Source organism: Lynx rufus, unplaced genomic scaffold, assembly GCF_022079265.1.
Source record: "Lynx rufus isolate CCGP_SWC_20201006 ecotype Redwood Valley unplaced genomic scaffold, mLynRuf1.p SCAF_8, whole genome shotgun sequence".
NCBI classification, from domain to species: Eukaryota; Metazoa; Chordata; class Mammalia; order Carnivora; family Felidae; genus Lynx; species Lynx rufus.
Window position 1 is genome coordinate 5,711,190 of NW_025814896.1, and position 70,396 is coordinate 5,781,585.

Genomic DNA, 70,396 nt, shown 5'->3' on the forward strand with positions numbered 1-70,396 from the left:
TACGAGTCCTGCTGCCACCTTGAGTCTGGACCTCTGGCTCCAGAACCACGAGAGAATAACCTTCTATTGTCCTCAGCCACCCAGCGTGTGCTCCTTTGCTGCGGCAGCCCTGGGAGACTAACACGATTGGAGAGAGGAGGAGGACAGAGCCCTGAGCAGGTGGAATCACACAGTTTGTCACGCTCGGGTCTCAGAACCGTCTTCAGAGCCACGCGGGGGTCCTGGGACTCCTGGGTGTCATTCCAGGCCCCAGGCCTGAGAAGCCGCCCTGTGCCTCCCTGGGCTTCAGCTGCTCAGCCGGGAAAGGTGGGGATCCAAGAAGGGATTCTTCTGCTTAAAACACCACGGGTTTATGTCCATTCCCGTCCTCACTGCCCAACCCCTACTGGGAACAGAACCGGCAGCCGCCTTCCCCGCGCCCCTCCCAGGTGTCTCCGGAGCCTGGGCTCTTTCCCACAGCGACAGCCAGGCTAGGACCTCGCCATCCCCACCTGCGCCTCGGAGGCACCATCTGGATGCAGCCCGAGGATCGACTCAGATCTGTCTTTAGTTTTCTGCCCATCCCGGAAGGCGGTCAGCCCGGCGTTTGGATCAGTGGCTGGGACTCAGGCTGCATCCAGGCCTCTCTTCTAGCATCCCTCAGAAGCCCGTGTCCCTGCCCCACGCCGTCCTACACCTGCATTTGCCTCTCTGTGCACCGGCGGTCTCCCCACTAGAGGTCACCTCCAAGAGGCTGCTGGCTGCTTTGTTCGCTGCCACGTGCCCAGGGCCCGGCACATGGAAAGCACACGATAAATGTGTGCTGAGGGGGGCGCCTGGCTGGCTCAGTCGGTTGAGCGTCTGACTCTTGATTTCAGATCAGGTCATGATCTCAGGGTTCATGAGTTCGAGCCCCGCGTCAGGCTCTGCCCTGAGCGCCCGGAGCCTGCTCATTCGTCATTCGTTCTCTCTCTCTCTCTCTAATAAGCAAATGAACTTAAAAAAAAATCCTTTAATAAATGTATGCCGACTGAGTGAGCAAACACACGAATGAATGAACAGAAGACTGGGATTGGAGGTGTTGGCGGGGGGGAACCCCGAAGCCTGTCTATTCTAATGGAGACCCAAGCAACTCGGGCTTTCTGCGGATCCCAGCCAAGGTTGCCCCTCGTCTCCATGCCAGGCTGCAAGGTAGAAGCGTGCGGGCCACCTGCACCCACCCCACCCCCAACCAGAGGCCTGAGGAACCCTGAAAGAAAACATCAACACAGCAAATCGAAAAGGATTTGCTCAAGTCTCTCTGCGGGAGACTTGAGGCCCGCAGACTTGGACGCGTTAGCGGAGCCCCATCTACCCGCCGTTTCAGGTTTGCGAGGCTCCTTTCCGCTTCTCCTCGTCACGTGGTAAAAAGCCACCCCGTGTTCTTCGCGGAGGCAGTGGCAGGGCTGTGAGGAGAGAGCAGAGGGCAGGCCAGGAGGAGCCGGCCCTACGTTTGTGAGCCGTGCCCGTCGCACCCATCGCAAGCCTGCCGGCAGCCACCTCCCCGGGCCTCAGTTTCCTCGGCTGTGAAATGGACGTGATGGTAGCAGCTTCCTCGTGGGGCTCCTGCGGGGCCGGGAGACACAGAAAGCGCTGAGGTCAAACTCATACCGAGTAGGCGCTCAGTAAACGCAAACTCCTGCAGTTTTCGGTTTTTTACCAGCACCCCTCAGTTTCCAGCCGACACAGCAGCAGTCTGGGCCAGGTGGGGAGGTGGGGACTTTGTCAGCCCTCCCACACGTGCTCCTTCGGCGACTCCTGTTGCCTGTGGGACAGAGTCCCGAATCCCTTTGTTCGAGACGCCCTCCCACCCCCCCCCAAGTACAGAAAGGCGCCCCTCCCCGCTTCCCCCAGCCCTGTCCCCTCTCAGGGGCCCTCCCTTCTGTGTGGGCCTGGGCCTCCCCCCTCCCCCTGCAGTCTGCCAGGACCTGAGGCCTCTCCTCTGATAGATGGTTCCAAACAACAAATGGCTAGAAATGTCACGGAAAACAAGCAGCACATTCAAAAAACGCTATTAACGTGTTTACAAATGAGCAAGTGATACAGGAACGTGTGTGCCCTTCCGTTGATGCGTGAAGTACCAAGAACGAGCGGTGGCTTGGACGATGCCAACGTTGCGGACGACCCGGCAAAATGGCCGGGATACCTGTGCCGTGCGTGTGGCTCAGAGCCGCTCAGGTTCAGGGTCATGGCGGCTGCTGAGGCTGCACGGCCTGTGGCCTGCGTCCACGGCTCGTCCGCGTCGGTCGGACTCTGCCGAGGAAGACTTTTTCCCTCGCCAAGTTCGCAGGCCCTGAATTCTGTCCGCGGGCCGGGTGGGTGTGGGGGCCCCAGGGAAGAACTCCTCTGCGTCAGTTCCTTCGGTCGTGGTAACGAGTTGCGCACACTTCGTGGCTTCGGGTAACACAGACTTACTCTCGCATTCTGCTTACTCTGGAGGTCGGAGCCCAACAGGGGTCTCATGGGCCAGAGTCAAGGTGTCGGCAGGTCTGGCTCCTTCCGGAGGCTCTAGGGGATACAGCCGTCTCCTTGCCCCTTTTCGGCTTCTGGAGGCTGCCGCCTTCCTTGGCCGGCGACCCCTTCCCTCATCTTCCAAGCCGGCTGCCGGGTGGGCTCTCCCATGCTGCATCACGGTGACACGCTCTCCCTCTGCCCCCGTCTTCCAGCTGCTGAGTGGAAGATGGTCCCCCGCATCACCGGCATAATCGCCCCATCTCAAGGCCCAGAGCCCTGGTCACAGCTGCAAAGCCCCTTTTGCCACGTGCGGTAGCTCGGAAAGCAGCGGCCATCTGTGGGGCTAATGAGGGTGTTTCATCAGTAGACAACCTGGGGCGCTGCCTCCGTCCACCTTAGAAAAGTGGCCACTGCTGATCTGGAAACGTGGATCATAAGCAGGGCAATTCCCCCGCTGGAGGCTGCACGCTTTTTGCTTTTTGGCACTCCGCAGGCGAGCAGGCGTGTGTGCCGGGAATTTGCAGGAAGTCGCGTCCTGTAAATGGAAGCCTCTTTCCCCACCCTGTGCGGCTAATCCCGGAGCTGCGAGAAACCCGTGAGAGCCAGTGCTCGGGAGAGGGCTGAGCCTCTCTGCAGTGGGAGTGAGGTGCCTGCCCCGGGGGCCGGGTTTTCCCAGTGAGCACTGGTCCCGGGACCCTGTCCCAGCAGGTGCAGCCCGGCAGGTGCATCAGAGGCTGGCTCTAGGAGCTGGGGGGTGGGGGGTGGCGGTGAAGGTACAGCACGGACGTGGAGTCTATTCTGGGGCGGTGGTGGGGGCAGGGGGTGCCGTGTCACACAGCTGGAAGGCAAACGGCTCCCTGGGAACACTGTCCTAGTCAGCTCGGGCTGCTGTGACTAAGGACCACAGACTGGGGGCCATGGATGACAGACATTTATTTCCTCACAGTTCTGGAGGCCAGAAGTTCAAGATGGAGGTGCTGGGGGGCTGGCAGGGTGATTTTTTGGGGGGAGGCCCCTGTCCTTGGCTTGCAGATGACTGTCTCCTCCCTGTGTCCTCACATGGTCTTTCCCGGGTGTCTGTGTCCTAATTTCTTCTTAGAAGGACAGCAGCCATATTGGATTAGGGTCCACCCCGGTGACCTTATTTATTTATTTACTTTTACTTTTTAATGTTTATTTATTTTTGAGAGAGAGGGAGACAGAGCGTGAGCAGGGGAGGGGCAGAGAGAGAGGGAGACACAGAACCCAAAGCAGGCTCCGGGCTCCGAGCTGTCGGCACAGAGCCCGACGCGGGGCTCGAACTCACAGACCGCGAGATCATGACCTGAGCCGAAGTCGGACGTTCGACCGACTGAGCCACCCAGGCGGCCCCATGGTGACCTCATTTAACTTCATCACCTCTGTACAGACCCGGTCTTCCCGTACAGTCGCCTTTGATGCTCTGGGGGTTGGGACTAAACATAGGAATTTGGTGGTGGTAGGAGGAGGGGACACAGCTCAGGCCATAACAGGCACCTACTCTGCTTTTGCAGTTAACTCTCAATTGAACAGAATCATGCTTGGGGCCTCCCACGCTGGTCAAGGGGCCCCTGCTAAGTCCCACTGAGGCGCCCAAGAACGGGGGTCCTTGTCACACGAAGTCCCAGGAGATAAAGCGGCCCCTGGCACCGCGAAACACGCGACGAATCCGAAGACAAGGGGAAAGCCATGCAAGTTGTTCTCTCAGAAAAGTCCACTTCCATGGCACTTTGGCTTTAAAGGTCACCCCAGAATCAGAGGCGATGGCGGACGGGGCGCTGGAGGAAGGGGTGGGGCGCAGCCCTGCAGAAACGTGCGGCAGGGGCAGGCAGGGGCCCTCGGGCACAGTGTCACGGCCAGCCCCTCCGGGCCCCAGAGCAACGGTGACACCAGGGGCCATCTGTGCTGAGACTCCAAAGCCGGGGAGTGTGGCCTCTTGCTTCTGACCCGCGGTGGAGAAGAACCGGGGACGCAGGAAGCGATGCCCAGATGACCCAGAGGGCAGTGTGGGCTGGGCCCCGGGCAGTGCTGGTGGATGAGCTGCTTCTTAGCACTTTTGTTCTCTCCCCTCCGCTGCCTTCCCCCATCCCTCCCCCCGGGGAGAAACTCAAACTGGTAAAATAGCTACTTTTCTTGAGGGGCTGACTCATGTGTTAAGGAAGTATGCAACCAGCGTTTTATTTGCTTTGGAAACAGCCCTTCCCTTCGAGAGTCTTTGTCCGTATTAGTGACACAAAATTCACGACGACTTACACACGCCAGGCTGTAGAATGGTTCACTCTGCTTATGTGAGCCTCGTGGTGATGAAAAACTCTCAAAAAAAAAAAAAAAAATACAACCCCAAAACCCAAAACTCTCAAAACTACAGCCGCCAGGCTCTCCTGCCTCCTCCCACCTTCTGCTGCTTGAGCTCCATGAAATCGGGGTACCCTCGCTTTGCAGGCGATCCCGCTGGGTCTCTGGGGGGGTCAACCCAGCCCCTCTCTAGGGAACAGGGTGCTCTTACTGAAACTGCTCCCGATAGCCTGCAGCCAGGAGGCATTTCCCACCCACTAGCCCAGGTAGGTGGAGAGGGTTCAAAGGCACCAAAGTTAGCCTCCAAATGGCCCTTTTGGCCACCAGGGTCCATCTGGGAAGGAGATTTGCATTTCCTGCTCTTTCCTTCCCAAACCAGGGCAGAGGGATACCAAAGGGTGAGTGGGTTCTCAGGGTCGCCCACACCGACAGGCAACAAAACCCCAATGTCCCGTAAGGGAACCACTGGCGCGGGGGGTGGGGGGGGGGGAGGCATTGAATTTTAAAGTAGAGAAGTCAGGAATCGGACTTCTGAAAAAACATTGACTCCAGTATCTCCTAAGGAGGCCATCACTGTCGGTAAAGATAAAGTGTATAGTTTTAAAGAATATTTTTCTAACGGGGTAAATACTCCTTCAACCCCACTGACAAGCTTAACGACACCACCAAGTGGAGAGCCAACCCTCATTTCCCGGAACAAGTGCAAGGAGAACACAGAACCGCACCCCCCCCCACCACCCGCCCCCAACACAGGCGCCGGAGTCGCTGGCGCCATCTGCCGGCCGCTTTGAAACACGCACCGGAGATCCCAAGACCGCCCAGCGTGTGACTTCCGTCCCTGTAGGGCCCCCGGGGGGGGGGGGGGGGGGGGGGGAAGGGAAGCTTCCCACGGATGTCATCCCACCTGGAAGTTCCAGCGGTGGCAGCAAGAGTCTGAGCACGTGCCGTGGGCCTTAACTCTGAATCCTCAACGCCGGTCTTCTGGGAGCGCTGCTTTTAACGTCTCCCGTTCCGCAGATGCGGTCACCGGGGCTCAGAGAAGTAGAGATGACACGCTCGGGGCGCCAGCGCTGGGATTCGTCGCTGGGCAGCCCACGTTCCTCACTACGAACAACGCTGTGCCGACACTTTAAATGTCACGTTTTAGTCGATAGTCCCTCTCTCCCGTTTTGGGGGCAAAATGCAAGGAAACCATTACGGCTGGTACTCATGGCGGGTACTGCTTGAAGTTACTGAACCTCAAGAACTCGTCCTAAACCGTGTAAGACGTAGCAGGGAGAAAAACCCCAGCCCGGGATACGATGACCGTACAGAACGTGCATATGCGTAGACACGCGCACACACGTGTGACGGTAGCACAAGTTACGCCGAACGATACTGACCGTTACTGCGAACGACGTAGAGGAAAATAGAAAATAAATATATTTTGGGGCGCCTGGGTGGCTCAGTCGGTTGAGCGTCCGACTTCGGCTCAGGTCACGATCTCGAGGTCCGTGAGTTCGAGCCCCGCGTCGGGCTCTGTGCCGACAGCTCAGAGCCCGGAGCCTGCTTTGGGTTCTGTGTCTCCCTCTCTCTCTGCCCCTCCCCCCGTTTATGCTCTGTCTTTCTCTGTCTCAAAAATAAACATAAACATTAAAAAAATTTTTTTAAAAGAAAATAAATATATTTTAATACGGCTCCGCTACAAAAACACCAGTAGCAACAACTCCAGTCACTTCACAACCTACGAATGGATGTTTAATTTGGAAAACGCTGGCTCACACGTTCCCTAATGTGTTTGGCTCATTTCTCACAGAACCCCCTTCTTCAAAGGAAAACCAAACTCCGGGGGCGCTGGGTAGCTCAGTCGGTTCAGCGTCCGACTTCAGCTCAGGTCACGATCTCCCGGTTCATGGGTTCGAGCCCCGCGTGGGGCTCCGTGCTGAAGGCTCGGAGTCTAGAGCCTGCTTCCGGTTCTGGGTCTCCCTCTCCCTCTTGCTCTCTCTGCCCCACCCCTGCTTGTGCCCTGTCCCTCAAAAATAAATAAATGTTTAAACAAAATCAAATTTGGGTTGAATGAAAAAAAAATGGTTTCCCAGGTCACTCCAAAAATGGCAGAGCTCCTACCAAACAGCCCAGAACATACGGAATAACGTCCCCTTGAGAGAATTTTCCAGAGCAGTACCTCGTCCCTTGAAGATGGCTTTACGTGGTACGTTTTACTTTCTGTCGTATTATTTCATGGCTCGTTTTTACTGCTTTATTTTCATTGTGTTAGTTTTTATGGTTACCTCGGGCAAAAGAGAATCGTTTTCCATAGACTTCCTTTCTTTCTTGAAATCGATGGCGGTGGCTAATTTTTTTGCAAGGCAACCATGTTTTTCAAAAGCGGATCAACTGAAAGAAGTGAACAACAGTGAAAGCGGTGACCAGAGCAGCGTGCGCCTGGGACACTGCGTGACAACCGACCCCTTCCCACACGACCAGGCACTCGAGGAGCTTCTCGCTTGGCAGAACCCCCTGCTCCACAAGAGCAGCCGAGACGCGATGTCGTAAGCAGGGGGTTCACCTTGACCTACCAAATCCCACCCACGGCGTCCGCTCGTCCAGGCGCATGACAGACGAAGCCACCCCGAACACGGGCTGGGCAGGCAGGGGGCAGGAGACCCCCTTGGCTGCAGAGGGCTCTGAGGAGGCTCCCGGACGCAGGACACAAAGCAGGCCACGTTTTGCAGGCTGCTCCCGGCGTCTGTGCCCCCAGGACGCGGCGTCAGACCAACCGCAGCAGAAGCAGGGAGGGGTGTGGCCACCCTGTGCCTGCAGGACCCCACCTCGGACCCCCGGCCCCTCTCGTGCAAGGTCTCGCCACCAGGCCGCGTCCGCGGCTCCCGCCAAGCGCGGGGTCACACGCAGAGAGGAGAAAGGCCCAGCGAGACCAGAGGGGAACATACGTGAAAGCAACGTGCCACCTTTGGAATCTACGTGGCGGGTCCGCCTCATGGGGAAGCTGTCACCTCCGTTTGGGACCTTGTGACGATCCAATGCCGGAAAACGTTAAGTGAGCGAGACGACTGGTCCTCTCCACGAGGCCTACTCTCTCCTCGCTCAACGAAACGGGGACCTCTGGCTCGAACCGCGTGTGCGCAGCGGCCTGACACTGGTTAGAAGAGTCACGATCACACGCGTGGCTTTCTGGACTAGAAGATGCCTGCAAATCTCTTCCGCGTACCTACCGCATGCAACGCACAGCTCGGGCGCCTGCAGCGATGACGTCTAAGGTGCGGAGTTTCTCAAATACTCCGTGTGCCTTTTAGGAACCGTGAAAGCAAGCATCTTAAGTCCAGTGATTCAACAACTATTTCCTGGTGCATCAGCGAACCCCAAGCAGGCTTTAAGGCTCTAGGTTCTGGGCCCCGGCCCCGTCTGCCAGGGTTCACATCTCTGTGGGCGCCAGGGAGCCGCCCTCACTCCTGGTTCCACCACCCCACAGTAATTTCGGTAAATGGACCTTGATAACAACGTTTTAAGTTGGCCAGTGACTAAAACTACCTAGCCCCTTGGTCACGTGACAAGGCCCAGTCTTGGAAAAGAACGCTCTTCGAAGCTCACGACTCGGGCCGTTTCGAGGTCCTTTTCAAGCATCGCCAGTCACGGACATACAGAGAATGAAGAAACTCCGGGTAAACGAACACTGATAAATCTTGTCCACCTGCCGTGAGGGTCAGCCACCGAGATAACCAAGCCGGACTCGGCAGAGCGGGCTACTTGCTGTCTCCCCCCACGGGCACAGATCATAAAGCCGCACGGCTGATTCGTGCAGCAGGGAGAGAAGGGAGGTGGAAACGATTAACTTGAAGATTCAGACTTTTTCCCCCCGTGCACCTGCCTTTCTCCCTCAAAAAACGCATCTTTCAATGCAAAGAGAGCTGAAGAGTTAAAGGGCCTGAATTTGCTTGGGATCTGACTACCAAAGAATTCAAACCATTGAGTGCAGGCGATCTCTTTCAGTAGAAAACTTTATTTTCATTGCTTTTTACGAGTAGGCAAACAAGTCTTACAATATTAGGAAAGCCAGATTTCCAAACTCAGCAAGCCAGTTTACATCCCAGTCCCAGACAGTAAAGCGTAAGATGCATTTGGGATCGCAGGGTAGGAACACAACAACGGACTCAAAGGTCAAATGTCAAAGTCGAATTTCATTTCAGATACTTACCAACCAAGAATTTTCAAGTACGAGAAATAAATAAAATAAAAATTAAAAAGCCACGCCTGAAAAGAAAACAGTTACTGGGCGTGAGTTCAGAGCATGTCTCATGCAGGGGGCTCGCTCCTGACTTGAGGGCCACACAAACATCACCGGCTTGGGTCTGCACACGGAACAGGCCCCGTCCCAGCCACCAGGACGTCCGCCCGCAGAGCCAAACGACACCGGGGACGTGGGAGACGGAACGAAAGAAGCCGGTGCTTGGAGAAGCAGCGGCCGGCCCCCCGCGCACGGCTCAGGATTCCCGCCCTCCTCAGCAAGACCGCTGCTCCCCCAACGGCGTCTCACATCACAAATCAAAACCCATGATCATGCTGGGCAGGACAACCATGTGAGAGCTTAGGGGGCAGGCCAGGGGAGAGAGAGACAAAGGGAGCTTAGGAGGCAATCTTCAAAATATTTTATTACAAAATACAGTACAGCGTCCGTAGAATGTTCCCCAATGTTCTCTAATACAGACGTGGCTGAACGAAGCGCTGAAAAATGCCTGGCAGTCGCCCACAGGAAGCTGACTTCTCTAATGACTTCAGTCCCCTCAGGGCCACAGCACAGACCTGTGACAGGCAGTCGCCGTGGCCGGCTGGGCTCCCGACTGCTGAACAATGATCGTTTTCTCCAGGGGTTGAAATCCACATCCATGGCTGACAACCTACCAAAAACTGGGACCCAAATTCGTACAAAGACGAGGCAGAGTGAGAGAGAACGACTCCCGACGGCCCAGAAGTCTCCGGCCGCTACTTCTTATTCCTGGGTTTTAGTTCTTCGGCTGCGTTACGCAGGAAGATGTAATTTTTCTTTTGGGGATTATAAAATTCATGTCCCTAAAGGGAAAAAGACACAACAAGCTTATTATGAAAAAGCAAAAGTTAGCATTTTGTGGGCACTCGGCACACGCCAGGTCCTGTGCTTTGTGCATCAAACAGAATCTCTCTGGGGGAACAAAACAGGTTTCTGGCGAGAAAGAAAAGGCAAACCAACGTTAAGCAGAAACCGGTTTCGGAGGAAAGGTTAAGGGCGTGGAGGAAGTCTGTCTTCGGTGTCCCCCTCGGACGGACCATCTTTTATGGATTTTCGGCACGGAGACTCTTCAGCCCACCCCCACTTCAAGGCCCGGAGGGCCGCCCACGGGAGGAGCAGAGCCTCCCAGGAGGACGGGGGAGCACTGGCCTGGACCTGAGGCCTTGAAGCAGAGCGGACGTCTGCTCTGAGGCTTCCCGGGCACGAGGGCAGGGTCCGGGACAAGCCTCCCCACGCAGACCCATAGAGAAGCGGAGGCACGCACGGCCGTCAGTGCGTCTGCTCGTGCCCGTGCTGAGGTGGAAGGAGATCGGTATGACTCTGGGGGAGCCAGAAAAATCTGGACCAGGCTGGACTCTGAAGGGCTGGGAAGGGCAGACAGGGGGGCTTTAAACATTATCCCACAGGGAAAAGGAACAGCAGCCACCAAAGTCATAAGTGGCATTAAGAGTGATACGGGGGGGCTCCCGGGTGGCTCGGTCGGTTAAGCGTCGGACTCTTGGTTTGGGCTCAGGTCGTGATCTCACAGTTCGTGAGTTCGAGCCCCACATCGGGCTCTGTACTGACAGGGCGGAGCCTGCCTGGGATTCTGTCTCCCTCTCTCTCTGCCCCTCCCCTGCTTGCTTGCGCTCTCTCAAAAATAAACCAAAAACAAAAAAAAAGAGGGAGAGACACATGACAGACCCGTTTCAGGGAGATGATGGGGGTGGGGCAAGGCAGAAAGGCAGCACTCCAGGGACCAGAAGCGTGGGAACAGGGAGGTGGGAAGGGACACTGACTGCCCTCTGCCTCCCCCGTGACGACAGGTTTTTGCTCATCCCTGGGCAGATGTGCCGAGGTGGGTCTAGAAGCTTTGCTCAGTGGTGACCATACGTTCTCATCGTAACACGCAAGGTGCAGCTCTTCTGGACAGGTACACTCGGGCAGCAAGCGGAGAGTATTAATCGTAAGCGATCACGGTCGCATCCCGGAGACAACGATCCTTAGACCAGAACAGGGTGAAATTCCCAAAGCAACTCCTTCCAAACGAGAACGAGGATATAAGCAGCGGGCGCCACGAGCTGGCGCAACCTGTTCGGACAAACTCATCCTGAGCGGCTTTCACGGCAATGAACTTTCTCACTTCCTTCCATTACCAACGTTTCCAAGCCCGCGACACACGGAGCCCCGCAGAGAAATCGAGGCCTCAGGCCACCACCTGGCTCAGGCAGAACCAGAAGTGCACACTTTGCAAAACTGAGTGTGTGGCTCCCCGGGTGGATGGACAGACACGCGGGGCACAGTCGTGCCACGGGCTGCTACACAGTGAAAAGGATGGACCAGGGATACGCTCCACGCCATGCGTGAATTCCACAATCATCACACTGAGTGAAAGATGCCAGGCAAAAAAAAGCGTGTGGTGTAGGACTCCTTTTTTTTTTTTTTTATAACTGTTTATTTACTTTCAAGATAAGAGACTGTGTGAGTGGGGGAGGGGCAGACAGGAAGACGTCGAATCCGAAGCAGGCTCCAGGCTCCCAGCTGGTCAGCACAGAGCCCGACGTGGGACTCGAACCCACAGACCATGAGATCCTGACCTGAGCTGAAGTCGGACGCTTAACCCAGTGAGCCACACAGGGGCCCCTCTAGGACTCCTTTTACATAAAGCTCTAGAAACTGCAAACTCATCTACAAAGACAGAAAGCAGATCACCGGTTATGTGTGGGGAGAACGATTCCAGCAATACACACGGAAACTTCTGGGGGTGATAAAAGCACTCTCTCGACTGGGGTGAAGGCTTCACGGGCATATATACGGATGCTGAAACTGATCACTCCGCACGACGACGACTGCATTGCAGGGACACGTCAGTACAGCTGCCTGACGAAAACCAAAGGGCGGCTGCACGGCCCGCATCAGCAAACGCTCAGCCACAGGGGGCACATCTGTAGAGGCCGGGGCAGGCATCGAAAATAACGTGCTGAAGGGCGCCTGGGTGACTCAGTCGGTTAAGTGTCCGACTCTTCATTTCAGCTCAGGTCACGATCTCATGGTTTGTGGGATCAAGCCCTGCGTCGGGCTCCGTGCTGACAGTGCAGTGCCTGCTCAGGATTCTCTCTCCCCCTCTTTCTCTGCCCCTACCCCGCTCATGCTCTCCCCCCTCAAAATAAATTAAGCTTAAAAAAAAAATTAAAAGTTACAAGAAAAAATAACAACGTGCTGAACAGGCAGGGCGGCCACAGGCAGAGCGGCCAGAGACAGTGACTTCCGGCTCTTCTGAGAAAAAGAGAGAATCGAAGCTGAGACCGAGACCTATGCCCCAAGAGAGCGGATGGTGACTGACACAGAGGTTGGACACGGGAGAGGCAGCAAGCCTGGAGGATAAAGGATGCGTGGGTGGGAGTCAGCAGGACTCTCCTCCCAAAGTGAAGGTACCCTAGGGCACCAGGTACACACATCCTGTAGGGACCATGATACCGGAAGAGCTCAGGAATCAAGTCAGAAACCGAAGGGTCACTGGTTTACGGTGGAGAACCCCGAGCAGAACCAGTCAGGCTGAGAGCTGACCAGGAGGGGCAGCATCCCAGAGGTGGCCAAAACAACAGAAGCTAGCAGGCGTTAACTTCTTCCGACAGGTCTATCGGTCAAGGGAAACACGGCTCCTGCGCGAGCTCTGGCACGGCCCCAGGCTGGAGGACAAAGGAGCTGGCGGGGAGGGAGAGAAGGCGCTGGGGGGAGAAGGGAATGGAGTGGCTTGAGGGAGTCCTGTGCCTGTCTGCGGTGGCAGGAGGGCAGAAGGAGACGGGCCAGAAGACAGACACGTGCCGATGGGAGGGAAGACACGGTGGAGAGGCTGCTGGGGGAGGGGACGAGAGAGACAAGGGTCGAACAATCCAGGAGAACCAGCAGCCGAGAAGCAAGCACGTGGGCTGGCCGAGAGACAGCAGACATCAGCCAGTGGCCCGGAACTCAAGCACCCGAGTCAGGTCCCTTCGCCACTACGCCGGGACGCCTCAAAGATGCAGCCACGATCCAGTCAGCCCCTAAACCCTCTCCCCAGATAATACACAAAAAAGCCACGCCTCCAGCCAAAGCTCGGTGACCTGGCCCCGCGGCCCCTGCCCCCTGCATGACCACTTCCTCTCTGGCCACCGCCCCAACCATCACTGAAGGACGTGCGGCTTCCAGCTCCCCTCTGCTTCTGGGCTCACGATGACCAGACCCTGCCCAGGGGCAGGGTCCCAGGGAAAGGCTCTACAGGTATGACTTCACGGGGTCTGCACACCTGGTGAGGAGAGCCTGCCATTTCCCTTGGAGGTGACGTGATGGTGACCTGCCAAGGTCACCAGCGAGTCCAGAGAAGAGTCACAGCTCGACCCGGGCCTTCCGCCTCCAGCCTGGCGTTGTCACCCGAGAGAGCCCAGGGCAGGACTGGGAATCCTCACCTTTGACCAGTCGTAGCTGGAAGCATAGGCAAATATGTTCCCATTGTGATTGAAGCAGCAGGCCGATATGGGCTGATCTAACTGTTCCGAAGTTTTTAGCTTCGTTCTGGCATCTTTGTCCCAAAAGCTGAATCTGCCATCGGATCCCACAGTGGCAAGGGTGCCGTGAACAGGATGGAATGCGATCCCGTTTACCTGAAGGGATTGACACGCACAGTGAGAAGCGGACGACAGAGGAGAAAGCACGTCTCTACCAGGACGTGCTTCCTGCTGCACGTACGAAACAAAACGTACAGACTGTCACTTTGTGACAGCCGGCTGCCCGCTGATCACGGAAGAAACTAGCCATGCTTCCAGAATCAACTGCCAGCCCAGAACTGAGTCACGCCTCTTGTTAGGGACACAAGTCAGCAAAAATCAACACGTATGCGGCTACTGACACTGCGGAGAGGACCCCACAGGAATGCCTTTTTCTTTCTCAGCAAACAGCAATTTCTGAGTTTTAGCTAAGCGAATCACCTGCCTACCAGCACCCAAAAGGAGGTGGATGGCCCCGAGAGCCCGAAGCGAGAGCCCGAAGCTTGCACCCGAAGCAGCAGGCGGAGACCAAAGACAGTGTGTGTCATAAAAACAGAAACCCGGGCCCTGCAGCATAAGTCATCTATCTCTGCCTGTGACCCCTAATGACTCAGCCACCCACCTCCAAGTCTAGTTTCTAGACAGGTTCTCAAGGTTAAAGTTTCTAAAAACATACCGCGTAGATGTCCTGAGGAGCTGAGGTATTGGTTCCGTTCGAGCGGTGACATTTGAAGGTGAAGTTGTCTTTGGCACTGAAAAGCAAAGGCCCAACTGAGTTTTCCTTTCTGAAAGCGTCTCCAGTGAAAATTCACAAGCTAATTGAGCCCACTTACGGATTTGGGGGATTGATGTAGTGAATAGCAACCCTCCCCTCGATACTTCCCAGAGCGAAACCAGTCGGCTTGTTCTGTTTATCTTTGAAAATAGCCACGCATCGATGCTACCGTTTGGAGACAGAAAAAGAGAACGTTATCACAATGTAAAAGACAAGATTTCGTAACTAAGCAAAAATAAGTAATTTTCACCGTTTTTGGGTTTCAGAAGAACCAGAAACATATTATACAAATATGACACAGAGGTGACTGCTCGTCCTCCAGTAAACATCACTGTCCACCTTTTGGGAAACCACTTGTACTTGGCCACGTGACTTTGCGGATAAACCGCAGACGGCATGCTTCCGTCCGGTGCCGCTCGGCCTCTGGCGCCACAAAGGCCTGTCACTCCCGCGGTTCGCGTGACCCCCAGAGCCCCACCACATCCTACCCCGCTGCCACCCATCGTGGGGCGGGGGGCGCACTCGTGTCTCCGACCCACGGCCCACCACCAGTGGGCTCCCTGCGGCAACTCACCCAATGCTTCTGAATCCGCTTCCCCAGGCAGAAGAGGGAAACGGCGTCTGCCCGGCAACCACAGGGAAAACCAGGGCCGAGTGGGACAGGGGACGTGACCAGCACTTTCTAACTGTGACCACACTATGCAGGAGCAACACACCGCACCTGTCTAATGCTGGGTCTGGGGACCAAAGGAGGGTCTCCTGGACTCTACAGAAGACCCCATCAAAGAGCCCGGGACCCAGCCCCCGTGGCACAGGACCAGGGCCCGGGTCTTCGTGCCTCCTTCTATGCTTTCATCTACCTTGAGAGAAGAGCATGCCGGCGAGTGGGGGTGGTGGGGAGGAGGCGGGGAGACAGAGAGAGAGAGAGAGAGAAAGAGGGAGAGAGAATCCCAAGCGGGCTCCGCGCCGTCAACACAGAGTCTGACGCGGGGTTCTATCTCACCGACGGTGAGATCGTGACCTGCACCGACATCAAGAGTCGGACGCTTAACCGCCTCAGCCAATCAGGCACCCCGTCACTTCCTCCTTCTAGATGTGACAACCTGGCCTACCCCCGAGAACCACCCACCTGCCCCAAACTGGACATTTCATCTTCCTAGAGGGGCTGGGGAGGCATGAGGGCAGCATCAGAGCCTGGGACAAAGCCATAGAAGAATGATGGTAAAGAGCAGTTTCTGTTGTTGTAACACTTATTAGAGCGCACAAATTTCCTAAGTAAACAGAAAAGCACATGCTAGTTCTATTTCTGTACCGTTTGCCTTTTTTTGAACAGAAAGCCCATTACTTCTGCGAGTAGAAAAAAAATTAATATAAAGAGACAAAATCTGTAAGTTCTTAGAGGTCAGCAGGAACCATGGCTCGTCAAGCTGTGCCTCCCATGCTCAGCACAGAGCCCAGGAACTGCACACCTCTAGGGGGCACCATCTACAAGAACACAACCACACAGCAGCCCTATGCAAAGGCTGATGGCGTGCCTCAACAAATGAAAGGCCAAGGTGCCTAGAAGCAGGAAGTCAAGTCAGATCAGACTAGGTTTTGTCTGGGAATCTGGGATTTATCCAAAGGGAAATGAGAAGTCACTGCTGGCTTTTCGGCAGAGGTGTGGCAAAGTCAGACGTGCCACTAGAAGAAAGAGCCCCCCCAACCCACGCGTGGAGAGCAGATCAAAGGAGGGCACAGACAGAACCTCTTACAGTCATTCGAGGAGATTTGGATTAGATGTGGTGGGAGGGAAGGAACAAAATGAACAGATTCTAAAACACCTGCAGAAGTGAACCTGGGGATCAGGGGGACAGGCGGAAAGGAGGGGGAGCAGATCAAGGATGCCTTTCCGATTCGCAGCATTGACAACAGCAGGTGGGTCTCATGAGATGCAGAGCACCTGGGGAGGAACACGCTGGGGGTGGGGGGGCGGGAGCAGGTGAAGATCGTTGTTTTGCTCAGCAAACATCTACAGAAGCCTTCTACCCACCAGACCGGGCTGTAGCTGGGAACGAAGCAGCAACAAAGAGAAATCTCTGCTCTTACTGAGTTTACTTTCTAGTGGGCAACACAGAACGAATCACATGAAACACATCACGCGTTTATCTCTAAGGTACATACACACACGCACACACGCAGTTTGGGGGAAAACGGCCAGGGAGAAGCCTGAGGAGGGGTAACACCCAAATAAAGATCTGCAGAAAGTCGTCCCGGGTTTGGTGACGGATACTGTTGGGCGGAGACGTCGGGAGACACGTCAAGGAGCCGTCAGACTGGGGGTGTCCTGCAGGCATCCCGGAGGCGAGGTCTGTGGGGGGTCTGAGTCCCCAGCCCACAAGGTTTACCAAAATGACAGCAGGGACGGGAGAGGAGGTCCTGCTTCAGGAGAGGAGGCAGCGCGGCCAAGGGCAGACACCCGGGGAACCCGAGACGCAGCAAGCAGCAGTGAGGAAGACGAAGCAGCAACCGCGAGGCAGGTGGTAAGAGGCTGGCGTCGCGGAGAACAGGGACAGGGCGTTTGAGAACATGTAGGGACAGTGCTGAATGCTGCTGGGCTGACAGAAGAGGACGGCTGGTCAGCGCCCACCGGAATCACTGACGAGGAAGCCCTCGGTGGCCAGCCAAAAGCCGTTTCAGAGGAGTCACGGAGGCAGAAGTCTCAAGGGAGTCGGGTGAGAAGTGAGTGGGAGGTAAGGAAACCAAGAAAGCGCAGGTGAGATGCTTAACTGCAGAGGAAAAAGGGGTCCGGGTGGGACCAAAGGATGTGGGCCAAGAGTGTTTTCTCGGGTGAAGAAGACTAGGGCACATGTCAGGGCCGGTTGTGACATCAGGAGGGGGTGGGAGTCCAGACAACCCCCGCCCCCGGAGGAGATGGGGACCACCAGCACGAGGCTCCACAGACCCCCTCCACACGATGGGCCTTCCCAAGGGGCACACGTCCCCTGACTGGCGGGAGAAAGCGGGGGCAAGGTGCAGGCGCAGGTAGCCTTCTAGATTCGGCGGGAGGAAGAGAAGCTCCCCACCGCTGGTCTGTATGCCGAGTAGGAGCCGAATGGATGTGCGGAGACAGAGGTAGGGGAGGGAGAGCCTAGGAGTTTCGAGTGAAGAAAACCTAAGAGTCTGTGGCAGGTGAGCTGACGAGAAAAACCCGGCAACTGGGCGGGATGAAGGCACAGCGGAGGCTGGGAGCTACGCCCACGATGGGCCCAGTCCGCGGGGGTATGCGATCTGACTCCGCGGCATCCAGCTGTCCGGGGCGCGTCTGGAGAGGACAGAGAAGTCCGGCTTGTCCGGGGACGGACAGCAGTTACGCACTAAATACTTGCTTATATCCTCAACTTCACCCCCTTTGAAACTACTTGCCGGGGCGCCTGCGTGGCTCAGTTGGTTAGGCATCCGACTCTTCATCTCGGCTCAGGTCACGAGCTCATGATCTGGGAGTTCAAGCCCTGCATCGGGGTCCGTGTTGACAGCTCCTGCTTGGGATTCTCTCTCTCCCTCTCTCTGCCCCTCCCCTGCTCACGCTCACTTTCTGCCCAAAGAAATAAACTTTAAGAACTTTAAATAAACAAACTTTTTAAAAAAAGAAAATGCTTACAGGTGTCTGGAAGCACAGTTGTATCCCCATCGTGCGCAGTGAAGTGCGTGTGACACAGGCTCATTAAGTATGTGCGTCCTGGTCACGTGACTCACCTGATGTTTCAGCGGGGATTCTATCCTCCTGAATTCGGAGGGCTGATTCTCTAACTGGTAGACGATCAGTCCCCTCTCTGCAGTCGCCACCACGGCCATAGGGTAGATCTAGGGAACGGAGGAGGCAGCGGCGTGCTTAAAATGAAGGACTGTGGCTTTTTTACACAAAACTATTAGATCAAAATTCTTTCAGAGTCACAAAAATAAGTCTGAATTTTTTTTAATTTAAAAAAGACCACTGGTATCAACATGTTTCATGAAAATCTACAGAAACCGTATCTGCAAGTAGAACGTCCATTTTTAAAAGGCTCGTTTTTTAAAACTATAAAATACAATCATTTGAAAAGTACACTGAGGAAGAGAGGAGAAATCAAAGTCACCTACACCATCCCTTCAGATGACAGCTGTTGTCACTATCACAGTGTGTTTACTCCGGTGTTTCTTTGAGCATTACGCACATATAGGCGTGTACGTATGTTCCTGCATAATCCAGATCCTTCACTCGAGGTGTGTGTTCCGAGAACGCTACTGGTGACTGTGCAATATTCCCTCAGACAAACACAGCACCAGGTTCGTTTAATCTCCCCGGTCCTGTTGGCCCATTAGGTCACATCCAAGGTTTCATCGTGTTACACAAAACAAAACCCATCTGCGTCGTTTTTCTCACAATAAATTCCTAAAAGTGCGATTACTGGTAGTTCGCACAAAACTTTAAGACTTATAACCAGATGGACAGAGAAAGTTCTTCGGTTTCTCTTCCACTCACGGTCCCCAAAGATCCGGTGCCACACCACAAAGTTGTTGCCAGTTTTTCTACAGCAACCAAAAAATGTTATAGACTGATGGCACGTGGCTTCCTGCGTATGTTCAAAACACAAGTGGCAAAAAAAACCCCGGCAGCAGGATTCAGTAATTTTGGAACAAATCCAGCACAAAAATCTCCTGATTCAAGACGACAGGAGGTCTGAACTACATCCTCTGGGAACTTATTAAAATTCGAGGGATTTTTACATTATCCTCTAATCGCAAGACGTCATCAAGTTTTGTATTTCTCTTAAAAGGATACCTATTAAGTCGGAAATTCCTTACCACATCGGCGCAGTAACATCTTTCAGGGAGTTGCAAAACCATCATGGGATTTGATGATCGTGTATCCCAAAACTAGAAGGAAAAAAAAAAAAAGCCAGTAACTGACCATTCAGAGCTCTAGTGCAAACAGCATGAGAAGTAAATGTCCATCCTGGTCAGGCCATGCAGTCCCCTCAGTGGCATAATCATACCTTCAAAGTCTTATCCCAGCTGCCAGTCATCACACAGCTGTAGTTTGGAGCTTTGATCCAATGGATGGTCTTAACAGGAGCGTCGTGCTTTCAAAACAAAATCAGAACAGATCAAGATGAATGTAACCATGTGCCGAATGGCCTCAGTTCTGGAAACTCAAAGAGAAGGAATGAACTTAAATATCAAGGTCGTACCAGACAAACACCAAAGGATATCCGAGCCCTTCCCAATGACCGTGACATCCAATTTACCCCGAGAACTTATATCTACTCACCATCCTGACAAATGTCAGTTTTATTTTCCCCCTAATTAGCGAGCACGTGAGAGTAAAAGCAAGCCCCTTCCCAGGGAGGCGTTCAGAAATGACGAGTAGGGACTCCACCACTTTTGTTTATGGTAAGGTGGTACGAATCAAGAAATCAAGGAGATGCTTCTGGCACAGTCACACAGCCCCGTGATCTCGGAGTATGCGATGCCTTTCTGAAAACGTTTCCACGTCAAGGGGCCCTTCTCAAACAGGTCAGACCCTCTGGTTCTTGGCCCTCTTGCCTCCGTTACTCCTGCCTTAGCAGTCTTTCCACAAGAGCGTGCCTGCTGTCCCCGAGCAGGCTAACAGCTCCACGGGCGCGTGCAAGCGTCCTTCTTACTCGCTGCCGTGTCTCTACCCCTATGGAAAGTGCCTGGGATACAGCAGGCATTCAATAAATACTTGTCGAACGAACGAGTATCCAAATACAGCTGGGAAAAGGCAAGCCGCACGTGGGTGTCGGAATGTCAGATACGTGAATGTTGAGGCCCACAGGCACCAGCCTTTTGTGGACGGCGTTTGTTACCTGTGCAATCTGTATTGCTTGATTACTGTTGAGGTCCCACATTTTGGCAGTTTTATCACATGATGCTGTAAATACTTTGCTCCCATCCTAAAAGAAAGTGGAGAAAATTTGTCATTGGAAAAAAATAAAATTTCTATCTGTATATTAAGTTGATCATATTGAGGCAGCTTTCATTTTGCAATTTTTAAAAAATTTTTTAAATGTTTATTTTTGAGAGAGGGAAAGAGAAAGAGCACAAGTGGGGAGGGGCAGAGAGAGAGGGAGACACAGAATCCGAAGCGGGCTCCAGGCGCTAAGCAATCAGCACAGAGCCTGACGTGGGGCTTGAACTCACGGACCGCGAGATCGTGACCTGAGTTGAAGTCGGAGGCTTAACCGACTGGGCCACCAGGTGCCCCTGCGATTTTTATTTTTCTAATTATCTGGGGGCTAGTATATCATAAACTACGCTGTCATACCCAAAACGTGTTTTAGCTTCATTTCTTTATTACTGATTTATTTTTCTAAGAAATACCACATAAACAGGATGAAAACCATTCAAATAGCTCTTGAAGTCATACAGGGAAGATGAGGTCTCCCACCCCTGACCTGGCTCCTTCCTTATGGGCAACTCACTACCCTCTGGGAGTAGTTTTTGGGTATCCTCCACCTGTGTGTATTACCAGGGGACGTTTATACATTTTTTCTTGTTTTGATTAATTTTAAGCTGTTTTTTTTTTAAATGAATTTCAAGCCCTCACAAAAGTTGCAGGAATAAAACCATGAACATTCGTAAACGCTTCACCTAAAATCACCAACGGTAAACACATTTACGGTATCTATGTAGACACAAATATATATCCATAATCATTACACATTTGTTCACCTATGTATCCAATAACATTCTGAAGTGCACACCCTAAGACTACACTAATTTTTATTCTTTAAACTTCTTTAATGTTTATTTATTTATGAGAGAGTGAGAGTGAGCACATGTTGGGGGGGGGGCGCAGACAGAGAAGGAGACACAGAATCCAAAGTGGGTTCCAAGCTCTGAGTTGTCAGCACAGAGCCCGACACGGGGTTCGAAGTCACGAACCGTGAGATCCTGACCTGAGCCAAAGTTGGCACGTTTAACTGACTGAGCCACCCAGGTGCCCTTACGCTAATTTGCAAAAATCACTGGTCCTATGTAAACTATAGAACAGCTTAAAAAATTAGCAATCATGGTGTGGTGATTTTAAAAATATTCAAATACAGGGATGCCTGGGTGGCCTAGTCGGTTAAGTGTCTGACTTCGGCTCAGCTCAGGATCTCACGGTTCGGGACTTCGAACCCCGTGTCGGGCTCTGTGCTGACAGCTCAGAGCCTGGAACCCACTTCAGATTCTGTGTCTCCCTCTCTCTCTACCTTTCCCCAACTCACACTCTGTGCCTCTCTCTCTCTCAAAAATAAACAAACGTTTAAAAAAATTCAAATACAGAACTCATAAATTAGGTCAAATACGAAGAAGCACAAGATAAGTTTTAAAAAGTATTAAATGGAAAGTTCTAGACCAGCGGTTGGCAAATTTTTTTCTTTAAAAAAAAATTTTTTTTTATGTTTTTATTTTACTTTTAAGAGAGAGAGAGAGCCACACAGTGAGAGCAGGAGAGGGGCGGAGAGCGAGGGAGACACAGAATCCGAACGGGCTCCGGGCTCTGTCAGCACAGAGCCCGACGTGGGGCTTGAACTCACAGACTGCAAGATCATGACCTGAGCTGAAGTCGGACGCCCAACTGACTGAGCCACCCAGGCGCCCCACAAATTTCTTTCTTAAAGGGCCATTTATTTAGTGAATTTTCGTCTTTATAGGTCTCCGTTCCAACTCCTGAAGTGTTACACTTGAAGGCAGCCATACACACTATGTACATGAGGGAGTTTGGCTGTGTTCCAATAAACTTTATTCCCAAAAATAGGCAACGGGCCACAGTCTGCTGACCAGTGACCCAGATTATGTCATTTCTGGTTCCAAAGTTCCAAGATTTACTGCCATCCCTCCCCAGCAAAAGTTTCTTCCCATAGAAAGTCACCAGTTCTGCAACTGAAAGACAAGATACAACCTGCCTGTGTCAGTGACCTCGGAAGCCTCACTCTGTAAACCCTCACAAAGACACCGACGCATGCGATGGCCACCCCCAGACCGAGGGACGCGCCGGCCTCTCCATCGCACCGGCAACGCCCGTCCTACCAGCCGTGACCAGCACCATGACCAGCACCACATGGCAGCGGCACACGAGGGCCCAGTGGGCGCGCCGACCTCGAGGCTAATCTACCCGAAGGCGGGGCAGACGACAGCACTCGTGTTCCCGGCCCGGCCCTGTGTTCTCCACCCAGCTGCTCTCCACGCTGCTACGGCCACGGAGCGAAAATGTCCTCAGAGGGCAAAGAATCATCTTCACCAAGTTTGGTTTTTATGCCTCCACGGTCGCTCTGGCTCTTTCGTGCTTCCGTGCCGTTACGTATGCGGCTTCCTCTACCGGACGCTCTTCCCACGCTGGCCCATTTCCCTTCCTGTAGGCCTATGAGGGAGGCGGTCAAGCACATGGGCTCTGGAGCCAGGAAGGTCTGGGTCTGGGCCTAGACTCGGCCACTCACTATGTTCCCTCAGGCAAGCCTGTCGTCTAACACCGTGCCCGTCGCTTTACGTACGTGTGGTCTAGCTGTCACAAGTTCTGCCACCTGGAATTCTTACTTGTTTCTACAGGTCTGTCCTAAGAGACCAGAAATTCCATGAACACGGTATTTGCCTACCTGGCCTACTTTGTTTTCCACTCTATCCCCAGGGCTTTAGCTTACTAGAGGAGCCTGATAGTTATTTGCTGAATTAAATATGACCCGTCGTAATTATTATCACCTTCATTTTACAAACGAGGAAACAGATGGAGAGATCAGGTAACCTGCCAAACTGAAAACACTGAAGAGTAGAGCCCAAATTTGAACCGAGGCCTGGACTGGATGACACAACGCTCAAAAAACTAGAGGTCTGTGTGCAGTTCGTTTCTCTAACTCTTGTCTCTTCAGTGAAGCCTTCACGGCACCCTCCCCAAAATTTACAGTTGCTTTCTGTGTTCCCCACTACCCAGCACCAGCACACCTTCTCAGAACTCAGAACCCTTCGTTACGGTGCTCAATCCCTCCAGCAGATGACGCACAACTCGGGAGAAAGGAAATAAGCTGTTCTCGTTTTTATACATCCCGAAGCCGCTCAACACATCCTCTACCAGTTCATTTTACTTCTTCCCTACTTTATAAGAAACTTTACATTCTGATCCATCACCAAATCAGAAAAAAAGACAGGCAAAATAAATCAAGTATTTTAAATTTACTCAAGTTATTACTTTTCCACGTGCAAATTAAAAATAAGTTGTGGGGCCCCTGGGTGGCTCAGTGGGTTTAGTGTCAGACTCTTGATTTCAGTTCAGGTCACGATCTCACAGTTCATGAGTTCGAGCCCCACGTCAGGCTCTGTGCAGACACCGCACAGCCTGCCTGAGTTTTCGGGGTTTTTTTGGAGAGGAAGAGAGAGCATGTGCGTGAGCAGGGGAGGGGCGGAGAGGGGGACAGAGGATCCCAAGGGGGCTCTGAGCTGACAGGCCAACAGCAGAGAGACCAATGCGGGGCGTGAACTCATGAGGCTCAAACTCATGAAACTGTTAGATCATGACCTGAGCCACGCAACCGACTGAGCCACTCAGGTGCCACCCCCCCTTCCCTGGGATTCTGTTCTTCTCTGCCCCTCCCCTGCACATGTGCTCACTCTCTCTCTTTCTCTCTCTCAAAACAAACTTAAAAAAAAAAACAAGTTGTATCTGTAAAAAATGCATCTTTTCAAATTGTTTTCACAGATCTATTATCAGTCTCATACTAACCCAATCAGATATGTCAAGAAAACACCTTCAGATGACAAAAATGCTCAGAGAAGACCATCACAGTTAATGACGAAAACAGGAGCAACTCTGGCTCCTGAACCATCCCGAAATATTGACGAGTAGCAGACTCATTTCTTAGTTAGAAGCTAAGTAAGATCACGTCATTTAAAAATGACCACATAAAACAGGAGTAATTGAGAGTTTCTCATAGTTAAACATATACTCACCATACGACCCAGTAATCCATTATCTACCCAGGAGAAACGAAAACTTTTGTTCGTGGCAATTCCAGGACCCAAGTGTTTACAGCAGCCTGATTCCTGACCAAAATGGGCAACAACCCAAACGTCCTTCTCCTGGTGGCTGGGTGAGCAAACGATGACCTGGCCACGCAGTGGGCCAAACCACTGGCACGACCACCTGCACGGGGCTCAAAGGCACCACGCGGAGTGAAGGGGCACCGCGGGGCGGGGCTGTCTGCGCGACCCGGCACAGGGAGAGCCACGGGCACCAAAACCACACCAGTGGTTTCCAGGGGCTGGGATCGGAGGAGGACGTGCCCACATAAGGGCAGGGGGGGATTCTGGGGGCTGATGTTCCGTGTTTCGACCACAAGTGTCTGCAGCCTCAAAAACTGACAGAATTACACGCTAAAAAGGTTCCGTTTCATCGTCTGCAAATCATACCTAATGAATCTGACCGAACAAATGACACAGAAGGCATGGGAGGGGCCAGAAGGCCTAGCCTCCCCAGCACGGGGGTACATCTGTCTGCCCGTCAGTCAGGCCCCTGTTTTCTTGCCTCCGCTGGGCTCAGCCAACCGGGCCACAGCGGTGGCGGGAGAGAAAGGCTGAGCTGTCAGTGCCCCAGCCCCTCATCTCCCCAGGGGACCGGCCTCTCCACAGCTGCGGCCCGCCACACCCACCTTCCCTTCTCTGCTGGGCCTTGTGAAAGATCTCTCCATTTACTCTCCCCAATCCACAGCAGAAGCTCAGAGCCACATTAACTTGGACATATTTGTTTATATGACTGATATTCAAGATTCGGAAGGAAAAACAGAATTCTAAAACCCTAAAAAAGACTTCAAATGTCTGTTAATAGAAAAAGATTATTTTTTTTTCTCTAGCATTTATTTTCTGAGATACTACATTTCCAATTTTAAAACAACATAAATTTATGGCATAAAGGTAAAAAAGGTTTCCAGAAATTATTTAATCCTTTGCCCAAGGTAACGTGTCAATAAAATGATGAAGTTGTGTTTTTGTTTTTTTAATTTTTTAAAATGTTTATTTACCTCTGAAAGAGATAGACAGACACAGTGCGAACAGGGGAGGGGCAGAGAGAAAGGGAGACACAGAATCGGAAGCGGGCTCCGGGCTCCGAGCTGTCAGCACAGAGCCCAACGCGGGGCTCGAACTCACAGACCGCGAGATCATGAACTGAGCTGAAGTCGGACACTCAACCAACTGAGCCACCCAGGCACCCCTAAAATAATGAGGTTTTTATGCAAGAAAAGCTTTCAGATTAACTAAAGCTAACGTTAACGGACCCCCTTAGGAACATCAACGCATTCAGAAACTCAGAATTTCCAACAATGTGTACAGATACCCGCTATTTGTGGTTTGGGTTATATAAAAGTTGAAACACAAACTCTGGATTACACACGATTTTACGCTGCAGAAAACACGAAAACTTGAATGAGACTCACATCACTCCAGCAGACATCTAACACCGGCCCCGTGTGCATCTGCTGGGCTTTTGGGATCGTCTGTCCGCTATCTTGAACTTCCCAGCAGCGAACCTGTAGCGATACGACAAATGAACACAAACAGCAAGCCACGGCACACTGCACGCAGTAAACACCTGATAAGGAATGGGGGCAACTTACGCATACAGAAACGTCTCCTATCAACCTCATTAACTTTAACAACAAAGCAATTGAGGGGGGCCTGGGTAGCTTACTCGGTTAAGCATCTGACTGTCTATTTTGGCTCAGGTCACGATCTCATGGTTCGCAGGATCAAGCCCGGAGTCGGGCTCTGTGCTGACAGTGCAGAGCCTGCTTGGGATTCTCTCTCTCTGCCCCACCCCAGCTTGTGCTCTCTCAAAATAAACATTAAAAAAAAAAAAAAATGTTTGCTGTGCTGTCTTTCTATGCACACGTTGTCTTCAAGAAACTAGATTACAGGGGCGCCTGGGTGGCTCAGTCGGTTAAGCGTCCGACTTCAGCTCAGGTCACTATCTCGCGGTCCGTGAGTTCTAGCTCTGGGCTCTGGGCTGATGGCTCGGAGCCTGCTTCCGATTCTGTGTCTCCCTCTCTCTCTGCCCCTCCCCCGTTCATGCTCTGTCTCTCTCTGTCTCAAAAATAAAAATAAAACGTTACAAAAATATAAAAAAAAAAAAAAAAAAAGAAACTAGATTACAGAGTACCTTCACTCTCGTCAGCATTTTTCTCCCTTGCATCATTAGTTGCCATTACATGTTCTTCTGACGTTTTTTAGTAACTCATTTGAAGTCTTTCCAGAAACTACATGTAGAAACCAAACCTGCTCAGCCATGGCTACCTTCCTCCCCTTGCTGTTCTCCTCTCTTCATCCCCCTGCCGCCCCACTGCCTCCCTGCTGCCGAAAAATCTTTTCCAAAACTTTTAAAATGGCAATCCAGCATACAAACATACCACAGAATACCATTATTAGCGGACTAGCACGGAGACTTCTTAAAATGAGGCGGTATCAGGTAGCGGCCAGGAGTCTAGACCCTGGGCCATATTGCGAGGGTCGGCAGCCCCGCCTCGCCCCTCCCTTACATGTGGGCCCTGGGCCAGTTATTCTGCTCCTGAGCTCACGAGCTGCTTCATAAGACGGGGAGGACGGTGAAGAGACTGCTGGAGAGTCTGCAAGAGACAGCCTGGGGACGTTCCTCATGCCCCACAGGGGAATCACTAAGATGCAACGTACAAACTTAAGGATTTCTCACAGGTATGGCCGATTACCTTTCAGGAGCGCCGTAGCAATCTACACACTCAGCAGCGGTACATGTACGGTTTCGGCTTATCTTTGCCGGGACCAAGCGTCACGCTTTTCCGCTTTTAATTTTCGGTAACATGAGGGAGTCTATCACCTAAGTCTGAATTCATCTGCTCAGGAGTGTGGCCGGATGGCTCCAGTCCACACCAAGGGCCACCTGCACTCCTTCTGTGAAGTGCCTCTTCACGTCCTTTGCTTATTTTTCTACCAGGTTTTTATCTTTCTGTGTACTGTGATTTTTTGTGCCTTTCTTCTTGTACGCCACAGGCTAAGAGTGACACCTACGCACGATCTGTGCTTTGCCCAAAGTTACCTTAAGAACATTTCAGGATAAGAAAAGAAATTTATGTATACTACCACGGAAAACAGTCATTCTCAACGATACTACATTTGATCTGGGAATCCACGTCAAGTTACTGAACTAAGGTAGGAAATTTTTTTAAGGTCGTATGTATGTACGTACGTATGTATATGTACGTATGTAAAGTAATCTCCACACCCAACGCAGGGCTGGAGCTCACAACCCTGAGATCAAGAGACATGTGCTCCACTGACTGAGTCGGCCAGGCCCCCCCCAGAGGAGGAAGTTTTGAGTGATGCCTATGATCATGCTTTCTTAACAAAAATCAGGGTAACAAATGATGTCAGCGCACTCAGAAGGGTCACACCCTCTAACCGATTTCTTTCTTCATTCACTTCATTCACCTGGGAAAGAACGGAGCCAAAAGGAAACCTAACCCTGTCCATACAAAGAGAGAGGACTTCTAGAACATGCACGTAAGGAGCACTCACATCATTAGCCCACGATCCTGCAATAAGAAAGTTCCCGGGCAAGGTTGGTGGGCTAAAAGATAGACAACCAATGCTATCATCAGGAGACGATGTTACTTCAATATCCTGGGGGGAAAAAGTCAGCGTTACAAAGTATGCATCATTAATTTCATTCAAAATTGTTTTCTTTCTCACTAAGCACTCAGGGTAGACTTTCCTTGTGTTCAAGAACTAAATGAACTGGACCTCTCTTACTTTGATCCCAAAGGGGAAGCTACGGGAAGGACCAGCATAGATGGGAGGGACCAGACCCAGCACTCTCTATGAAATGCCCATCATGATATCTTCCAAGCGACGGCCCACTGGTTCACTGTGGCCTCAAAGTGCTTGATCAAAGTCATCGCCTGTCCCCACCCCAAAGGAAATTCTAACTCAACAGTCGTGGGCTGGGCCCTGGGAACCCACATTTTTAACAAGCACCGCGGTGACTTAAGAGATGGGGAAAGTTAGGGTGCCCGGGACACTCGTGCAGTGGACACAGCTGCCGTGCTCCCAAGTTGGAGAAAGTGGGCTAGACAGAGTTTCAGAGCTTTCGCCCCAAAGGGGGCTCCCACACTGCTTCAGTGTCTCTCACTCAGGGAGGCCCTGGTGCGTGATTTCCTCCAAGTGCCGTGAAGCTTTCCGAGGTACCTTCATGGGGTTGTGGTTATCTGTGCTTGTGCTGCCAAACATGCTGGTCCCACTGGTTCCGAAACCCGAGGTTGTTCCGAACAGACTCATTTTGGCCCTGAAAAGTAACGGAAAACGTTAAGGACGGGTCCTTTCTTCAGGAATCAAGATCACTGAGAGCTAACTTAAAGCTAATTCAGCCACAGAAGAAAAAGAAGACTCTAAATGAGTTTCTCTCTTCTCAAGACATCTAAACATGTGATAAGCAGGTACTTTTTAAAGATGAACTTTCTACTTTAGGACTGTTTTTGACTTACAGGGAATTGTCAAGACAGAGTTCCCACACACCGCCCAGCCAGCTTCCCCGTTTCCCTCGCACGTTTGCCACCGTTAGTAAACTAAGACACTACGGCCGAGTGCTTTTCAGTCACCAGCCAGAAAATAAATGCACCCATGTTTTACGTAGTTTGAGACGCTGCCCTTGGCACCAGGAACACAACAGTAAACCAGCAAAAGGCCCCACTCTCCAGGTCACCACTCAGTGGGCGTTTCCTGTCTTCTTACTAACTTCTACGCTGCTTTAGGTCAGCATCTCCGAACGAAGTCACTAAGACAAGCAACCAGTCCCGGCAAAGTTCAGCAACTTCTCCGTACAAGAAGTTTTAAACAGTACTCCATCGGGTCTGCTCAAGTACCCAAAGGTCTGGTATTACATCCTGGACAACACAGAATGGGGAGACCGCTAGGGATTCTGGAAAGGCACCTGGGCTTCCCGACTTCATGAAGCAAGTGGGCGCCCAGCGACTCGGTCAAAGCAACGGCTATGATCCCGTCGGCATCTGAGAACAACTGTGTGAGAGGACGTTAAATGTGAGCAGTGCCCGGGCAACGCCAGCTCACTGCCTGAGAACAAAGGAATAACAAGGCTTCTGCAGGCAGAGTCCAGGAACCAGTGGCTACACGGCTTGGGGCAGGTGACTTAGCCTCGATTTTCTCATCCCCGAAAACAGAGCCACGAATGCCCACTTCACAGAATCACAAAAAACAAGGGAGGCCACGCACACACACGCACGGCGCCTGAAAATTCTCCGTTCCTTCCCTCTCTGCAGCTCTCATGTTGGGAGAGAACGTTTCTGCCACGTGGAACCCGGGGAAGGAGCAGGGGTCACGCAAGCATTAACCAGGCTACGTGGACCGCGTGTCATACAGGACGCTGGGACCCCTCAAGTTCGGAGGACCCGCGTACAACTCAACCGCACCTCCCCGCCTGCGCCACCCGCTGCGTTCCAGCCAGGCTGGCTCTGCTGACGCCCTTCCTGCGCGTGGACACAGCAAGGTCCACCCGGCCGTGGAACGTTGCTGCTATCTGTTCCTTCCGCCTGGGGTGACTCACCCTCCCCCACCCTCCCGACGTCTCAGGCTGAATCTTCAGACCCCCAATTCAAAAGCCGTCTCCCGAGCACTTTTGGGGGGCGATGGAAACGTTCTAAAACTGGACTGTGGTGATGTTGACACAACCGTAGGCAACTTCCCAAACCCATCGAAAAGGTCCGCTTTAAAAGGGTTACAGTAGAAGGCTGCTAGACCCGTCTGTTGCCAAAAGGTCACCTCCTCAGAGGCGTCCCTGTTTTCCTCATCTGACATCTCCAACCTCGGACGACATCACCCTGTTTTCTGGACGGCACCTGTCAGGATCTGACACTGTTTGCAACCAGGCTCTTCCCCAAGAGAAGGTCAGCTCCGGGAGGACAGAGGGCTGTCTGGATTCTTCCCTGGCACACGCCTGACCCTCAGCACAGTGCCTTGGGCACGGCGGCTGGGACTGGACAGATACTTGCCTGGGGGACGCGCGTCTCCGTGTGTACAGCAAACACTTGGCAGAGAAGGCCGGAAACAAAGAGACAGATCAGTTTCAGACAGTGGTCAGTGCAACGAAGAGAGGTTAAGGCGGGAGAAGACTAAAGGGGATGGATGCCCTTCTACACTGGTCGGGGAAGGCTCCTCCGAGGAGGTAGCATGCATCTGATAAGCCAGACCTGTAACCGGGGAGGGCAGAGGCGACAGACGCTGCCATCAACTCCGCGACCCTTCCCAGTGCCTCAGTTTCCCCACAAGAAGGACGAGGGGGTTAGACCCGAGATGACTCCGAGGCCCCTTCCAGCTCTGGCGTCCCTCCCAGGGGCCGGTAACGAAGCCCGCTAACCGGCCGGCTCGCGCCCCGACACCTCGCTGCGGGGCTCACTCCGCCGGGGGACCCGGCCTCGGAGGCGCCATGGCCGCGGGGAGCGAGGGAGGCGGCACGGGGCCTACCTGAGTCGCGCCGCGGCGGGGGGGCAGATGGCGGGGAGCGGGAGGAACTCGGGGGCCTGCGAGCCCACCCGGGCGAGGAGGAGGCGAAGGCGAGGTGGCGCGAACAGAAAACCCAAAGGCCGAAACACCCTCACGCTGGTGGAGGAAACTGCCCCAATTACCGCGGAGCCACGGCGCCTGCGCCCCGGGGCCACTTCCTGTGTCGCCCGGAAGGCAGCGAAGAAAGAAAAAAAAAAAAAGCCTTCCCCCTCTCGCGAGACGATGACGCATGCGCAGAAGCGTTATTGACGCCGAGAAGCAGTCCCCGTGCCAGCAACATGCGGATTGGTCGTAAGTTGGTGTGGCCCGCCTGCAAGTTGCCAAGCAACCGTTTTAATAAATTCGCCGCTGCCGCTCCCGCCCACGGAGGATAGTTAGTATTTTCTCTCGAGAATTAAATGTCTAGCAGAATTCTGATTGCCGCCAATTCAAGTCCAAGGCCATCCTCGGAGAAGCTGATGGAATGCTGCCTCGGGCTGCGGTGAAGTCCGCCAGCCTGGGGCCCTGCCCTGGCCTCCTGTCTGCCGTCCGGGGCTCTTGGGGCCTCAGTTTCCTTTTGTAAAATTGGCATAACGATGCCTGACTTCAGGAAAGTTCTTAATTGGGATCGAGTGAAGTAACACACATGAAAGACTTTTGCGAAGTGTAAGATTCCATGAGAATGCTAAGGGGTTGTTAGGACACACACACGGACGCGTGCCAACTCCAAAGATTTCAGCTGGTGGCTGAATTTCTGAAGGAAAAGAAGAGAGAGGGATCTCCTGACTCTGTGGGACATACACTGAACCTTCTCCTTTGCTATTCAGTGTGGTCTGCGAACCAGGAGCCTTAATATCTGCAGGGGACTTTCAGACCCACAAGACCTTTTTATAAAATGCAGATCGAGAAGGTCCAGGGGGTGCTGAGCAAATTCCCAGCTGAGCTGGCCGCACCGAGTCTAGATGAGGTATTTGGAGTCATTTGGGGTACCTTTTGTAAAGTTGTGCTGCCTGGGCCTCCCTCTCAGAGATTTCTGATTTAGTTGATCTGTGGTGGCACAGGGGGTTAATAGTTTTTATAAGCTTCCCAAGTGATCCTAAGGAGCAGACAAGATTGAGAACCTCTAGTCTAGATCGTGATAATAAGAGCTCTTTATCTCCTATAATTTCCAGAGCAGCCCTATAAAGTAAGTACTGTAATCCCATTTTATAGAAAGGAAAGTGAGGCTGAGCGAAGCAACCTCCTTGTCAAGACATCATACAGCCGTTAAGCAGCAGAGCCAGTGAAGCCTGTCTGGTACCGAAGCCCCCCAGCATAATCTTGGAATCATCTCTGACAAGTACTCCCTCCTCAAGGACACCTCTCCTCATTCTTTCCCAAATGGATCATCTCATACCATCGCTTCTTGAGGACTGCTTCATATTCTGCCTCATAAAACGGCAGGCATTTGCCTCGTCTTGCTTGCTAGACTTTAAACTGTGTCTTACTCCCGTGCGTATCCTTTGCAGCACCGAGCTCTCAGTGTCTTACACACAGCTGGCGTGAAATCAGCGTTTGTTGAATTGTATTTCCCACACCTGAGGAATACTCCAGAAACCTCTATCACGATACAGAGTCTTGCACAATCCTGGTGCTTCATCATATTTTTAAAACGATCTTTCTGCTGTTTCGGGGGAACTAATTGACAAGCTGCTTTTGCATCGACCACCCGGGGAAGAATAAAAGCATGTGCACGCAAATGGAGCAACAGCGAACATTCCTTGACTTTTCTAAAGTGTCATTCCAACAGTTTACGGGAATTATCTCATTTAGTCCTCACAATGAGACTACGGGGATATTATTCTTGTTATCTCCAATTCGCCGTTGACAAAACCAAGGCCAGCCACACAAGAAGCGAGTAGAAGGGGGAGCTGAGATGCAAGCCGCGTGCCCCCCAAATCCGACTCTGCAGATGGCAGATAGCAGCAAATCACTGCCACTAGCAGTGGCATCTTTTCCACTGGCAACAAGAAGGGGGATCAACACAATCTAAAAGCAGGGATAGAATTATCGAGCCATAAAGTATAGGCAAAACATCATTAAAAATGAAACAATTAAAATTAAATTTCAGCTATGGCTATCATTCACATTGGTAAACACTTGCGCGGTTATTACACAAAACAGGCTTTATGAAGGACCACACAGTTTAGATTACATTTCTAGGTGAATACAAACTAAACAGGCTTATGATTTTAGTATCAATTCCTTTTCATTTAAGGTGACCTTTAATTTTGAAATTTAATTATGAATTTTTTTTCATGTTTGTTTATGTTTGAGAGGGAGCGCGCACGCGCAGGCAGGAGAGGGGCAGAGAGAGAGGGAGACCCAGAATCCGAAGCGGGCTCCAGGCTCCGAACTGTCAGCACAGAGCCCGACGGGGGGCTCGAACTCAAGAACCGCAAGATCCTGACCTGAGTTGAAGTTGGACGCTTGACCGGCTGAGCCACCCAGGCGCCCCTGATTATAAAGTTCTAATGTGTTGTTTAAGGTTTTGTAAACAGCTCGGTTGCCAAGAAGCACAAAGTGCAGCTTCACAAGGAATCGGAAGCATCCAGAGCTGATGACACAGAATGAATTTTTGTCAAGTAGTACTCAGCCTCACACAGGAATCTTCGTGGTTTCCTCAACTTCTTTTGTCGCGTCTCAGACTCTTCTGCTCCATTCCTTCAAACGCGGACTTGAAGATATTTTAAAGAAACATCCATCCAAAAGAGTGGAAGGATCTGAGAGAACAGTGGAGTTCCTGCCAGCAGAGGACGCCCTTGGCTCGTGTTTACAGGACTGTTCCCCCGGGGTAACAGATTTTACCGGTGCACAAAAGTCCAAACAGAGGTAATGTTTCTCGATACTTTACTGCAAAAACATTCTGTTGCAAATAGCTTTTAGTGCACATGTACATGTGGTTTAGCTTTGAGAGCAACCGTTCTTTTCGGCACCAATACACAGGTGTCTACATCCAACAGTTCAACTGAGATGCTCTCATTAAAGGAAGGAAGTCATAGATGGAAATCCCAGAATGATTTTGCTTATTCTGCAGAAACTGCAATATTCTCTCCTCCCATTTTCTTTTCCCAAATAACTGAAAATTATTTTAAGTAAATTTCCAATTATAAACTTGAAATGACTGTAATTGTCTAAACTGAATGTATCTGCAAGCCCCTTTCAAATTTATTTTCCAACTTTTTTAAAGTTTACTTATTTTGAGAGAGAGAGAGCATGCATGTGCAGGGAAAGGGCAGAGGGAAAGGCAGAGAGAGAGAGAGAGAGAGAGAGAGAGAGAGCGAGAATCGCAAGCAGGCTCCGCACTGTCGGCGTGGAGCCCGACATGGGGCTCCACCTCACAAACCGCAAGATCACGACCTGAGCCGACATCAAGAGTTGTCCACTTAATCGACTGAGCCACCCAGGCGCCCCTATTTTCAAACTTTAATTAGACTACTGTAGATGTTTCATTCCTTGATAGTCTATCTGAACAAATCCAGACATCGTGCAGCTTGACCATGTATTTCTAGGTTAGTAATGTTCTCCTTTACACGACATGTCAAAGTTCAGCGATATGAGATGTAAAGGAAGGAAGTAGGGTATAAATTCAAAGCAAAATTTGTGATTTATAAAAACGTCTTTACAATTTGCGATAGTCTCACAGAATATTCTCAAAATGCAATACCTGGTTCTGAGGCGACCAGGGAAAATCACGTAATTTTTGGCATTACAGGCTTGGCATCAGGAGGACCTGACTTGGCCCCCAGCCAACAAGAACTGTGGACCCTCTCCGAGCAGTGTGCACTCTTGTGCTCCACACGTGGAGGCCTTCACATGTACTGGTGTCGTGATGAGAGCAGGAGCCTCGCAGCCAGACTCGGGCGTTAGGTCCCAGCTCTGCTGCTTAGTAGTTGTGTGACTTTGGGAAAAGCTATGAGCATCTCTGTACCTTTGTTCTCTTATCTGTAAAGTGGGGCTGATAAAAGTCCCTAGCTCATAGAGTTTCTGTGAAGATGACGTTAATGTTCAAAAGCACCTAGAAAAATACCTGGTGCGTCAGTGCTATACAAGTACTTAATTTTATTATATTACCTCATTTCATATGTACCAGAACCTCTTGAGTAGGGCCAGCTTCGTGGGTGTGCAGTCACGCAGGCCCCAAGGGCGCTTTAATTCCCTGCTGCTGATAACTTTTGAACGAGGACCCTACAATTACATTTTGCCCGGGGCCCCGCATATTCGGTAGCTGGTCCTACTCTTGAGGTAAACAGTGTCGCTGTCCCCTCTCTGCCATGTCCTGGCTATGTGTCCCGGGAGAAGCAACATCCCCCGTGTTCTCACCTGTAAACTACAGATGTAATTAACTACAGACCTGACGGGGCTCTTGGAAGCCTTAAGTAAGATCACGTGTAAGCAGTGATCGGCACCATGTAAGTTCTCAGAAATGGTATCTACTACAATCATCGATAAAACATCATCACTTGATAAAATCACCAACATTTCTGTTCTCCTACAAATCTATAGTCTTGCTTATAATTACAAGCAGTTCTTCAATACAGGGAAAAGCTTGCTGAAAGTAGAGAATAAAGTCATAAAACCCAACTCTGGAAAAATTAAGATAGGGTTAGGAGGGGAGAAGATCAAATCTTTACTGTCACAGAAAGAGCTTATTAAAATTCGAGGCTTCTGCAAATCTTGAACATGTCCTATGTTTCATAAACACGGACTACAGGAGAAGTCAGGGGACTTGATTTGGGGTGAGAACGGATAAAGCCCTGGAGAAATTTTCAAACAAATTATTACTAATAAGAGGCATACTCAGAAACGAAATTAAGTGCTTCGGTCTGCATCAACCCAAATATTTATTCATAATAAATTTTACCACTTTCACAAGTGAATGAATGGGCTATAGCCCCTACACCAGGAAGGAAAAAGAAGAAACAAAACAAAACAAAAAGCAGCTAAAAAGGAAATGCCGGACACTGTGATTCATTTGCAACCTCTCAAATCTAGGTTATTATTTGTTTTGATACTGAAAAGATACTTTGTGCCCTAACATTAGTCGTACCGTAGAAAGTAAATAAGGTATCTCTGTAGACCTTGATGACATGTACACATTTTTTTTCAAGTAAAATTTAAAAGTCAAAATAACTTCTATTTCTTTTATAATTTACTTTAGAACATAAGATAGAACTCAATCTCTACAGAGAAGGCCAAAACAAAGACTTCTAGAGAAAACTGTTTTGACAAAAAATATAACTAACGTAAAATTATTTTACCTCTACAGAGTTAAGAATATACATTCTTTCCACAACAGTATCTACTACTGAAAACTAATGAAAAGCCTCTTGGAATCACAAGGTATATTCTGATACGTTTTATATCCATCCTCCAAATTTTAATTTGTTAGGTAAGTACACTCTGGAAAGGTAATCTGATGAAAGGAAGGTCAAAGCTTGAATTTCTGCCTTCATTTTAGAGTCTGCCATTATTTCCATCTGCCAATAAAAGTAAAGTACAGCCGTAACAGGGTCCCGTGTGACACTTCTGTTGACTCAAACTAGTAAGTCTAGACTTGTTTTATTCTCCAAAACCGTGGGCAATAGCTTTCGAATCAGCCAGAATATTCCAGAGCTGTCACAGCAAAAAATGTCAGAAGAATACCCAGTATGGCTGTGTGTGATAACTAGGAATGGTCTGGGGTCTTTCTGATTTCTTTCTCTTCTTCCCCCACGTCCCCATAAGCTATGGTAAAGCCACAGACAATGGGTATATAACTATGATGAGGATAAATAGATCAGCTCCATCCAGCTGATCTTATCTATTGGCATTCCTAATTCAGTGTTTCAACAACCATTTACCGCCACACAACACCTACGCTAGCGTTGGTAATATAAAATTTCAAGGAGGATATTTTCAAAATATTATGTGAATAGCCACTATGGAAGTTAAAGGCAATAAAACATACAACACTTGAACTTTAGAAAAAAAAACCTACTTCTTTTCTCCAAAATGGTTGGCAAGTAACATAAGGTCTTTTCAGGACACTGTCCAGTTTCATCTGGTCCCGTTTTGTCAGTGGAATTAAAGAATCTCTAGGTATATTTAATCTGGAAAAATATATGAAAAAAATCAGCAAAAACAAAGTGTTCCTATAACTTGAAGAACACATATTTGTTTGCATTTATTATACTATTTCAAGAAACTCTAAAATAACAGAGAAGCAAGTTATTTTAAATTCGGAATTTGAGGGATCTGGCATGTCCTAGACCAGCAAGTATTCGGGTTCACAGTGGAAGTCTGCTCTAAATTGTTTTTCTTCACATCACACTCACACGACAGTGAGAAGAAGAACACAGACACTGGTTACAGACCCTAACGCCAACAGCGCTCACATCAAGCGTGTGGACATCAGTGTGGCTCCCAGAGCACTACGGCCTTGAAGCAGGGAGCTATTTAATGTGTGTGGCCAGCAGCAAGATTCACTGTGGGATCTTAGGCTCCACTGAGCGCTTCATTCTTTGCCATTCATCGAGAATTTTCTGGGCCAAGGAAGTTAGTCTACCACTCACTTCTTTTCACATGTGTGCACACACACACGCGCGCGCATCTAGTTTTAAATTTTCGAGAAGTAGGTTGTAATTTTTTTTCTCGGTGTGTGTTTTAAAAACATAACATGAGGAGTTCAGGATTTATGGTATAGACTAACTTTTGAAGTGACAAATCCTGGATTTCCCAGAAGAGCTCCAGTTTCAAACAGTCGTTTTCAATGTCCCCACAATTATGATCATTTGCCAGTGGCAGCTCCCGGATAGGGTGACAATTTGATTAGAAAGGGGGGCCTAGAGGATTTCCCATGAAGCTGTTTACATAGCTATCACATTTTTCCCCTTACTTCGTTGTACATTTATTTGGAGTGGCTTTGAGGGCACTGATGGAATTTAGGAGACGCAGCTACGGTTTCTGCAAGGCCTTCACCTTAGTAATTATCAGATCATTTGTCCCGAATTCGTTCGGAAAGCTTTTCATACAGGCAGATCACCCCGAAGGGATTTTGACCATACACGTACACCAAACTGAACAAAACTTTGAGTCACTGGAGCGTAACTATTCAAAAATCAAAAACTGAATGTTTTATGCCCTCATTTTTGAAGAAGTGGCAATCACCCAAAACCTGTTCGTGTTCCAAACTTAGGAAATAAGGAGCAGTTACCAAGGTTTGCTCACTGCTTAAAGAAATCCGATAAACATGTTCTCAAGTTCATTCATGCCGGCCAATTAAAACAATAAAATATTTTTAAATATCACATTAAGCAGAGATGAATAAAAGTGATGATGTCCTATGCTGAGGGACAGGCGGGCTCTTCCTCTCCAGGGAAAACAATTAACCTATCCAGAGGGCAGTCAACGTCTTAAAAATGTGCATACCCTTTGACCCAGCAATTCTGGGAATTCAGCCTTCGGGAGTAAGGGACTAATTAAAGATGTGGGCAGAGATTCAGTTACAGCAGGGTCCATCAAAGCACTATTTATCAGATTATTTGGAAACCACCCAAATGTCTGACTATGAGGCACTGGCTGAATAAACACTGGTACATCCAGAATTGGAACTCAGTAATGGAGGACATTAAAATGAGGTCACGGAACTGTATTTATTGATACGGAAAAGTGATTTCATTGTGTTGTTGTGTGAAAAGAGCAGATTACAAAATAACAGGGTATGATCCCATTTTTGTGAAAAAGTGATGGCTATGTACAGAGAGCAATAATAACGTACAAGGGTGAATAATAACGTACAGATGAACGAACACCGTTCATCTGTAGGTGATTTTTATCTTGTTACATAATGACATTTTTCCTATAGTGAACATGTTATGTTCAACTCGCCAAAATTGAGGCTCCCAAACTTTAAGTAATCTTAAAATGAGATTTTCTTATGAAATTAAAAAATTTACATCTATGGTAAAATGGATTCAGGTGCAACCAATGATGTTGTCAATTATTACCATTTAACTACATGCGATGTCTTATACTTTCTGAGTATAAAAATGCCACAAAATCTCTTAACCATAAAGGTAAAACAAAAAATATGTTCCAGCTGAGAGTTCAATTAACCAAATTCACTGAAGTTTTAGAAATTGAAACAGACATGGTGACTTTAACTCCTGATTCTCTAATCCTGAGTCACAGCGAACAACATAAAGACGACACACGAAGAGCTTTTTAGGCTCGTTGTTACATATTATGATGAGTCATCATTTCAAACACCCTGATTTTACTAAAACCATCTAACCGTTTAATATCAGAAGGGAGGAGACCAAGCCATCTAATAGCTGGAACTGTGAGATTATGGGCTTCAAAAGACATCGCCTAAAATAAAGAACAAAAGTACATTGGGTGAGGCTAAAATGCAGAAAGCTGGCATACTTGTTTGTGTAGCCTAATTTTTTACACATTAAGAAAGACGAGTACTAAAGACTTCACATGTCCCGAGCCTATGGAACTAAGGAAATCACCAAGAGTTTTGCTAAACTGGGCTTTCAGTGAAGGTTTTAAAACTGCTCTAGTATTTCCACATTGCTTTTATATAAAGTGAAACCATAAATAACCTCTCTGACCTGCATTTATTGTTGTTTGTGGTTCTATATTTTAACATCTTGCTTCACTATCCCTTTTATCTCAATATGTAGGTCATATACGTCAGGGATACTCCACATGCATACCAGTGGTTCCCAAACTTTATCATGCAACAGAATCACTTGGGGCCCAACCCTAGACATTCCAATTCAGGAGGCCTGGATGGGGACTGAGATACGCATTTCTAGCAAGTTCCCCGGTAATGCTAACACTGCTTGTCTGGGACCGTACATTGAGAACCACTGATATATGGTAGCTGGGGACTCCGGGGGTGGAATTTGGGGATGTTTTCATTTTACCATCTGGTGGGAGTGAAGGGAATGGGCAACGTCAGAATTCAAGGCTGTATATAACTCCCAGAGTTTATTTGGCAATGAGACGTTGTTGTTACGGTGAGGCCCACAGTCACTAGAACAGGCTGGGAGAGCGGGAGATAATAATGCCTCTTGCCCACAGCTAATCCCATTCTGTCATCTGTGGTCACGTTTGGCATGCCAGAAGCTGGAATCACAGCCACTGAAACAGAATGGCCTCAGACTAGGAGAGTAGCTCCCCTGTACATTTTGGGGGTCCTCAGCTAACAAGGGGCCAATACGTGGATACAACAATCACTCTGATGACTATGAACTACCTCAACAGTAGGAGAGGAAAAATACTTCTCTCTACTCACCATAGATCCATACTTATAGATGCACATTATTTCTATGCCTGTTAAAAGAAAGTTACCTTTACAATTAGTTTCTTTGTATATTGCAGGTTAGATCATCATCAACGCTATATGTAACATCTGTAATTCTTATTTTCACAGATACTACCAATAAAAAACTTACAGTTTGGCTTGCTATGGCAAAAATAGCAAGAAATTGCCTCACGTGATTAGAGTCATTAATTTTACTCTAATAACCATATTCTTTTACAATAATCTACGGAAGTGTTCTAAGAGCAGAAGAGCACAACTATGAATATTGTAAACAGGATTTAGTTAAGACAACTGCTTCCAATCATCCCCAACGATAAGTCACCATGTGGGTCGGCGTCCACAAGAGTGAAAACAGGAATGTGAAACGTATCCCACAGCTTCTTGACTAAAAGTCTCGTGTTCAGATCAGGTACCCCCTTTCCCTAAAAGATTGAAATGACGCAACTTTAGTTCCAGCAGAAGAAAATGACAAAATCTTTTCCTTATTTTATTAATGATTTAAAAGTTAAAAAGTTAGAGTACTTTAAATTTCAGGTGGAAGACTGGTGTAGACTGTGAAAAAAATGCAGTCTACACAACAGAGGGAAAAAGGCCCACGTACGTTCCTAACTATGACTCTACTATCCCAGTCCTGGGAAATAATCCTAAGGCAACATTTCGGCAGAAACAGGAATAATAACAAGTCGGACACATATAAAGATGTTCACTGCGGTCTTATTCAAGATGACAAAAACTACCGCGAGTAGCCAAAACAGGTAACAACAGGGACACGGGGAGGCAGCGCTGCACACACCTCACGCTACCTTAGTCCAGCAGGTGTCATGGATTACGCCAGTTTTGGTTTTTTTTTAAGTTGACTCATTTTTGAGAGAGAGAGAGAGAGAAAGTGAGCAGGGGAGAGTCAGAGAGAGAGAGAGAGAGAGAGAGAGAGAGAGAGACAGACAGAGAGAATCCCAAGCAGGCTCTGCAGTGTCAGCACAGAGCCCTACACAGGGCTCGAACCCATGAACCCCGAGATCATGACCTGAGCTTAACTCAAGGGTTGAACACTCAACTGACTGAGCCACCCGGGGGGCCCTGATTCTACCAGTTTCATCAACTTCTCCCACACTACCCTGTAGCAGGAAGCTTACCACCCTCTGCTAACTGATGCCTGTGGCCACCTGTGTGTCATCTCAACGTATACTTCTGCGTTCTCAGTCGTTTGGGGCGCATATATATATGTGTGCATATATATGTATATAGAATTAGGCTCCCTTTGATGGAATTAATGCAATTACATGATATGCAAACCCACGGGAGGCAGAACAGAGCAGCTCTTGTGCGTTCAGTCCTCTCTTCCCCGAAGCCCCAGTGTTACCATATCACAGTTGACGCCAGCGGTGGTAGGGGAACGGCGAGTAGGTGACTGAGAGCCTGTGTAAACTCGCTGTGATATTGGAAAATCACTGGTATTTAAGAACTGGGAGCACCACCTTGATTTTAGTCAGATTTGAGGATGCTTAAATAAACACACTGGGGTGCACCTGGGTGGCTCAGGTCCCCATCTCATGGTTGGTGCATTCCAGCCCCACGTGGGGCTCTGGGCTGACAGCTCGGAGCCTGGAGCCTGCTTCGGAGTCTGTGTCTCCCTCTCTCTCTGCCCCTCCCCCACTCATGCTCTGTCTCTCTCAGAAATAAACATTGAAAAAATCTTTTAAAAAATGAAAAAAAAATAAACACCTTGGAAATTTTTACTCTACAACCATAAAAGATACACCATATTGCTGACAGAACATTGAGCAAGCCGCACAGATGTTATAAACCCCTCTGGCCAGTCCCCAAAGTAGCGTGCTAGCCTTGGAATTGAGGTCAAGGTAGGTAACATACCGTAACCATAATGCACGGAGACATCCTGTTGCAAAAGTTGTCATCCAGGAGTCGCTGAAAGGTCGCATCTTTTTCCACAATTAACAGAAATTTTGCATCTGTAATTATATCTGTGACATTAAGGCTGATAATTTGAAGGCAGGAGTATTGCAATTTAATCAACTTAATAATGATGCCACATAAATCCATTCAAAAGCAGCTATAGATACAGTATTTTCCTTTTTACCCTCAACTATATAGGCCTATTCACACATTTAGATATCTGTCTCTCCTACTAGTTGGGGATCTCCTAAAAGAATCGTAAAGCAGAAACCATGTGTGTTCATCTTGACCACGATAGGGTCTAGCTTGATGGTTACACATTATGAAGGCTTGGTCTATCGAATGAATGAATGAATGCTCTATGAGCTTAACTAGTTTCCCCACTCAAAGGATACTTCGAATACCTTGAATATTAGATGGCACGGCAACAGCCTAAATAACAAAACAAGATAGCTTTTATTTTAAATAAAAAGCAAGTATAACCACATTCAAAAAATTTATCACAGAAGCCCTACATTTTCATTTTCCTCTGGATATACCAGGCATCAGAGGTTTACTCCTCAGAAAAGAAACAGTAGGAAACAGATATACTCCTCAGTAAGAAAACAGACACGCCACTCAAACTACTTCCTTGCAGGTGAGAATCTCTTGGAAGCTTTGTGGAGATCTGGCTTAGGCAGCAGAAAGGGATGAAATTTAAGGCCTCCTTCTCTTAGAGCGCATGAGTGTCGTCTTGTGTGTTTCTAGACTGCTGTGCATGCTAGTGCTGTGGGCTTTCTAGGTGCCCAAGCCTAACAAATAGTTTAGCATTAAAGGTATCAATTTCAGAACCAGAAAACTGTGTAAAGATTACATAAAGAATCATGCTAAGATAGCCAAGCTACGTTCTACCTGAAAACAAAGGTATATTTTTTTTGAAAGAAAGCGTATCTTTGTTTATTTCACTATGACATTGGACAATTGGCGTATTCTGAAACTATGTAATGTGCAGGCCCAGAAAGCATATGGCTACTCACCATTCAGTTTTATTTGAAAATCTTAAACTCCAAACTACATAAGAAAGCAGGAAATAAAGCACATTTCAAAAACAAAGGATCTGCAAGGGAGTTAAAGCATGTGAAAACATCAATATGCTTACTGTTGTACCACAGGTACAGTGCACTTTGGTTCCGTCTTCCTCGATATACCTTAAGTTGCCAGCAATTAAACCTTTTGACGTGGATGACTGAAAAAATAATAGCCATACTTGAACACTTTTTCACTAACATATTTTATACTGCTAAGTCAATCCTCATGCTCACCCACCTGACTACATGTGTTTTAGCTCTGATTGGAATTTAAGACGTGAAGGAGAAAATACATAAGGTGTTTAGGCATAAAAAATATTTAGTAATTCACCTGTTTTGGTCCATTCATCCAAGGAAATATATTGAGAGTCGATCATTTAAATTCATAGTGAGAAAAATATAGTACCAAATAATATCAGAAAAAGGCACAGATTACATTTATTTTTCTATTATAATTTTACACAAACTTTTATTTTTTTAAGTTTATTTACTTATTTTGAGAGGGGGAGGGACAGCGAGAGAGGGAGAGAGAGAATCCCAAACAGGTTCCATGCTGTCAGCACAGAGCCTGACATGGGGCTCGATCCCACAAACAGTGAGATCATGACCTGAGCTGATACCAAGAGCTGGACGCTTAACCAACTGAACCACCCAGTGCCCCGCAAATCTTCTATTTAAAAAAAAAAGTTTTGTATTTAATGGTACTTACTATATGTAGACTCATCCTCGGCACTTTTAACATACAAGAAATGTCATTGATAATATTGTCCACAACCGTCTGGTTACCAAAAAGTTGGCTGTCAGTATAATATATGTCTCTATGAAAATTAAATATATATTTTTAATTAGCCATGTTCTCTTTGGAGTATTGGAGTATTATTTGCAGGAAGCCTTAATTGGATGAAACACAACATATAAAGAAAGTAATTTTTTACCCACAGTAGACTGTGGCTCTTATGTACCATTTCAAAACATAATAGGAGTTAATCTAAACTAACTCTCACATTGTGTCTTAGCAATTTACCAAAACAAGTATTTACCTTTTGGTTGCGTGAGTGTTGCTCTGTACCAATTTATAAATTATGGACAATATTTTAAGAATGAGAGCTGCAAGATAAGATGCAACAAACAAGTTACTCATCATTTCTCTTATTAATTCAAAACATACTGCTATCAAAGATTTCAACTGCCCCCTGTCACTATCCATGACATTAAAAAAACTGTCATTCCAAAATAGAAGTATTGAATACAGAATAATAATTTCCTGAAGGATCAGATAAAATGAATTGCTCTCTGAACAGCAAAACCAAGAGAACACTTTTTCACTGATTCATGTACCTTGTAAATCTATTTGGAAATTATAATCTATTTCCATGGTTATTGGCAATGCTAGCTTCGGTAACTCTACTTCAGGTGTAAGGGTGGTCTATGAAAGAACAACTAAAATTATTCAACTAGGAACAACTGAAACCCAGAAAACAACCAAACTTATTTATGACTAAAAGCTAAGAAAGATTAATTTACCAAAATTTTTAACTGATTTTGGTGAATCACTTTTGATTTTTCTCCTGGTACAATGAGGGACCATCTGAAGACCCACAGAATCTTCAAACCTGTCATTTTGTTGAAAGGTAATAAAATAAAAAAAAAATTAACTTCTAATCACCAAACAATATACACTTAGTGTCCTCTTCGCACATAATCTAAATCTTTATTTCTTCTCAGCAGAAGCTTTAGGACAACTTCATTTATAACCTTAGAGAATTCCAGGTGTTAATTAGGTAATTAGCTTTGCGACACACAGGGGTACTAAAATAAAGTGTTTAAAATACGTGAATTAAGTACCTTAAGTATAATGTGTGTATTTCTTTCCTGGGAAGACATCAACTGTATGTAAACTGTTTTCAAATATTTCACAATTTTATTAGCATTTTTGCTTATTTTGCCCATTTAATAATTTTGCTCAATTTAACAAGTTTTGAAATATTGTATTCCTGATTTATCTCCAAAGTTACACTAAATGAAATGACAATTTGTGTTAGGTGGTTACACTGAACTGCCAGGCCTGTCCTAAAGGTGGCAGAAGGGCACCAGGCAAATAGGCCAGGTCTCCGCTGCTTCTGGACTCGATGAAACCTCTCTTGCAAAATGATGTAGAATGTGATTCAGAAGTTTACAGTTTGTATTAATTAATGACTGTAAACGAGCATTTAGTGAGTAAGGGGACCCCAAATTACTTTTATTCTGTTTCTGTAACCCTTATGAGAGCTACCACAGTGCTTTCTGCTATTTAGATTCTACAGGCTGAGCCCCTGGAAAAAAAAAACAAGCTATGTGAGTAGGTCAGAAGGCTTTGACAAAATTGTTTGCTCATTTTAACCTCTCGGACACATGACTTAGCAGGGGGGAGATCAACCAGGAGGAAGAGCCTCTGAAGTGTGCTCTATGTTCCAGATACATTTATTTTCATTTCAGTATCAGGATTGGTTGTAGCTCCCCTGAGCAAGCAGTTCACTTTTACAGTATTTTTTGCAGAATCCCCCTGGTGGTGTTTCCCCGCTTTGAGTGCTAGAAAAGCTTAGATCCAAGTTTGGAGCCTATTTTTAGCAGGACTGAAAGACTTCATCATATGCGTTTTGACTTCTAGCCTCTTTTGGTGCTTCCTTCATGGTTCCTAGCATTGTTTCCCTTTGCCTTACCTTCCACTCTACTTCTGGTTTAAATGACCTGCCTACGACGTACGTGTTTTTGTAAGCACCCTTAAATCCTTCCAGGAAGGGTAAACGCGGTAAAAAGAATGAAATCGGACTAGAACTCTAACTCGAATAAATTAAAATAATGACATAGATAACTGTATTTAAAAATTAAAAAGGCAACATGCCCACTTTATATTTTCCCAGCTTGATCTGTTGTCTATTGTGAACACGGGAGCTTTATTTCTTGCCAGGCTGGTGATGACGTCTTGAATAACACTTTCTATAGATGCAAGAACCTCAGAACTGAAACAAGAAACACATTATGATTCAATCTTAATTCTAAATTAGGCCTTTTACAACATGTACCATTCCCCCAGATCAACACTAAAGTAAGTTCTTGTCTCCTTGATTGTTTTTTAAGACTAGGTAATTTCCCCTCTATACCGCTCTCTCCCGCTTTTGACATCAGCATTGCATTAAAACAACTGTATGGATAGCGGTTACTTACAGAGAAATTTCATTTGCTTGTAATTTTACTTCCCAAATAGTTACAACTGAACTAAAATCTCCCTTTTAGACAGTGTTAATGACTAGACAATAGAATTTATAAATATATTTTACATCTCGTCATATTAACCTACTTAAATCCAAACTTGTTGGCTTGAAATACTGCTGATAACTGTTTTAATTAAAAATGATGGAATATTGGCTTTGAGTTGAATTTCTTCCCCAAAAAATGCAATGCAAAAACATTCCAAAAGCAATATTTGTTGTAGCACATCGCCCTGATTGATCTCATGCCTTAAATCTGCCCTTTTGAATTTTAGTGATAGAAAGAGAAAAAAGTTTAATCACTACCATGAAAAGACTTGGCAAAACCATTACACCACTTTACAGCAAAATATTAAGACTTAGCCCAGTTTTCTGTGAGCTGACTTTTAATTTCACAAGCCATCAGCTTCAAAAAATGTCGTTCAGTTATAAATACCATTAGCGTGCTGCCTAAGAAGGGAGATCAAATTAAATGTAGAAAATGGGCAAAATGTAGAATGTTCTAGTTTCCACAGAAACTTCAGAGCTTGCTTTGAAAATGCACAAATCAGAAAGTAAGTTTCAAAAGAATCAGTATTTTCTAACATGGGGAGAGAAAAACGGACTCACACATCTCATTCATCTTTCCAGTTTGGGGAAAAATAAAAGTTGCAAGATTAACACTGTGACAAACCTGAAAATACAATTAGATTACTTTACATCGGAACCGTAAACACGGGACTTCCGTGCCCCCTTCCCCTCACCCTCATCACTTCTCTCCCAAACTAGTTTCATAAAAATTGGTTTGCTTGTAGGTATTCCACTTTTGTTGTTGTTCGTTTTGTTTTGTTCTGTTTTTCTTTTGGTAGTCGGTTTAGTCTTAAAAATACGCCGGTAATTTGTTTAGGCTGAAAAACTTTCCGGAGGGGGGCCTGGACGGCTCAGTGGGTTAAGACTCTGACTCTTGATTTCGGCTGGGGTGGTAACCTCATGCTTCATGGGATCTACCCGTGCGGTGGGATCTGCGTTGCCAGCATCGAGCCTGCTCGGGACTCTCTCTCCCTCTCTCTCTGCCCCTCCCCCTCCTCTCAAAACAAGTAAACATCGAAAAACAAAAACAAAACAAACTTTGCCAATAAACCAGAAAAGCCGACCTAGGAAAAGAACAACAGAGCATTTTAGGCAAAAACGATCCAGAACATAGTCTCTATAGTTCATTCCAAGTTGAGTAGCTGGAGACGCTCCGTAATGATTTCATCAACACCTCACGCTAACCAACTAAGCCAAGCCGCCAACTGCTTTGATTTTCATTGAGGCGCGAACATCCCTTCCACTTCCAAGTTAAGTAAATCCTTGTCGTAGCGTAAACACCTTCTCGTTCACTTTGCTAAAACCCCCTAATTGAGCGGCAACTCCCAACATTCATGTTCCCTTTCTCTTCCCCACCCCCACCCCCACCTCCACCCCCACAATCCTGAAAGCTTTTTAGGTTAAAATGCTCTCAAAAAAAAAAAAAAAAATTTTTTTTTTTTTCCTAACAAAGACAAAGCCAAAGTTTAGGTCAGCCTAAACTCCTCGAATACAGAGAATCTTAGGAAACCTGCGAGCCTAGCTGTGGGGACGCTCCTGGAACATTCTAGATGGCGAACATTCTAGAAAACAAGGGGGGAGGGGCTCTGTCACGAGCCTTTTTGAGTTCAAAATGAGAGCTGAGAGCCGAGGAGATGGAGCGCTGCCGAAGGACTTGTGTCAGGGTTCATGAGTGGCCTGTGAAAGAGGTCGTCCTGCGGCCTCAACACCTCAGCATCTCAAGGGAGAAGGGAAGGGGCACCAGCCACGTCCCTCCGGAGCGCCTCACGCCCCCACCCCGGGGCGACTGGGGACCCCCGCGGACCCCGCTGCTAACCGCCCGGCCTGCGCGCCCCGCAAGGAGCCCTTCTACCTCGAGGCCAGGCGCGTCCCCCCCGTCCGCGGGCTCCCCACCGCCTCTCCTCAGGGCGGCCAGCAGCGAAGCCCTGTGTTGGTCCAAAACCTCGAAGAACGAGGCCTCAGGCCCCACCGGCGCAAAGGCCATGGCGGCCGACGGCGACAGGAAGCGCCAAGCGCAGGAACCCCACCGGCGCCCGCGACAGCCCTCCCAAGTGCTTGCTGCGCATGCTCCCTGGCGGCGCGTGCCCTTGGTTGGCTTTCTGGCTGGGACTGCGCATGCGCACTGCCCAGGCAGGCGTGTAACGACTCTCGCATGCGCATAACGACTCTCACCGAGTTGAATTCGCAGGCGAGCAGGGCTCGATCGGGTGCGGTCTCACCTCGGGAGGCAAAGTGATGGGCCCGGTAGGGACCCGTGTTTGGACTGTTGGACCCGGTTTTCCTTGAAATGGATTTATGGGTTATTTGGGGGGAGGGTGGTATCTAGGGAAAATCGTACCAGCAGTTTTCATTAAAAGAAATAGTTCTGGTGATCCACCTGTACACCAGATGCAGTGCTAGGCACTGGGTTCAGCTGTGATCAGGGCAAACAAATCTCCTGGCCTTACTAACATTCATAGAGCAGCCTCTTTCTTAATTCTCCTAACCATCCCAGGAGGTTCCTGATGTGGTCATGGCGCTTTAGCAGGCGAGGAGGGAGTGAGGTTCACAGCTCAGTCGGGCTATGGTAACATCCCAGCTCGATCACTTGCAAGGATCGCCAGGTTTAGCAAATTGAAATACAGGACGCTCCGTTAAATCTGAATTTCAGATAAACAACAAATACTTTTTTTTTTTTTTTTTTAAAGGATAACTACGTCCTATGCCATCTTTGGGACATACTCTTACTAAAAGTTTTCCGACATCCAGTATTTCATCTAGCAATCCTCACATTGGACCACACCCTTGCCTGGCAGATTGGAGATTGGTGAGTTGTGTCTCCCCCCCCCCCATCCCCCCACCCTCTCTTGAAACCTTTGAGCAGAAGGACTCTTGATTCAGGGGGAATGGTGCCTTTGAGAGAGAGGACAATGGGGAGAGACCCTAAAGCAAGGTAGGTCCCAGGCCTCTGGGGGCCTGGTCCTACATGGATGGGAGCCTGAGGGCTTTGCCACGGAAGAGCCACCTGACCGCAGGCCCGCTCCAGAAAACACTTTATTCCCTCACTTGCTGGGTATTTGATAGTTTTGAAACTAAAACTGCTTTGCTGTCAGAAATGACAATGAACCCCCTCTGTTCATAATGGGCACTGAACTGAGGGCCTTTGTTATTCTTATTATCACAAATACTTCCTTACTGCCTGCCCTGAGCTAGGAATTGTCGGGGACTGAGGACACTGCTGTGAGCAAGGCAGGCAGAGTCCTTGCCCTTTGGGAGCTCACCATCTAAGGAGAGGATAAATAAGTGAATGTTGAGTAATCAAGTTGGCAGGGTGCGTTGAAATCAACAACGCTAAGAGGTAAAAATCATTACCCCCATTTCACTGAGGAAGAAACCGAGGTTTGGGGAGCCAGCAGTTTGTGCAAGATTGCACTCTGGTATGTAACAGGGGTGAGAGCGAAATCGTGACCCCGAATTCAAGCTTTTTATCATGGGGACAGGAGGCACCACTACAGGTCTGGCTGGGGAATGTGTAGTGTAATTTGTAGAGGCTTCTCTGGTGATAGAATTACCCCTCTGGCCTCAGTTTTCTCCACTTTGAGATGAGGGCGGTGCCACAGGTGGGCTCTAATTTATCATCCCCAAACGAGGAAGAAACAAAAGGCCTTTGAAGGGAGAGGGAAAGTCAGTGACACCAGCTAGGCTTGTCTGCTGGGAAGTGCCTCTCTCCTGGGACTAGAACCATCTGTCCAGCTGTCTCTGGCTCTCGTGAGGACAGGCCGTTCTGTATCACAGAGCGCTAGGCTCAGCCAGGAGCCGGCGGCCTCACCAGATCTATGAAAAGTCCTGAGCTGGGCAGGGGCACGGGGAGGGGAGGGGATTGACACGGAGAAGGGAACAACCCATAATAAACTTGGCATTCCTGCAGGGGGAAACCACAAGGGGCAGACTTGAAAGGCCTCGCTGCGTTCCCACCGCGGCAGACCAAAGCGGGAGGCCTTAGCTGTCTTTGCAGGAGACTTTCAGGTATCCAGCCTGCACTCGGGCGACTTGCCCTGTGCCCACCACCTCCACATCAAAGTCACCTAGCCCAGCCTCGGGGCCCTGCGAGGAAACCAGAAGAACAGATTCCGCCCCTAGCAACGGATCGCAAATGAAACCGGGCAAATGCCCTTTGTGCTTTGCGGGGCAGTCTTGGTATGGGGTTCTGCCTACCTGCTGGCCAGCTGTGCTCGGCACAGGGACAGAGAAGGGTCACAAAGCTGCACTCAAGCTGCTCTTGGATACACCCTACTGGTGGGCCTTTCCTCCGAACCCAGCCTGACATCCGGAAGCTTGTCTGAGGGCCAGAACCCCCGAGTGGGCTGGAAAGGAGCATTATTTAAGTTAGGCACAATGATTGTAGGGAAGGATGGGGAGGCCTTTCTAGCAAAGTGGACAGGAGACGATGCCCCACTTGTTACGTTTAAGCAAGGTGGCTTCTTCAGCAGCTGTAAGTGGACTTTAACATCATATAGAGTGTTGAGGGAAAAAAAAGTAAATTCCACAATAATGTCTTTATTTGGGGGGCTTTATCAGGTGTTTTTATTTTATATGTATGGGTTTTTTTTGCTTTTAAAAAAATTATAAGAAGGATATATGCTTTTCATAAAATGTTTACATAATTCAGAAATTACAAAATGAGAAGGGTTTTCTTTTTTTATTATTTTTTATTTTTTTTATTAAATTTTTTTTTTCAACGTTTATTTATTTTTGGGACAGAGAGAGACAGAGCATGAACGGGGGAGGGGCAGAGAGAGAGGGAGACACAGAATGGGAAACAGGCTCCAGGCTCTGAGCCATCCGCCCAGAGCCCGACGCGGGGCTCGAGCTCGCGGCCCGCGAGATCGTGACCTGGCTGAAGTCGGCCGCTTAACCGACTGCGCCACCCAGGCGCCCCCAATTTTTTTTTTTTTTAACGTTTATTTATTTTTGAGACAGAGACAGAGCATGAACGGGGGAGGGTCAGAGAGAGAGAGGGAGGCACAGAATCTGAAACAAGCTCCAGGCTCTGAGCTGTCAGCACAGAGCCTGACGCGGGGCTCGAACTCACGAACCGTGAGATCATGACCTGAGCCGAAGTCGGACACTTAACCGACTGAGCCACCCAGGCATTCCTGAGAATGGTTTTCAATTAGCAATCATTGCGCCTCGGATAAACATCGTTGGCTACAATACTGCCCCCGCGCAGAGCCTGAAGGTGTGAGATGAAAGTGAAAGGAAGCCCCTCTCCCAGCATCTACTCACTGCCGTACCTTCATTTGTCCTACTCCGCACTCTGCCCTCCTCCAGACCCTGGAAGGATTCCTTCTCGCCCCGGGGCCTTTGCACATGCTCTCTAGCAGTTTGGAATGTTTTGTCTTCTTTCTCTCCTACTCTCCGCCCTCCCTCCCCTAAAGCCAGCTTTGCTAATTCTCCTGTATCCTTCAGATCTCCGTCTAGATCTCCCTGGACCACCCCCAAGTCTTGACCCTTGGTGCCCTCTGTCTCCACATGCCTGCATTCCTCTACCCTGTCAACCCCAGGGACTGAGCTCATCCGGTACCCCACAGTCCCACTGTGCCTGGCACACAGAAGGCACTCCGCAGTATTTGTGGAGCGAATGAATGAATGACCCCTTGCGGGATTCTGTCTGTTATCTGCTTGTAGTATTTCTGTACATCTTTCTGCACATGCCCACATAAGCATCGTTTTTTATATGAATAAGACCCTACATTCTCCTGGGATTCTGCCACCGGCCATAATAATAACTGCGGTTTGCTGATGCTCAGACCCTGAGCCGAACTCCATGCACGAAATCTCATTTACTGCCTTTCATTGTATGGGGAGAAAGTCAAGGCTCAAAGAAGTACAATCCGAACTCCTGGCTTCACAGAGAGGCATCTGGCAAAGCTCTGATCCGACGAGAACAGTGTCTGTGCTGTGAGCTACTATATGCTATTGCCTCAAAGTCAAGGTAATTTGGTGCTGATGAACGGATCCGTTCATTTTTCGTAGGCAGGGTGATTCTAGAACAGGATATATGATGTCAAGCCGATCAATACAAGGAAGATGATGCAAATAAGATCAGCAAAATATTCGTGAGCATGTGGGTTATTTTACTGATGAAGGCCTCGAAGTTGTTTGTTTGAGAAAGAGAGTATGCTGTAATATGTACCCCCAGGGACCCAGCATGAGCTCCTGTGACTCTGGCCAAACCTTTCCATCTACGTCCACCCCCTTCCCAACCCTCCCTCCAGATTCTTTGGAAGCAAATCCTAGGCATCGTATTATTTCATCTTAAGTATTTGAATGCGCATCTCTAAAAAATAACGACTCTTGGGGCGCCTGGGTGGCGCAGTCGGTTAAGCGTCCGACTTCAGCCAGGTCACGATCTCGCGGTCCGGGAGTTCGAGCCCCATGTCGGGCTCTGGGCTGATGGCTCGGAGCCTGGAGCTTGTTTCCGATTCTGTGTCTCCCTCTCTCTCTGCCCTTCCCCCGTTCATGCTCTGTCTCTCTCTGTCCCAAAAATAAATAAACGTTGAAAAAAAAAATTAAAAAAAAAAAATAAGGACTCTTTTAAAAATAACTAGAATCCTGGGGTGACTGGGTGGCTCAGTTGGTTAAGCATCTGACTTCTGCTCAGGTCACGGTTTCATGGTTCGTGTGTTCGAGCCCCGCGTCGGGCTCTGTGGTGACAGCTCGGAGCCTGGAGCTGCTTCGGATTCTGTGTCTCCTCTCTCTGGCCCTCCCCCGCTCAAGTGCACTGGCTCTCTCCCTCTCTCTCTCTTTCTCTCTCTGTCTCAAAAATAATAAATAAACATTTAAAAACTAAAAAAAAAAAATCATAATCCCATTTTCATACCAAAAAGAACATATTTTACAATCATCCTTTAATACTTCCTAATATTCTGTCACTGCTAAAATGTCCCCAGTTACTCCACGAATTGTTTTTATAGTTTCTTCTCATCAAGGTGCAGATAAGGCCCATCCCTTCATGGCCGTTGGCTGATACAGCTCTTAAATTTCCTTAATTCTACACCTTCCCCCCCCCCCCCTTTTCCTTCTTTGCCATTTATTTGTTGAAGATACCGAGTCATTTGTCCCAGAGAGTTTCACACAATTAATAGTTTGTGGATCGCACCCCTGTGGTGTCATTTAACATGTTTTTCTGTCCCTGGTATTTCCTGTAAGTTGGAAATTAGATTTAGGGGCTTGACTGGTCTTGCTTGGACCTTCCTTTCCCCCTTCCTTCCTCCCTTCCTTCCTTCCTCCCTCCCTCCCTCCCTCCCTCCCTCCCTCCTTCCTTCCTTCCTTCCTTCCTTCCTTCCTTCCTTCCTTCCTTCCTTCCTTCCTTCCTTCTTCCTTCCTTCCCTGTACATATCATAGGTAGTTTGAAATGTGTATATTTCACTATATTTCACTCCACTATAACCTCCTAGGCCCTCTATGGCTGGAGCTTCCAGGTTGAGAAGCTCAGAGCTGGCCTGAGCCTCTCATTAACAGAAGGAGAAGCCCAGCCCAGGAGGCAAAGTCACACTCAGCAAAGACCCTGCCGGGTTCAGAATCCCTCCACAGAAGACCAACCCAGAGGAGGAGATCCGGGGAGCGATTTTGCAGCCACAGTTTCCCTCCACTTCATGGAAGCGTCCTATGGATTTGCAGAGAAGGCTCTGCAACCTGGCTCCCTCCTGGCTTGCCAGCTCGCAGAGTGGCTTCTGGCCACGGCCCAGCCTGACTCATCCTCTCTGCTTTTTATTTCTTTCTGCCTCACACCCCAACTGGGCTGCTAATCACTCCCCTCCACCCACTAGTGTGTGTGTGTGTGTGTGTGTGTGTGTGTGTGTGTGTGTGTGTGAATTGCTGTAGCCATGGCCTAGAGACACCCCACCGCAACTGTTTCCCAGCCCTCCTCCAGCCTCTAGTCTCTGCTTCATTTGAAAAATCAGTTGACACTAAACAGCGCCTTGCTTTGATTTAAGGAGACTTAAAAACAATTTTAAAGTAGTTCTCATCGTCCCTCTCTGCCACTCCTTTTTCTTCTTTTATTGTTTGTGTTTCATTCTAAAGCCCTCTTGGCAACTGGTTTTGACAGAAAGAGAGCTTTTACCAAAGACCAGAAGGCACGTTCAGTGCCCAACACCAAAGTGATAAAACTCCTAAGGTGTTTTCTCCTCCAGCTCCCTCTTTACTACGCCCAAGTCCATACCAGAGGGCTTCCGGATTTACATATTGACCTGGCTCATCACACACACACACGCAGACAAGCGCCTCCCTGGTGCCCAGGGCCCCTCTTGACACGAAGATTACAAAGAGGAAGATCCCTGGGGCACCTGGGTGGCTCAGCCGGTCGGGCGTCCAAGTCCGACTTCAGCTCAGGTCATGATCTCACGGTTCGTGAGTTCGAGCCCCGAGTCAGGCCCTGTGCTGACAGCTCAGAGCCTGGAGCCTGCTTGGGATTCTGCGTCTCCCTCTCTCTCTGCCCCTCCCCTGCTCACGCTCGGTCTCCCTCTCTCAAAAATAAATAAACATTTAAGAAAATTAAAAAAAGAAAAAAAGCACGATCACAAGTGCCATGCACGTGTCGCTGGTATTTTGGTGGGGAAGACAGATCATGAAGAGAAAAACGAACACACGACATCGAGTCAATAATGCTGTGTTGCCTGGAAAAGAAATGCCAGTGTTTGGACGGGAAAGAGTGAAGACGTGAACACAGAGAAGCTGAATACTAAGGAAGGGCCAGCCGCAGGCTGGGGGAGCAGTACACGCCAAGCCCCTCAGGTCAGATGGGATCAGAGAGCAAGGCAGTGTTGGTGGAGGGTGAGAAGGACAGGAAGGTGGTGGGGAGGAGGGGCCGAGGGCCAGACCATCAGAGGCCTGTCCGCCAGCAGGAGGAGTTGGGACTTTGCTATAAGGCAATGATTCCAACTGGGGCAATTTGCTTCCACGGGACATTTGGCAACGTTGGGAGGTGTTTTTGGCTGTCACAACCTGGGGGGGGGGAGGTGGGGGGGTGGCTACTGGCGTATGGTAGGAAGAGGGTGGCGTTAAACATCCTGCAGGGCACAGGGCAGCCCCCACAGCAGAGAATGACCCTGTCCCTGATGTTAATAGTGCCAAGGCTGAGAAAGCCTGCTGGAAAGGCAGGCGGAGGTCATCAGAGGGTTTAGAGCAAGGGAATGACATAAACTGAATCAAGAAGGGAGGATGGATCCCGGGGAGTGAGGGTGGAGGCAGCCAGGCCGGGGATAGGAATTGCATCTGTGCAGGCGAGAGGTTCTCCTGGACCGGGACGCTGTCCTCCAAGGTGGAGAGAAGGCACAGGCTTGGGGATGCCTTTCAATCAAAGAAAGCCACGGTCACACATGTTTTGGAAATGCTGCATACTCCACCAAGATAGCAGTCTGGCGTGAATCCCACAGCGAGATTGGTTGGGTTCAGACCTTGGCCTTGCCACCTGCCCAGGCTGTGTGATCTTGAGTAAGTGTCTCAACCTCTCTGTGCTTCAGTTTTTTCCACTTCTATTTTTTTTTTTAATTCTTTTTTTCAACGTTTATTTATTTTTGGGACAGAGAGAGACAGAGCATGAACGGGGGAGGGGCAGAGAGAGAGGGAGACACAGAATCGGAAACAGGCTCCAGGCTCTGAGCCATCAGCCCAGAGCCCGACGCGGGGCTCGAACTCACGGACCGCGAGATCGTGACCTGGCTGAAGTCGGACGCTTAACCGACTGCGCCACCCAGGCGCCCCTTTATCCACTTCTAAAATAAGAATAAGAATAGTACCTACCTCCCAGGGTAGATTGTTAGTATGCGGGTTGATTTGTTAGTATGTGTAAATGAGTTCGTATACGCCTGGCACATCGTGGACACTCGACAGACTTTACCTGTTATTCGAGCGCATCCCCGTTAAGGGTGCCACCACGTGTGTCCACAAATGCAAGGCTGAGCATAAAAATCTTACTGAAGCTGTATAACCCGCGTTTGCCAAACTTCCGTTTTTCGTGCCTCTTCCTCAGCGACACGCAGAAAACCAGAAATCCATAGAACATTTTAAAATCTGTAGAAACTTTAAAAAACAGCTATCCCGAGATGTAAGTCACCCGGCATGAAATCCACCCTCCCAAAGTTCACAGGGCGCACTCACAGAGCTGTGCAGCCATCATCCCGATCTACTCGGAGAACATTTTCGTGTCCCTCCACCCGCCCCCCAAGAAACCCCCTGTTAGTCACTTCTCTCTCGTTGCCCCCAGCAACCCTCCGTCTTTATAGATCTGCGTGTTCTGGACAATTCACATAAATGCAATCCTACAACAAGGGGCCTCGTGTGACTGGCTTCCTTCACTCAGCGTGTTTTCAAGGTTCATCTACGTGTATCTGTGCTTTTTCTTTTTCCTGGCCAAGTAAATATCCCACTGTATGGAGAGCACCATTTTGGTTTGCCCGTTCCTTACTTGGTGGGCGTTTAGGTGGTTTCCACCTTTAGGAATGACGTCGCCACGAACATTCCCGTACAAGTTTTCACATGGATGTATGTTTGCATCGCTCTTGGGTCCAGACCTCGGACTGAAGTGGCTGGTGCGTGTGCGGCATCTTGCAGAAGAGGGCACTCTCGGAGATGGGTAGGTGCCGTCATTTTTGTCTGCTCTGCCAATTTCCTTCCTCCTCCTTCCTTCCTGCGCCCCCTCGCCCCACTCCCCTCACCCCCTCCACTCTCTTCACCATCCCGGGTGCAGGTCAGAACTTTGCCACTTCCCAGATGTGTGGTCTTGAGCAAGTGATTTGCGCTTCGCTAAGCCTCCGTTTTCTCCTCTGTAAAGTGGGAATCGGACGAAAGGAGGCGGTTTGTGGAAAGCGCTTGCTCTGGTGTCTGAAGCCGGTATTGTGAGACTTACTGAGAGAAGTTTCCTACCTTGGTAGACGTGGTTGCAAACGTGTAAAGGGTTCCTGGGCTTGTCTCTGAACAGGACACAGGACGTGCACGTCCTCACCTCTGCCAGCTTTTGCCAAACGAATCTCTGAAGTGACCACCCCGATGCCACTCCCCTCCTTGTCCGCGTCCTTGTCTTTTTTCCTTTTTGCCTTTCGGAGGGTGTGAAAAGGTGTGACTACGGTTTTGATTTGGGTGCCTGCCACTTCCCTGGGACTGTTCAGCACCTGCAGACACCCTGTGAGGCAGGCGCTGATCTCCTCCCCATCCTGCAGATGAAGAAACCAGCTTTGAGAGGTGAAGGGCTGGCCCGCGAGTTTGGAGCTCGGGCCGGCGGTCTGGCTCCGATGCCTGGGCTCCCTGCCTCCGCTTCACTGGGCCTCTTGTGGAGCCCGGCGCTGGCAGATAAACACGAGCGAGACCTCGCGGTGACTAAGACCATTAAGAAATCTAAGAAACATGTGCATCCTTTCATTCGACAAATATTTATTGAGCATTTACTCGGTGCCAGGCTCTGCAAACAAAATAAAGTCCCTGTCGCCAGGGCTGGCGGTCCAGCGGGGGAGGGAGAGAGAATAAATCTGTACCGTCACGTAAGCTCTGCGAAGAAAAACAAAGCAGCGTTAAGGAGCTGGAGAGGGAGAGGGGCGCTGTTTCTGTCGGGAGGTCGAGGAAGTCTCGTCAAGGAGGTAGCATTCGTACAGAAACACGATGAAGTGGGTCGTGAGCCACACGGGCACCGGCCAGGAGAGCTGTTTGGGGGGAGGGGACGGCACCTTCGGGCTTCGAAGGAGAACGCGGTTGGGATGTTGAAGGAGCTCGAGAATCCTCCAGTTGGCCTCCCGAGATCCCCGCCCTCTGCTTATTCATCCAAACATGAATCTAGGTGCTGCCGTGCGCGGACTTTGTGTTTGTAATTAAAGCCCCAAGTCAGTTGACCTTGGGATACAGAGGTAAGATGGGCACATCTGACCCCGTCAGGGGAGCCCCTCGGAGGCAGAAAGTCGGCCCTCTGCGGCTGGAGGCCGGGGGAAATGTCAGAGGGCCTGGAAGCCGAGAGGATTTGATGTGCTGTGGCTGGCTGAGGTACAGGGGACCGTGACATGGTGGCCTCTGGGAGCTGGGAGCTTCCCCGGGGCTGAAAGCCGCCAAGGAGATGGGGGCTGCAGTCCTGCAACCACGAGGAACAGATTCTGCCAATGACAGGAATGAGTTTGGTGGGGCGCCTGGGGGGCTCAGTCGGTTAAGCGTCCGGCTTTTGATTTTGACTCAGGCCATGATCTCACCGTTCACGAGTTTGAGCCCCGTGTCGGGCTCTGTGCTGACAGCTCGGAGCTTCCTTGGGATTCTCTCTCCCACTTTACCCCTTCCCTGCTCGAGCTCACACACTCTCTCTCAAAGTAACTAAATAAACTTTTTTTTTTTTTTTTTTTTTTTAAGGAATGAGCTTGTAAGAGAACCCTCGGCTCCAGGAGAGAGTGCAGCTGCCAACACCTTCCCTGCAGCCTGAGCGAAGGACCAGCCACGCTGTGCCGCACTTCCAAGCCACACAACCGTGAGCTCGTAAAAAGGTGTTGTTTTAAGCTCCTGAATTTGAGTCGTTCGTCACGTGGCACAGAAAACGGATACAGAGGTCGCGTAACTACCACCGGGTGAAGCCCGGGAGGTAACAGGCCAGACCCTGCAGGGCCATCGGCCGCGGGGAGGACTTTGCATTTGTGCTGAGGGACCCAGAAAACCACGCCAAGTGTGTAACTCTCACATCCTCGCCCTCTGTTCCCCCTCGCCCTTCTCTCATTTTCCATCCTGCCCGGTTTTCATTCCATTGCCACCCCCTACCTCCTTATATCTGTCTACCGAGGTGTGTTTGCGGATCGCCCGGGGCACTGTTGATTGTGAGTGACGGGAAATCTCACAAATTACTTAACCCCCAAATCCGGGACTTCAGGAATGGCTAGATCCAGGAGCTCAAGGATTACTTTAAGAAGTCTGCGTCTTTCCCTCCCTCTGCGTTGCTGTCTTCTGCCTCGCCTTCATTCTCTGGCAGGCCCTCCCCACGTGGTGGCTGAGATGACCACCAGCAGTTGGGAGTCGCAGCCTGTCACCTTAACAATCCAGTCAGAGACCCCACCTTTCCACATGGCTCCCCTAAGAGTCCTGGGATGACCCGGAAAGGCGCAGCTTGGGTCACATGACCGATGCAGAACCAATCACAAAGGGCGGGGGAAGGGGACCTGCAGAGGAGAGGCCTCAGCCCCATACCTGTTCCTGGAAAGGGAGGGGGGGTGTTGCGGGGTGGGGAGCAAGGGGCCTGCAGGGCTACCTTGAAAGCCCCCGGACTGAGAAAGGGGAGGGAGGGATGGTCCTTTGGGGCCTTTCGGGGGGGGGGGGTCACTGGGGTGCTGTGGATAGCGAAGCGGGGGGAGACGCTGGTGGGGCAGAGCCAGCACCCGGCGCCCACTGGCGCCCAGCTCCGCCCACGTCTCTGGGCGCCGCGGGGGCCCGGGTGCCGTGGGCGATACGGCTTCTGCAGGGAGACTCCAGCCCACCCCGTGTTCGCTCCCGCTCCGGTCGTGGGGCCCTCGCTTCCCCCCTCGTTATCTCTGCATCCTATTAGATCCTGGCACAGGCAGCGGGCGGAGGTGGAAACGCCACACCAGCCTGCCTTTGCCCCGGTTGTTTACTGGGGAAATAAATAGAGAAAGAAACGCGGCAGAACAGATGCTTGGACCGACGCAGAGGCCCTGGGAGGCTCGTGCGGCGGAGTCGTCTTCGTAAACAGACGCCGAGAGGAGCAGCCCGGAAAGTCTGTCCAAGCTCCAAACAAACGAGGACCCGGAGCCAAGCGTGAGGCCAGCCGGAAGGTCCCAGCCAGGGAGGGAGAGCCCCGGGGTGGGGGCGGTCCAACAGGACGCCCAGCCCTTTGCTGCGCGTGGGGGCGGGGAGGGGGGGAGGGGCGCCAACGTCGCTGCTTTTTAAACGCAGTGTTGGAAACAGGGCTGGGAGGACAGGTGTGCTGGTTGGCTCGGAGACCTTCCCCTCCCCAGACACCGGCATGCACTGTGCTTGGAGGACGTGGTGGGTGCCCCTCCCCCTGCCCCCCAACCCCATTCTGCTGCTGCAGCGACACCAGCCTCCAGGGCCTCCTTGGCTGTTCCGGAAATACACCAGTTCGCTCCTGCCTCAGGGCCCTTGCACCTGCTGCTCCCCCCCACCCCCACCCCCAGCAACACTCTTCCCACACACTGTCCTGTGCCTTGCTCCCTCACTTCCTTTAAGCTTCTGCCCTCTTAAGTCATAGGACTTTGGATGAGGCTTAGTTATGCGGCAATTAGCAACCCCAGACCCTCCAAGTCTGCGCACGGTGAAGGGTCACCTCTCACACACACTACACATCCCGTGTCATGGCCTGGGGGGCGCTGTTGGTCACTCAGAGCCCCAGGCTGACCCAGGCGCCTCTATTTGTATTTTCATGGTCACCGGAGCTGTGGGAAGTCACGCAGCGGCTCTGCAGTTCCTCCCAGAACTGGCACCTGTCACGTGTCTTTGGCCAAAGCAAGTCACAAGGGTCCGGAAGACATTTGGGGAACAGCTCCGTGTTACCCTGTTCCTGAGACACCCTGTGTCTGTGCCCCCCCCCCCCGCCGTGCCCTGGTTCTCTGCTGCGCCCCTCCCTACGTGAGGTTGGCTACAGCTGGTTGCTTATTATTTCCTTCTCCCCCTAAAATCTAGGCCCCCGGAGGGCGGGCTCTGTCTGCTTCTGTTCGCTACTATACTGCAGCACTTAGAACACTGCCTGGTATACAGTAGGCACTCAAATAACATTTAGTCGCGTCGATCATAGTAGGATGGAGAGTTAATGTCTAAGGATGCTTACTGGGGGTGGGCACCATGCTGAGTGCTGTTCGTGGATTGACTCCTTCATCCCTATCTCGGGCCTAGGGGGAGGCAGGGCTGCCGTGACCCCCGTTTTCCACACATGGACACTGAGGCTCAGAGGGGTCAAGACACTTGCCCGAGGCCACACAGCAAGTTAGTGGGCAGAGCCAGCCTCCTGACCTCTGAGAGGTCCTGCTGGGCCCAACTCCATGTGATGGGGTCGGAGAGTCACCGCACCAGCTGGATGTCCTGTGTGTGCGGGGGCCGGGGCCGCGGGAGCACGTGCAGAAGGCAGGGTCACGGTGGCAGTGGCTTCGTCTTTATCGCTCGCCGGGTACTGTGCTTAGTGGGGCACATCCCATTTCATGCTTACGAATCCCCCCTCCGCTCCTTCCTGGCCCCTCTCACCTGTGTGAGACTGACTAGGAGCCTCCGTTTGCCCATCTGTAGAGTGGTGGGGGGGGTGACCATCGTAGCTGCCTGACGGGGTTGTGAGGCTAAAATGCACTGACAGCGTGAAGTGTTCAATACACGGGAGGAATCCCGGTTTCTAAGACCTCTTAGTGGCACCGAGCGTCTGTCCTAAAACATTCGGCGTCTGCAGGAGTCAGCACGTTCATCGCCTCGCTGTTTGCAAAAGCAAGAACGTTGCAAACGCTCAAATATTCTCCGGTACTTGGTGGACTCGACCAGCGTTTTGCAGACACACAGCGGAAACCCGGGAGGCCGATGGTGGGAACGGGTACCAGCCGGGTACGCTTCGGGGGGAAAGCCGCGTGTGTCCCATAATCCCACTTCAGTAGATTATACTTTTGCCTTCTGTATTATACATTTTTGAAATGTTTAAACAATTTATTTTATTTCTTTTTTTCACAGAGAGAGAGAGAGAGAGAGAGAGAGAGTGAGCTGGGGGGTGGGGGAACAGAGGGAAGGAGAGGAAGAGAATCCCAAGCAGGCTCCCCACTCAGCACAGAGCGCGACGCGGGGCTCAGTCTCGCGACCCCGGGAATCATGACCTGAGCCGAAATCAAGAGTCGGACGCTCAACAGACTGAACCTCCCAGCCGCCCCTGTTTGGGTTTTTTGTTTTGTTTTTTTTTAAGGTAGGGATTATTTTGTAGTGAGGGCAAACGGGAAAGTGTTGTGAGCCTCACATCATGCAAGTCAGTGAGGACCTGGGTATTGAAACTACCTTGAAAACTACCTCTCTTTATTAGGGCGGGAAGCCTTTCCCGAAAGCGGACGGTATGCAGGCCCCTGAGTCTCATCTGCCAGGATGGGGCATAAGCCAGACCAGAGTCTGAGTTTGTGCTCATGTTGACCTACATTCTCATCACAACTCAAAGACGATGATATTAATATTCACAGTGAAAGCAGTAGTAATAATAACGACAGTTAACGTTTACCGAGTGCTCACCCTGTGCCAGGACCTGTTCTCAACCCTTTAGATGCATCATCTCATTTAATGCTTCAACAGCCTATGAGGTAGGTAGGTAGCCACGCCCATCTTACAGATAGAGAAACTGAGGCCCAGAGAGATTGATAATTTGCCCGAGGTCACACAGCTAATAAGCGGCAGAAGTTGGTGAGGACGCAGGCATTCCAGCCACAGAGCCTTTGCGAGGAGCCCCCAGACCTGGAGTGAACCGTGTCTGCATCTGGGAGGCTGGGCTACTCTGAGGGAGGTTTTCTTGTTTCTGCTCCCATCTGCCGCATCTTGAATGGATCTTTTATTTACTTATCCATTTGTTTTCATGTTTATTTATTTATTTTTGAGAAAGAGAGGACAGGGGAGGGGCAGAGAGAGAAGGAAAGGCGGAATCCCAAGCAGGTTCTGCACCGTCCGCGCAGAGCCCGACGCGGGGCTCGAACCCACGAACCGTGAGATCGTGACCTGAGCCGTACTTAAGAGTCGGATGCCCAACCGACTGGGCAACCCAGGCTCCCCTTGAATGAATCTGTTAAACGAGATGCCACATCCACCCTTTATCCGACGCAGCAGCAACGGAAGCCGTTGGTCACCGGAAGGCTCGTGGTTGTGGGGCCATCACCTGCGAGGTTGTCCACCCACATGTGATGACTGCTCTCCTCGGCCTGCGCCCTGCTGCTCTCTTTCCAGAATCTACCTTGTCTGGACCACATGCTAATGAGCTAACTGAGAAGGTCTGACTTACTGGCAGCGTTTCTTGATGAAACCCACTTGCTCCATAGAAGAGCTGGCACGGGCAAAGAGACCTGAGTGACAGGACCGTGTGTGGATGCCAAGCGGCGTTGGGACCATTTAGTTCAAGGGGTCGTCCGGGTGCCGGCACCACCTCCACACGTGCGACTAGCGACCGCGCCAAAGCGTGTGGGTATGGTTTTCGAGGTCGTCGGGAGACGCGGCGTGGGAGGCAGGGACGAGGGGCCGACTCCCCTCGGGCCACGGGGACGGCCGCACCCCACGCGGACGAAGCGCCAGTGGGCTCAGCACCGGCCCGCGAGCGAGGGGAGCCTGGCGATGCCCTTACGAGGGGACCACGGTCAGACCTCCAAGACCCACTTGTGCTGCTTCTGTTCGGCAGCGAATCAAGAGTTGCCCAAAACAGCAGGAACGAAGACTTTAAGAACCCACCCCTCCCCCCTCCCCCAGCTCCCTGAAGGAAGTTGTCACATCTGTGTGTGACGCCTGGAGCTGCAGCAGCATCTTGTGACCGCGAGGGGACAGCCCCATCTGCGGTCGATGGGGGAGAGCAAAAAGAGCCCGGACCCTTGGAGAGTTCCCAGGGACGCTGGTCCCAGGTGGGACCGCCTCCCAGCGGCCGTCACATTCGGCGAGAAAAAGCCACTCTCTCATTGTTCGATCCACTTCTACTTATGTATTCTTTTAATGTTTATTTTTGAGAGAGAGAGAGAGAGAGAGCAAGAGAGAGAGCGCGTGATTGGGGAAGAGGCTGAGAGAGAGGGAGACAGAGCATCCCAAGCAGGTTTCTCGCTGTCAGCACAGGGCCCGACACGGGGCTCAGTCCCACGAACAGTGAGATCGTGGGCTGAGCCGAAATCAAGAGTCAGACGCTCAACCGACTGAGCCATCCAGGCCCCCTGTTTGATCCACCTTTAATCGACTGCCCCGGGCCCTCTTGTCAGACGTACTCTCGCCTCCGGAACGGTCCCCGTGTCGCAGAGCCACTGCGAGAATTAAGTGAGGCGAGGAGGCTTGTGAAGCTCCGAGCCAGTCCCCCCCCCCCCCCGTCCTGTGGTGTCGGATACGCGTCAGCCCCACGTGGCTGGAACACGAAGCCCTTCCACATCGCCACCGCGATGACACGAGGGTAAGTCAGAGGCCCTCACGGAGCACGGGCCACGTTCAAGGCTCTGGTTCGCACGCGAGGTTGGCACTCCGTCCCCGTCCCCGTCCCCGTCCCCGTACGGGGACATCGGAGGTGCTGGCTGATAATCTTCACCTTACACACCAGGAAGCTGAGGCACAGAGAGGGTGAGGAACCTGCCCCAGGCCCCCAGCAAGAACACACTGTAGCTGGGGCTCGAACCAGGCCTGCGTCCCGAGCTCCAGCGCGAGACCGCCCTGCCCGGCCCCGGCCCCGGTGGAGGCACTCCTGTAGGACCCGCGAGCCCTGCACAGGGACCTCACCCTCCGCTCCTGGACGTCCCCAGCTCAGACAGAGCTTCCACTCCCGTATGTCGCCTCCTCCCTGTGTCTGCTTGGTCCCGAGGCGCTCCCCGGGGAGGCGGGCAGAGCCAAAAAACCCTGGCTCGCCTGCCTTGCTAATAGAACTAGAATGTTCTTGTCGAGATGGGTTTCTTTTGGGGATGGCCAAGCGAGCCACGTACTCAGCTGCTGGAGGCAGAGGACAAACACGATGTGTCATCGGGGACTCGGCCACGGCAGCTGACACTTGTCCCTCGCTCTTCGGGGCCGGCTGTGCGAGGAGGAGACTGTTCTTAGGCCAAATCCAGCATCGCCGAGGGAGTTTTCATAATTGCTGATCACTCCGGGCTTCCCTCCCACGTTCCTGTCACTTCCCTTCTTCCCCCAGGGGACTCGCAGGGTCAGCTTGCGGACCTCAGTCGCTGGGACGTCCCAGCCCCTCACCCTGTGGGGAGGGGGCCCTGGCGGTCTTCTCTGATCCCTTGACATCTCCTGCTTCAGGGAATCCCACAGACTGGGCGCAATCTGAGTCAGAAACCGTTTCTGGTTGCTCTTGAACATGATCCCCGGCTCTCCGTGGGTTTCCTTGGCCGGCGTCAACCTGGACGGCCGGTTCCCTCTGGAGCGCTAGACCCCAACACTAGTAACATCGCCTCCGAGCTCCCCCGGGGCTGCAGCGAAGGGAGAGAAGCCGGGAGGCGGCCGCTGGGTCCCATCAGCCACGGCGCCGCCGCGGCCCGCGGGTGCGGGCGCGGGTGACAGCATCCTGCAGGACGCGGCTCGTGTGCCTTATGACTCAGTGCGGGAGATAATTGCACACAGATCTGTTTTCTTTTTGTTCCTATCTGGTTATCTGCAGCTCCAAGATACCCACCCTTCCCTGCACGATTTGCCGTCAGGCAAATGTCTGTTCTGTTGTGTGCTCCTAAATCCCTGTCTTGATTTTCTCACCGTGTCCGGCCGCTGTGGCTTGTGGTGGGGAGGGGCCCGTCTGCATCTTGGCCCCCTCGGACATCCCATCTTGGGGGTCTAGCTTCTTGCGTGCTAGTCGCAGATGGATGGCGTCGTGGTTGGGGCTGTGCCGATCTTTTGGTGACTCGAGAGTAGGCGGAATACAGGGTGCCAGGTGGGCTGCTGGGGGCTGGGGGTCCCCGTCCTCACGTGGTGCCTTAGGCTGTGAAAGCCAGAGCGAGCAGGTGTGGTCTAAGGGTTCTGCCTCCGGGGTCAGCCCCATCAACCGTCTCTCTCTCTCTCTATCGCCATCGCAAGCCCCCTCGTGTAACTTTCCCTGCTACGAGATGGCATTGAATTTGACCAGAGTGTGACCAAGTCACAAATACATTCCCTTTGGAAATGTCCTCACGGTGCCTCTCCTTCCAGAGGGTCCACGTTTTCAAGCAAACTAGAAGTCATTCCCTCTCCAGCTCCTGTCTTTTCTCCCGTCCTTCGGGCTGTTGGTTCGTTTTTTTCTTCCTACCGCCAGTTGGCATTAGATCCCATCTGATCGTGCATCTGACTTTCGGTTTGCTGCGGTTTCCTCCCACCGCGATGGCAGCATCGGGACAGATGCAAACCTGATGGGTGCTCCGCCCTCTGTGTCGAGAACTGTACCCCGGGCCGTGCAGGAACTCAACTGGTACCTGGGGATCGATTGCATGGAGCCACTCACTAAATACGAATCAGTGACAGTCCCGTGGTGCATGTGGGGCACCGAGGTCAACTGTGACGAGTCGGGGACGGCTGGGTGAGGCGCTGTGCTGTATACATGTTGCACGCCCGTGACCGTGTTGAACGGGGGGGAGCGGGCAGCGGGGCAGTCAGCGAGCAGGGCTCTGCGGTCCCTCCGTCTGGGTTCAATTCTGGCCCCCGTTCTCGGTACATCCCTGCCCTTGGGCAGGTTGCTCAGGCTCCTCTGGGTCAATTTCCTCATCTGTAAATCCCCCCCGTCTGGGGATGATGTTAGTACCTATCTCACCGGGACGTTGTCCAGATTAAATAAGGTAATGCACTTAAAAGGTGCTCCGTGCAGGGTGTGGGCTCAGCAAAGACAGCCGTTACTAATCCTTACAGCAGCCCTACTAAGCGGGCACCACTATGATCCCGAGTTAGCAGACTGGGAAACTAAGCGAGCGCATAAGCAGACAGAGTGAAACAACACCCACCCTGTGCTCAGCGAGTCTGCATTTAATATGGGACAAACGCACACAAAACTCGGCTCTGCATTGCATTGTGCTTAAAAAAAAAAAAAAAAAAGAAAAAAAGAAAAGAAAAAGCCAGATGCAGGCAAGGTGCTTCAGATCCCATTCCTTATGGAAGGACAGGTTCCAAAGCCCATGCTCGGGTCACAGCGCTATATTCCATGGCTTCTGGGATGCCTTGGCATGACTTCAGTATCATTCGAAGAAAATCCCCAGTTACACAAGCACATGGGCCGGGGTGCGGCCTCAGGAACAAGCAGCGTTAAGCATGTGACACAAACGGGCAGCTCGAAGACGGCTCTGCGAGTGGAAGAGGCTCATCACAACCCAGCGGCGTCTGCGGGGACGGTTTAGGCTGAGCGTGCTGTTGCATTTGGTTCACGGGTTGGCTTGGTGATGGGGCCGCCTCGTGGTCTCCAGCCGACGTCTGTTTACTGACGGTGTCCTGTTTCTGCTTTAAGGGCGCTGAACCTGGGCGCCGAGAAGACACCTAGCAGAGTCCCCATGTGCTGCTTATGCCTCGAGCTCAGCCGAAATGCTCCTTGCGAGACCAAAGAGCAGCTCCACGCCCTGAGTAGCAAGCTGAGACCTGTCTCACACTGAGGGCCTGTGAGGGGTAGTCACTACCCGGCCTGGCCTTTGAATCTTGCCGATGGTGGTATTTATATTCTTAAAACGTGGCTGAGCAGACAGCCATTTCCTTGGGGAGTTAAGTCATCAGCTAACAGTGTCTGCAAATGGCCCCACGGAGACTGCCAGGGAGCAGGTTGAAGGTCACCGATGGCTCCGGGCGTCACTGGGCCACACACGGGGAACGGGAAGAAAAGGTTAGCCGTAGTGGTCACGTGCCATGCGTCGTGCACGACTTGTGTATAAGACGACTCATGAACAGGAAGTATTATCCCCATTTTACAGAAAAGCAAACTGAGTCTCAGAGAGGTGAAGTAATCTGCCTAGGTCACACAGCTGGGACGCTGGATGTCTGAAGTCTGGGATATCTGATTCCAGATTCCATACGCTCACCCTCAGTTGACTCACGATTCTCCTTTTTCGGGAAACAGGGAAGAAGACAGCCTCAGGAGAAGAGGGAGGAGACTGTGAGGGAACAGGAGAATCGGAGGAAGAAAGGGGCGCCGGTGTTGGGGAGTGAGGTCGGGTGGCCTTGATGATTTGCACAGGCCTCCCAGAGGAGCCCCAGCCTGCAGCCAGCCACAGAGCTCCAGGAAGAAATCGAGGGGGTGTGGCCACAGAAGCCACTTCAAAAGCAACCCCGCGCGTTCTGCCTCTGGTGTCAGCAGGACACTTAGGTTGCAAGTGACAGAAAAGCTAATCAAGCCAGCTTAACAGAAAAACAGAAAAATAAACACGGGCTCCCTCAACTTAAAAGTGCAGAGTAGATGACTTCAGGAACGGCTGTGTCCAGGTGCTCCAACCAAGCTTCTCTCTGTGTCGTCTGCGTTTTCAGGCAGGCATTCTCCAAGGAGGATGGAAGTCAGCAGCCCCAGGCTTGTGTCCAGTGCTTTTGCAGGGGGGAGGAAGTGGCTCCCTCACAGGAGTTCCAACAGAAAGTCTGGGACGGAGCGGCACTGAGTAGCACTAACGTTGCCTGGGTCACGTGCCCATTCCTGAACCAAGCACTTTGGCCACAAGGGGATGAGACGCTCTGATGGGCTCATCCGTACGCAGAACCAGAGCCAGCCCCGCCAGAGCTGCCTGGACCGGGGAGGGTGCGTCTCCGAGAGAAATTTCCAGAGAAAAGTGTTAAGCATACTGAGGAGCGAAGACGGAAACCTCAGATGTCCTCTACCAAGCTTTCTTTTTCTTTTTCTTTTTCTTTTCAATTTTATTACTTTTTAATTGTTCAACATGTTTTTATTTATTTTTGAGAGAGAGAGACAGAGTGTGAGCAGGGGAGGGGCAGAGAGAGAAGGAGACACAGAATCTGAAGCAGGCTCCAAGCCGTCAGCACAGAGCCCGACGCGGGGCTCGAACTCACAGACCGTGAGGTCATGACCTGAGCCGAAGTCAGACGCTTAACCGACTGAGCCACCCAGGAGCCCCTTGATTTTATTTGTAAGTAATCTCTATACCCAACATGGGGCTCGAAGTCACAACCCCGAGATCCAAGTCGCACGCTCCGCTGACTGAGCCAGCCAGGCTCCCCAAGCTTTTTCTTAGTATAGTGACAGCACTCGTTTATCACCACCCTGCGACACTTGTCACTGTTATCACCTCCCTGGCTACGGTAACTACCCAGACCCCCGACCGCTCGCGTGCTTGAGTCTCTTATAAACCACACGGCAGGGTGCCCTTCCACGGGGCGGCTCCCGTGTTGTCCACCCCACCCCCCTGCACGTACCTTCGGCAATGTTTTCTCTTCTGTTTCTATTTTGTTCTTTTCTCTCTTTTTTAAATTTTACCTTTAAAGAGAGAGCGAGAGAGAGTGCAGGGCAGGGGGGAGGGACAGAGGCAGAAAGAGAGAGAGAGAGAGAATATCCCAAGCAGGCTCCACGATCCACGCAGAGCCCGACCTGAGGCTCGATCCCACGACCCCAGGATCGTGACCTGAGCTGAAATCAAGAGTCAGACACTCAACCGAGTGAGCCACCCAGGCGCCCCCTCCTCTGTTTATAAAGTAATACATGACCGTGTTGGAAAATACAAAGAATCTCACGCTCAGAGGAAGCCATTCATTGTCCATTCCAGAGTTTTTTCCATGTACTGTAGGTACTTTTTCTATAATTATAAGGTCATTTGATGTGTTAAGTTGTGTGCGCCGCTCCTTCCCGTTAGTAGCTTAGCCATTTCTCTGCCTCCTTGAAAGCCCTTTGTAAAGACCATGGTGGCCGAGGCTCTGAGCCTTGCGCCCCACGCCGCGGCCAGCAGGTCTGGGGACAGGGATTAGCGGCCGCACCAGGACCGCGTCGGGCGAGCTGCGGAAAAGCGGTTCCCGGATAGGAGGAGAGCTTCTGCTTCGAGCAGATGGGAGGGTAGCTGTTCGACTGCGTCGGGAAGCCGGAGCCGGGGCGCTGGATTCAGACGAGGCGGACCCTGACCTGTGGGATGACCCCTGTGGGGTCAGCGGGGAGCCTCCTGGGCGTCTGAGCTCCTGCTTCGGGGCGGTGAAAACCACAGGATGGTCTTGATTGAAGGTGCGGTCTCAGTGCAGCCACGCAAAGGGAGCAGAGTCACAAGATTCATTATTTACAGGTGCCAGGACCGGGGTGGGGGGGGGG

At 50.5% G+C, this 70,396-nt stretch overlaps 2 protein-coding genes and 1 non-coding gene across 5 annotated transcripts; all 3 read right to left on the minus strand.

Annotated features, from left to right (window-relative positions):
• Window positions 1–8,762: 8,762 nt before the first annotated feature.
• Window positions 8,763–30,988, minus strand: RAE1 (ribonucleic acid export 1). Of its 3 annotated transcripts, XM_047068781.1 has the most exons (13): window positions 30,839–30,988; window positions 30,367–30,401; window positions 28,550–28,646; window positions 27,881–27,985; window positions 25,771–25,863; window positions 20,173–20,259; window positions 19,339–19,425; window positions 19,148–19,219; window positions 18,059–18,166; window positions 14,382–14,488; window positions 14,225–14,300; window positions 13,471–13,665; window positions 8,763–9,849 (listed from the first exon to the last, which is right to left on the minus strand). In XM_047068781.1, the coding sequence occupies exons 3-13, from the start codon at window positions 28,637–28,639 to the stop codon at window positions 9,763–9,765; spliced, it is 1,107 nt and encodes a 368-aa protein (XP_046924737.1). In that variant the 5' UTR covers window positions 28,640–28,646; window positions 30,367–30,401; window positions 30,839–30,988; the 3' UTR covers window positions 8,763–9,762. The 3 variants fall into 3 exon arrangements, with proteins under 3 accessions (XP_046924737.1, XP_046924736.1, XP_046924739.1); XM_047068780.1 differs by lacking the exon at window positions 30,367–30,401; XM_047068783.1 differs by lacking the exons at window positions 30,367–30,401; window positions 30,839–30,988 and adding an exon at window positions 29,292–30,340.
• A 5,267-nt stretch (window positions 30,989–36,255) lies between these two features.
• Window positions 36,256–48,493, minus strand: SPO11 (SPO11 initiator of meiotic double stranded breaks). The gene is given in 14 exon segments (XM_047069305.1): window positions 36,256–36,375; window positions 36,876–36,987; window positions 39,171–39,247; window positions 40,185–40,222; window positions 40,537–40,636; window positions 42,084–42,193; window positions 42,521–42,557; window positions 43,264–43,350; window positions 43,902–44,010; window positions 44,233–44,299; window positions 44,717–44,805; window positions 46,078–46,191; window positions 48,362–48,387; window positions 48,389–48,493. Coding segments are annotated over 14 exon segments (1,191 nt in total).
• A 3,095-nt stretch (window positions 48,494–51,588) lies between these two features.
• On the minus strand, window positions 51,589–51,722 carry LOC124504520 (U4 spliceosomal RNA). The gene has a single exon (XR_006960476.1). It is a non-coding gene; the product is annotated as a U4 spliceosomal RNA (small nuclear RNA).
• Window positions 51,723–70,396: the final 18,674 nt, after the last annotated feature.

Excerpts from the sequence above, each read along its gene's own strand:
- RAE1 (XM_047068780.1), bottom strand. The coding sequence starts at position 28,639 with ATGAGTCTGTTCGGAACAACCTCGGGTTTCGGAACCAGTGGGACCAGC. Across the intron at positions 27,986-28,549 it reads ATAACCACAACCCCATGAAG|GATATTGAAGTAACATCGTC; the intron begins GTACCTCGGAAA and ends TTTTCCCCCCAG. Across the intron at positions 18,167-19,147 it reads GATGTTACTGCGCCGATGTG|ATCTACCCTATGGCCGTGGT; the intron begins GTAAGGAATTTC and ends TCCGTTCCCTAG.